The sequence below is a fragment of the Pipistrellus kuhlii genome, unplaced genomic scaffold (assembly GCF_014108245.1).
Source record: "Pipistrellus kuhlii isolate mPipKuh1 unplaced genomic scaffold, mPipKuh1.p scaffold_m20_p_3, whole genome shotgun sequence".
Classification (NCBI taxonomy): Eukaryota; Metazoa; Chordata; class Mammalia; order Chiroptera; family Vespertilionidae; genus Pipistrellus; species Pipistrellus kuhlii.
This window is the reverse complement of record NW_023425529.1, coordinates 131,348,992-131,421,080: the sequence shown is the minus strand read 5'-3', so window position 1 is coordinate 131,421,080 and position 72,089 is coordinate 131,348,992. Positions and strand designations below refer to the sequence as shown.

At 38.0% G+C, this 72,089-nt stretch overlaps 1 long non-coding RNA gene across 1 annotated transcript; it reads left to right on the top strand.

Moving 5' to 3' along the window:
* The first annotated feature begins 21,916 nt into the window (after positions 1-21,916).
* Positions 21,917-44,159, top strand: LOC118730903. The gene is made up of 3 exons (XR_004991658.1): positions 21,917-21,928; positions 22,170-22,187; positions 44,070-44,159. It is a non-coding gene; the product is annotated as an uncharacterized LOC118730903 (long non-coding RNA).
* The last annotated feature ends 27,930 nt before the right edge of the window (positions 44,160-72,089 follow it).

Genomic DNA, 72,089 nt, shown 5'->3' with positions numbered 1-72,089 from the left:
TGTGATTCCCAAAATGTGAAAGGTTAACATACTGAATGGGAGAAAATATTTGGAAACTATATATCTGATAAGAGGTTAATATCCAAACTATACAAGAAATTCACAACTCAATAGACAAAAAAACAAAACAAAAAACAAAACAAAAAAAACCTAATTTTTAAAATGGGCAAAGAGCCTGAAAGACATTTTTCAAGAGAAGATATACAAATGACCAATAGGTATATGAAAAGGTGCTCAATGTCACTAATCACTCAGAAAATGCTCTGCCCTGTAACTTCCAATCATCTTGGGGTTTTTTTCCTCCCAGAAATCTGGAAGAAGGAAAGATCACAATGGGGACATTTTTTCAACCTGGCCTGGAAGTGACACACAGCACTTCGATTTGCATTGCATTGGCTGGGATTTGGGCACATTTAGTCACACCTGATTGTAGGAAGGCTGGGCATGTGGTCTCTCTATGCACCCAGGATGAGTAAGGGAACAGAGTTATTGGTGGGCAGGAATCACCACACACTGTAATCAGGTCCGCCAAGCCTTGCTGTTGATGCCGGAGAAGCTGAGAGAATTATAATAGTCTGTCTTTCTTGTCAGTGGCTGCCTTTGAAGCCTATTTTTCTCACAATGAGTTGTTCCTGGTTTTTTGTTTGTTTATCTATTTTGACACCCAAAGCTGAGTGCTTTCATTGAGGTGGCCTGCCACAGTAGAAAGGGAACTCTATAACAACAACATATACAAGGTATGGAAATGCATCTTAAAAGACTTAATTTCCTGACTTTATTATGTAAATTTTATATGAGGGTTCTTTAAAACTAACATACAATGATACAGACTATTTATAAGATAATTGCACACATCTAAATTTTGTTGGTTTGACAACAAAATGTAGAACAAAATTTTTATTTCAAAAATTAGTTTTACCATGAATAGCAATATATCATTATTAGAACCATCTCCAAATGTTCTTTGATATCCTAGAGGATAGAGAAGGCACCATATTCACCTCTCTCTTCCTAAAGCATTACTTACTTATTGAGCACCTGCTATATTCTATGCACGTTTTTAGATACTAGGTGTCCAACTAGAATGAACAACTCCTTTTGCTCATGGAAGCTACATTCTGTTGTTACATTGTGGTGGGCTTACACTCAAGTAACTAGTCTGGTGTTCAAACTTTATAAATACTTACCAATAAATATGAATTGAATTATTATAAACTGTAAAAAGCAAGGTGATTTTTTGCTTTTTAAATTTCTAGAGAGAAAAAGAGGAACATGTTGAATGTGATCTAATAAACTTTGTTTTAAAAAAGTGAAAATAATTAGCACTTACTAATTATATACTCAGTACTTATTGCTATAATTAATAGCTACCGAATTTTGAAAATACCCTCAAAGAGTTCATTTCTCCCACCTACTTGCTTCCCAGTAACATAGTTATTAATAAAAAGTAGAGTGTACCCTGAAACAAATACAAACATTCTAGGGAAAAATATACTCTCTTTTAATTTAAAAAAATGTAAAATATAACCTTTAATATTACTTTGATAATTTATATAATATCCAGGGAAAGTCTTAATATCTTATGTACTTAATTGGACCTGTGGTTGTAACTGTTTCTGTAATCAAGCAATTGTTTCAAAAACAGGTGTATTCTAGCCAAGTTGATGGTCAACAATAATAAAATCAGCATGTAACTCTCTATAGAGCACTTTTAGTTCTATTCCATACTTTCATATACATATTCTATTTTACTTAACCACTAAGTAATTTTTTAAAGAAAAATAAGGCAACTCTAAATGAACTCACTCAGATAACATTCAGAGGTTTGCATATCGAACTATGGAAAATGAACATTGGGAACCGTTGGTATTATTCCATCACTGAATTACAGTGTCACCTTGAGCAAGTTCTTTAACTGTCTTCTCCTTAATCATTTACCGTCTGTTAGATGGGAAAACTTCCTCCATGGTTTTATAAAGATTAGATAATAACTATAAAGTAATTGCTGGGGGGAAAAAAAAAAAAGCTCTTGGCAGAGGTGCAACAGGGATAGATAATAGTTTATTATTAACCAGAAAAGTGGAATTAAACTACCCACGTCATGGGAAGCAGTGATGACTATGAAGTCTAGAGCATTATATTGTGTATAAGTGTGAATCATAAATTCTGGGATAAACAAAGAAAATGTGACCCATAACACGGGTTCCAAACCTTTTCATGCCACAGAGACGTCTCCGGCTTAGACTTGATGTGAGTCCCATTATAGTCATAGAATAAGAAGAAAAATGAAAATAAGCCTTCAGGCATAAGCATTCAAACTTGTTTGGGAAACATTAATTAAATGCACTTGTCAGAAAATGGAAGGTTTATTAAAGAGTTATTCATCCTACCTCTAGCCATCATTTTTTAGACCAGGAAGGAGCTGTTGAAAACAATGCACATAGCGAGTTTCGTACTTCAGATCTGGAAAATTTGTATCTGTAGTAGGTAAGTCTCCAGTGTGATTTTCCAACAGCAGCCTTTGAAGGAAGAGGTACTACCACCTTGAAGGAGATGAGGTCATTGAATCAGAAAACAAGCTGGGGACATATGACCTGAAAGTGAACTTAGATTAGGGAGTAAGACTGTAGATTCGATCACCTCTCTGAGAGCCAACCAGGAAGTCTCCATAGGAAAAATGAAGATATGATATTGTTATTATAGAGCCAGTATATTAATTAGCCTTTATATTTATTCCAAGAGAATCCTAACAAAAACATAGTATTATCCCAAGAAGTCAGAGTCCTGGGATGCTTAGTGGATACAGGTGTGTGTTGTGGGTGTGTTTTTAAAAAGTTCCATGTGATTATGTTTTGATTTAAAGATATGACTAACTTCCCTATTAAAAGTTCCATTGTGAATTCTTTTGTAAAGAGTAGAATCTTTTGGCAAGGAGAGAATTACCAATCACTTGATTCTTTTAAATGTAATATTTGGTTAAGGTGTGCTGTACCCTAATGAGTAGTAAGAAGCCCTCTATCTAGGCAAATGTCAATAAATATCTATAATATATGAACACCTCTATGTAAGGCATTGTGTTTGATTGGTAAAGTATAAAAGAATGAATCTGACATCGCCTCTCATTGAGCTCAGAATTTAATGTGGAAGATTGTATCTCTAAAATTAATTGTGTAAGATGGAACATAATACTATATGATCTTAATAATAAAAGGCTAATATGCAAATGACTGTTATTCAAAATCAGCAGGAGGCTTCATTCCCCCACAGGTGGGGCTTGGCAGGGAATGTGAGCCTGTGTCCTGCATCTCCCACCCAGTGGAGCATAACGGGGGACCTGAGGCTGATTCCCCCACCTGGTGGGACTTGAGAGGGGTGGGGCCAGCCAGGTCTGAATCTCACCCAATGGGGGAAGGGCCAGCAGGTCTGGGTCTCATTCGATTTTGAGGCACACATGGGTGAGCTGGGACTTGACTCTGGATCCCACAGTGCACCCGAGACTCTGACAGGAGGGAGATTTTAATATACATTTTACTAATTTTCTTTCATCTCTGACACTTTTTTTTTTAATAGAGAAAGGGCAAATAGCAATATTAAAATATTTTTTCTAATTAATTCCCTTTTAATGTTCCCTTTAGTGAATTTCATGTACCATGCCTCTAGTATATAAATAATTTACACACACACACACACACACACACACACACACACACACACACTAGAGGCCTGATACATGAAATTCATGCATGGGTTGGATCCCTAGGCCTGGCCAGTGATCAGAGTCCATCAGGTTCCCTCCTTCCCTCACTCCCTCAGCGCCCTGCCATCTGCTGCTGGTCACCCACCATGTTCCATGCTGCCCCCTGATGATCAACGCATGTCATAGCAAGTGATTGAACTCCCAGTCTCACAGTCAAACACCTGAGGGGACACTTTGCATATTAGCCTTTTATATATAGAGATATTAAATATATATATATATATATATATATATATATATATATATATATATGTATATATATATGTTTTAATCCTAATCCAAGGATATTTTCATTGATTTTTAGAGAGAGGAGGGGAGGAAGGGGAGAGAATGGAAGGGAAGATAGAGAGAGAAACATTAATGTGAGAGAAACATCAATCAGTGCCCTAAATGGGGCTGGGTACTGAACTGAAAACATAGTCATGTGCCCTGACCTGGAATTGAACCCAGGACCTTTCATTGTATAGGATGATACTCCTACCAATTGAGCCACACTGGCCAGGACTATATAAGTTTTTGTTTGTTTGTTTGTTTGTTTGTTTTAGAAAATGTAAAATCATGAAGAGAAGCTAATGGATAGAACTGAAAAATATTTCCTGGACTAGACAAAATTTGAGGTGGACCTTAAAGAATAAGTGGGATTTTTAATAAGTAAAAGCAGAAAGGCCGAAACCAGTTTGGCTCAGTGGATAGAGCGTCAGCCTGTGGACTGAAGGATCACAGGTTCGATTCCAGTCAAGGGCATGTACCTTGGTTGCCGGCACATCTCCAGTAGGGGGTCTGCAGGAGGCAGCTGATCGATGTTTCTAACTCTCTATCCCTCTTCCTCCTTTCTGTAAAAAATCAACAAAATATATATTTTTTTAAAGCAAACTTTGTGCTGAAGCCGGTTTGGCTCAGTGGTAGAGCGTCGGCCTGTGGACTGAAAGGTCCCAGGTTCAATTCCAGTCAAGGGCATGTACATTGGTTGCGGGCACATCCCCGGTAGGGGATGTGCAAGAGGCAACTGGTCGATGTTTCTCTCTCATCGAGGTTTCTAGCTCTCTATCTCTCTCTCTCTTCCTCTCTGTAAAAAAATCAATAAAATATATATATTTTTTAAAAAAGCAAACTTTGTTATCATGAAGAAGAAGAAGAAGAAGAAGAAGAAGAAGAAGAAGGAGGAGGAGGAGGAGGAGGAGGAGGAGGAGAAGAAGGAGAAGGAGAAGATGGAGAAGATGGAGAAGATGGAGAAGAAGAAGAAGATGGAGAAGAAGAAGGAGAAGGAGAAGGAGAAGAAGGAGAAGGAGAAGGAGAAGGAGAAGAAGGAGAAGAAAGAAGTTGTATTCAAGGCAAAAGAAATACAGTACCAGCCAAGCCAAGTGGTCTAAAAGCCCATTGTATCTGTACTCAAGGAGTGGTACAGGGTGACTAGATAATACAGCCTGTGATTGGGGAATGTGAAATCAGTCTATGCTCACCTTAGAAGATCATTAAATGTCCTTGAGCAGAGGAAGAGCATCATTAGATTTACGCATTAAAAAGAATTAAATGGCAGTGTAGTGAATTAATTTCCTAGTAGAGTGTTTGTGAACAGAGTAAATGAAGTTTTTATTAGTTTAATTAGATAATGCACATGAAAACATCAAGTAAATTTATAAAGAACCACTCTGTGTAAGTTTCTCTTGTTATTATCATGAGTACCTAAATCATGGAAGTGTCAAAAGCAATGGGAAACAAAAAATATTGGAGACATTTTAGAGTTAGCAATAATAGTAATACAAGTGAGCATTTGTTGAGCAGATACTATGTCCCAGGCCCTATTCTAGGTGCATTGCATGAATTACTTTATTTAATGCCTACAATTCCTTGAGAAGGGTTAGCCACTGTAAAGACCTGAGAACTGAGCAAGGAAAGATTAAGTAACTTTCCCAGATCTTAACATACTGGTAAATGGTGAAGTCAGGAAGTGGATTCAGATAGAGTGGCTCTAGATGTACTCTTAGGCATAAGATGAGTTTTATGTAGTGCTTGAGGGACAGGAGAAGAAAAAATGGTCTACAGTGGCTGTTCTCCAAGTATCTTTTGTGATGAGCAGTTTTTCATAATATTAAAAGAGATTATACACAAAAGATCAAATAAAACCTTGGTATAAACATGTTTACCACTACAGGAGAGATAAGAGCCTTTAGAAGTTTAATCTTAGGATATGGGTTTTCTCAGACTTGGTTAACTATAAGTCTCTCTCTCTCTCTCTCTCTCTCTCTCTCTCTCTCTCTCTCTCTCTCTCTCCTCATCTCAGGATATGTTTTTATGGATATTTAGAGAGAGGAAGGAAGACAGGAAGAGAGAAAGAGAAACATCAATGTGAGAAAGAAACATCTTTCAGTTTCGTCCTATAGGCACACTGACCAGAATAGAATTGAAGTCATGGGTATGTGCCCTGACCAAATATTGAACCTCAACCTTTTGGTGTACCATCCAACATTCCAACCAGCTGAGCCACTGGCCAAGGCTAAATCTATGCACCAGATGCAAGAGCAACAGTATTGTGGATAAAATGGTTTGGACATCTTGAGTGTTAGGTGCCTGCTGGGGAGATGCATAGTAGAATATAATAGATTTGGATTTTGAAAGATAAGTCAGAATTAGAAATATAGACATGCAAATCCTTTATTTGTGGGTGACAGTGAAAACTTAGTGGCAATGGCTGAGCTCACTAAAAGGAAGAGTGAAAGAAAAGACTAGAAATACATTTTAGGTGCCGCCTACATGCAATGACAGTTGCTGTTTTGCTGTTTAGTTGATTTTTATATTTGGCCACATATTTAAAAATTATTTTAATGGTAAATGGTCTTTTAAATTACATCATGTCCATATGTATAAATTAAGCCAGATGTATTTTTAATAACCATATTTCTTCAGTATAATTGATCAAATAAGAGCATAAATTTCTTAATTTATAAAAACATTGATCTGGTTGATCTCTGTGTCCTTGGGAAAGATAATCTTTAATTTGAACACAGCATAACTCAACTATAAGTGCAATTATGTGGAACTGTGACACTTGTCCCTATGACTGCCTTATATAAATTTAAGGAATTATTATTTTCTAAGTTTGAACACAACCTTGAATTTTAAATGAGGTTTCCTATTCATTTAACCCATAGCAACAGAGATTCTTTCAAACCAAATAGTTCCAGAAGGATTTATTTTAGCAGCAACATCTGTTAACCATTCTAAAGGCTTGCAATAAAAAAATAAAATCATATAATATCTGACCAGGAACAACAAAAGCCAAATTGGATTCTTCCCTGGAAAATGAACTTCAAATTATGTCTTAAACCTACAGACGTTTCAGAGAAAATGTTTTTAAAAAATTATATTTAATTAATTGAAAAACAAGTAGTTTCAGGCAAATACAATATTAAATCCTTGATTTCAACACATTGAGGACATATTTCCAGTGTCAAGGTCAATGTGAACTTAAAAAGAAGTAGAATTGAGGAGAGGGAAGTTTAGATAGGTTTTTCTCTTCCCTTCTCTTTTCTTCCCTTCTCTTTTCTTCCCTTCCCTTCCCTTCCCTTCCCTTCCCTTCCCTTCCCTTCCCTTCCCTTCCCTTCCCTTCCCTTCCCTTCCCTTCCCTTCCCTTCCCTTTCCTTCCCTTCCCTTTCCTTCCCTTCCCTTCCTTTCCCTTCCCTTCTCCTCTCTTTTCTTTTTCCTTTCCTGTTAACCTCTCTTCATTTTATCTCCAACACTTTAGGTAGATAAACATACCTGAAGCCCTACCTCTTGCCAGGAAGTTCACAGCCAACTTGACTGCTTGTTCACCACATATAAACCCTGTGTTCCTCCTTCTGCTCCTTTACATATCTTGTTTTCCCTTCTTAGGTTACTTTCTCACCCCACCAGCTCCATCTAGGAGTAAATCTCTTCTCTCACCTCCTATATGATTTCATATGGACCCTAAAGCACTTAACCACTTTCCCGTTTGTATTACTGCTATATAAAAAGGCCACATGACAGTAAGATTTTATGCAGCCTGGGGATCTGCCAGAAACTGGCTTCAAATATATCGTTTGTCTTATTAGCTAAATGGCCTCTGGCAATTCTCTTAACCTGGCTGATCCTCAATTTCCTTATCTATAAAATGTAGATAAAATGTCATGGGTAAAACTTTTCAGTACTCTGTTTGGCTTAAAGACATTAATATATATTAATTCCATTTTCAATAGATTTCATCCTGTTTTCACTTTGTGAATGAGTACATATCAACTTCATTTAAAAGACTGTGGAGCCCTACCCGGTTTGGCTCAGTGGAGCATTGGCCTGTGGACCAAAGGGTCCAAGGTTCGATTCCAGTCAAGGGCATGTATCTTGGTTGCAGACTCCTTGGGCCCTGGCATCTCACATTGATGTTTCTCTCTGTTTTTCCCTCTCTCTTCCACTCTCCCTAAAAAGCAATGGAAAAATATCCTTGGGTGAGGATTAACAGCAACAACAAAAAAAGACTGTGGAATTGAAGAAAAATTATATACTTCATTAAGTTGTTAAAAAATATAGAGATAATGTATGTAAAACATATTATATATTGTTTCTGGCACAGAATAACAGTAATAGATGGAAGCTCTGTTACAATTATTACAATAATTATAGTTTAGGTGTGTAAACTTTAGTAATAATCACTTGTGTTCAGTCATCTTTGAATTGCTGCCACTGCTTAGGAAATAGTTGGTGCTCAACCATTCATTATTCCTGGAATAATATGCTTCCATAGTGTTGGGCTCAGGTCTGTGAAGTGAAAAATAATAATTTGGGCAAACTTAAAGATAGGTCCAGTTGGCATATTCTATAATTCAGTTGTATAAATTTGGTACAAAAAGCAGAAAAAGGAGAACTCAGGAGAAATTTTTTTTTAATGTATCTTTATTGTTGTAAGTATTGCAGATGCCCCCATTTGAGGAAAAAAAATATTTTTAATTTCTTTTTTAAGCTTTTGTGATTCTAAAAAAGCATGCATAACATACAACTTACATTTTACCATTTTAAAAGTCTGCAGTTCTGTAGTGTTAAGTATAATTACCTTGTTGTGAAAGAGATCTTCATAAATTTTCTCCTTGTAGATCTAAAACTCTATACCTATTAAACAACACCCTTTCCCCCTTCCCCCCTGTTAACCACCATTCTATTTTCTGTTTCTAAGTGGAAAACATTTTTAAAAGGAAAGAAAAGAGAAGAATGCTATCATAAGTACCTCACCCATTGATTATCAGGAAAAGCAAGAAAAAATAATAAAACTTAGAGATGTCCCTAGCACAGAGAGCCTGTCACATGCTATGTTAATGAGACTGAAACTTGGAGCAGGCTGGTTTTTGGCTGGAAAGCCAGGGATGAATATCAAGTCCTGTTTAGGAAGCCAGAGGTGGAGTAATGTAGCAAGGCCAGAATCAGTTTCTGAACAGAGAAAGGTCAAGAGCTAAATCAGGGAAGGTACCAGAACTACAGCCTAGGACAAGCATGAGACATCATCAAGAGACAGAGAGGAAATGGGGAGATGAGATGGAGAAAGAAAAAGAAATAAATTTCTTGCTATGATAGATTTGACTGTCTTGGACATCTTTTAAAGGGCCAAAAGTGGGCTTCTTGGGCAATACTTGAGGACTCTCATGGCACATGTTCCAGGTTGGTGGAGGGAGACAGCAAATGAGGAAAGGGCCCCGTCCTATCTCTCTACAAAGACCAATTGGTTCTTATAAAAAAGAAATGAGGCTCACTTTTTTCACCTGATTTTACCAGTATAAGCATTTTTTTTTTTTTTTTTGAGGAGTGGGAAATAGGTTTTTTTACAAAAGAAACAGAATTTGTCTAAGTCCCACCCACCTTCAGATGGGTCTGCTGGGGAAAGAGGTGCTTCAGAAAAAAACAGGAAGAAAAAAAAAAAAAACACTAAACTTCTAAACTAAAAAATCATGAATTCTAGAATTTTTTTCTAGCTCCACCTAGTCTTTTTATATATGACCTTTGGCTGGTCCACTCTACTAGCCTTTGGCTCCCCTTTGGATAATTTTCCTTGTAATTTTCAAGAACTTTGTATTTCAAGTTGATCACTGAATAAAACCACATATTTTCCTGCCCTTGTTTGGTGACTATTTTAGTGTTTTGATTTTTCACAATTGTTTCATGATCATATTAAAATTTAACACTCAATGGTTCACATATCTGAAATTGAGGTTAACCCCAAAGAACAAAACAAAATGAACTTTATTATTTTTTTTAAATATATTTTATTGATTTTGTACAGAGAGGAAGGGAGAGAGATAGAAAGCTAAAAACATCGATGAGAGAGAGTCATCGACCAGCTGCCTCTTGCACAACCCCTACTGGGGATATGCCCGCAACCAAGGTACATGCCCTTGACCGGAATCGAACCCGGGTCCCTTCAGTCCCCAAGCCAACGCTCTATCCATTGAGCCAAACCGGTCTTGGCAAAAATGAACTTTAATAAATGATTTAGCTGCTGTAAACAAATCAATTCCTTGACCATGAACTACTGAAGGACAAACTTCCTTCTTAGTTCATACCTATCCTCCCTAGAACTCTATGATAGGTTGTGGCCTGAGAGGACAGCAGGAACATGGAGGGGACGGCAGGCTTAGAAGACAGACGGAGATGCCCCCATTAATTTTGCAGTGAACGAGCATTGCAAATACAATGATGAATATACACGTGTAGACCTTTTGCTCTCAGAGTTTTCATTCTAATGTGGAATAAGGGAATTTATATTCTAATGTGGAATACAGTATTAGACAAGTAATCCAAAAATGAAACAAGATGCTAACACCTCAAGATAAGTTATAGAAGGTAAGAAACAGTGACAGGAATGTAAAATAAGGACAGAGATCTTTAGAGAAGAAATGCTCCAGAATGGGGAATCAAGTTCTTGTAAAGTGGGCAAATATGTGTACATGCCTGTTGTATGCCAATGCCCAGTTTCTGTTTTAATCCATGGTCAGCCTCATGGTGCTCATGCTGTGTGTAGTCTCTGGGTGAAGGAAGGGGATTCACTCAACTCACTTTCCCACTGCTCTGCCTTAGCCCTCTAATTCCTCCCTCTTTGGTTACAGTTCTTATTTCCTGTCCCCTGTGCCTAGATTTTCTATTGCTGCTGTAACAAATTAACACAAATTTATTGGCTTAACACAGCACACAATTTGTTATTTTATAGTTCTGCAAGACAGAACTCCAATATCGATTTCACTGAGATAAAATCAAGATGTCACTATAGCTATATCCCTTCTGGAGACCATAGAAGGGAACTAATCTCTTTATCGTTTCCAACTCCTAGAGGCCCCACACATTCCTTGGCTCATGCTCCCCTTTCTCCTCCTTCAAGGCCAACAGTGTAGCATCTCTCTAATGGTGCTTCCATTGTCACTTGTCTTTCTCTGATCATGTCTGAGAAAGATTCTTCATATTTTATTGACACATGTGATTACCTTGGGCAGCCTGCATAATCTTCACATTTCAAAATATTTTGCCATGTAAATTTAAATGCTCACAGTATCAGGACAGTCTTTGGGGGGCCATTATTCTATCCTGGTAGACTTTTCTCTGCTGGAGGGAAGGGGCCAGAATTACTTTGCTTTCCCTTCTTAATCCAGTCTTTTGTTTGGAGCTGAGATCCAGGTAACTTGGGAGAGAGGCCTGGATATAGCCTCTAAACGACTGGAACTAATTCACCTATGAGAGGAGGAGTTTAAAATAAGGAAACTGCATGAAATGAAAATACTTGTTTTAGCTTTGCCTGGTGTTGAATTCATCAACTTGACAGACCCTTTGATTGTTGATATTTCATCCTGTAGAAGCAGGGATAACTGCCTCTCTCTCAGTAAAGGGGCTGAGAGCAACATTCTGCCATATTACACATCTTTTCCTCAATTTTAGTCCCATGTTACTTTTCCCCCCACATCAGAAACAGTCTATAACTTATTTCAGCATCCAATTCAGTGCTTGGTCCATAGTTGTGTGCAATAAATATTGGAGATTTCTTATCTAGGAGACCAAGCTATGATTACCATTTGGCAGTAGTTACCATTTTAAAAAATATATATTCTTTTGATTTCAGAGAGGAAGGGAGAGGAAGAGAGAGATAGAAACATCAATGATGAGAGAGAATCATTGATCGGCTACCTCTTAAACAGTTCTCAGAGTCTGCAACCCGGGCATGTGCCCTGACTGGGAATCGAACTGTGACCTCCTGATTCATAGGTTGATGCTCAACCACTAAGCCACATAGGCTGGGCAGTTGTTACCATTTATTAAACACCTACTCTTTGTACCAGTTCAGCTTTCACACATTTTCTATGTCTTCACATTATTTTTCTTTTGTTAATTTTCCCAAGATTCTGTGAGATTGGTATTATTGTCTCTATAGTCAGGGACTTTAGGAAACTTGCCCAGAATTACACAGCTAGGAAGTAAAATAACCACAACACAAAGTCATGTCTGTCTGAACCCTAAACCCATTGCTTTTCACAACTGTATACTGCTCTCCTCCTCCTGGCCATCCTGCTCCAGGAGAATCACAGCTTAAGCCTTAGTTAACAAGTCTTCAGTTTCAGCTCCATATTGGAGGGATGGGGAGGAGCGATCTAAGTGCCAGAAGCAGTCCTAAGCCTAATTGTGAACAAGATTATCTCACCAACCTCTCACACGATCTGTGCTTAATACTTTTAATAGTGCTATAATGATCAGCTGTAGTGTTCAGAGTGGGTCAGATGAATATTTTTGATTACTCTATGGCTACCTGGCCTGTTCACTTTTGCTCATGTATATGATTATCTGCTCAAAACACAAAAATGTTAGTAAAAACTTTACAGGAAAGTCAATGGTCAAGTTTTATAACTGGATCCTTCCTGGACTAGCCTTTAGAGGCCCTAAACCACATGTGTCAAACACAAGGCCCGCGGGCCAAATCTGTCCCGCCAGGCCTTGCAATGTGGCCCACACCGCGCTGTCATCACTGCACTCCGCTGCGTTTCCATCACAATGACAGTTTATGACTGTTCAGTAAACCATTCGGCCCGCGATTTAGGCTGGATTTTAGATTTTGGCCCCTTCTCTGATTGAGTTCGACACCCCTAGGTGATAGGGCCTAAACTATCACTTACTGTAGCTCCTACACCTCCTCTATTCATAATTCAGAATTTTTAAAAATCCCTAAACCATAAAAAAAGATGATAAACAAACATGATTTTAGGGGTAGCTATTTTGAAATGCTTTTTGAAATATCATTGAAGACATAGTATTTGTGCCTCTGCTTTGCTAGTCTTCCAGAATATGCTAATAGTTTCCACCAAGTAATACAGCACTGAGCTTTGCTGCTAAGTTGCTATATTTTTAGTTATATAGAGAGAAAGCTGGGGGTGGGGGGTGAGGGGGGCAAGTAACTGAACAAATCCAGAGACTTTTTGAGATCACTTGAAGTTGGTTCAATATATTTTTTCATGTTCATGTCATTTCCCCCCATTTTTTACTAAAAAAAAAGCTATGTTTTAATAATATGCCACAACAAATAATTTTCCTTTATGTTTTTATTATTTGTTTTAAAATAGGGATGAAACTATCACTTGTAAGGATCTGTGCCCAGTAACTCCTCAGTATTGTCCATAGATTCTGTGACTTTAAGCAAAATGATATATAATGAAACCATAAGCTATTTACCATAGGTTAATTGATATAAACAAGAGTGAGGTTCCTACAGCATCTCATCAATGTTATAAAAAAAGGTCATAGAACTAGATGACATTATTCAGGGATTTGATATACATTTTTCTTCCTTGGCTTTTTCATCGGTAAATTTGTAAAAACCCCTTTCCCATAGAGTTTTAATGATGAATAGCCAGTTCATAAAAACTATAAAATGGCTTGCCTTTGTAAAAGATTATTTGAATGCCAAGAAATAATTCAGTCATGCTAATCTTTTACGTGCAAATTTTGTTATTTGTTACAGGAATGGAAATATGAGAGTTTTTCAGTTATGTATTTAGGGGTCCCAGAAGGATACATTGGATGGGAACCAATATTTGTTTCACAAGCACTTTCTGAGATTCTCTTTGACATGAAGAACTGTGTTAGGTACTAAGGATACAAAGATGAAAATGATTCTACAAATCAAACAGCCAGGACATAGTTTCCCTCTGAAATACATGCTAATCACTGACTTAATTTCTTGAGGCACATCTAATTACAATTTCATAAGCACATATGAGTAGCCAGTTCTTTGTAAAATAGTCTTGTTGATAACTTAGGCAGAGAGCTCTGGTTAGAGTTTCTGGATTCCTAGTTAAGCCAGTATTTAAATATAAAATAATAAAAAAACATAGCTGCAAAAAAACTGCATCAGGCTAATTCATGATAATTAATCTCTAGAGTATTATCCGAAACATTATCTGCCTACACAAAAAAGAAAATAAAAAAATACATTTGCCAAGAGAGGAGGAGGCTTGGAAGTTCATGGAACACAGACCCTCATCTGGATGATGTTTTTGTTCTGTTAATGTGCATCTGCTGTGTTGGGAGTTTCACTCGTTCTTCTTGTTAGAATGGTGGCCTACATGCTGCCATGAGATAAGTAAAAAAGTTGTAGAAGAGTGAATGCCAGAGGGATAGGGATTAGGATCAAGGAGGAAGAGAACCTTGGGAAGTTGGCAGAAACATGGGACATACTAAGAAAATGAGGGGGAAAGTGGGATAGGGAGGGTAGTTAAGTATAGAAGAAGAAGAGCAAATGAGGGTAAGGAGAGAATTAAGGGAAAAGGAATAGAGAATAATGAAATAGAGTGAAGATTATAAGAAAGATGCTATACAGATGAGAATTAAAGGGAGGAAAAGAGATGTAGCTAGAGAGGGAAAAAAGGAAGGATGGTTAATTGTAGCAGACAGAGGCTTCAGTGAGAGAGACAAAGTGAAATGCTCACAACACTTCCTCCCAGTGTTTTATTCTGGGCTAAATGTCTGCTGTTGTAACAGAGCATTAACAACACTAGTCATGGACCTGTCAGTAAGGAGCTATTTCTGTAAGCTGAGTAGAAAAGCTGGATTCTACCATCTGCCAGGAAGCTCTGCTGCCACCTTATCTTAACCTGTGGCTTTATCTGGGCACCTTAAGGAATGAGGAAACAGGTTCTCTAGACTAATTGAAGCTGATATTGACCATGACTAGAAACTAGAAGCTCCTCTGCTTCTAAAGAGGCAGAAAACCAGTCACATGCAGAGGAGTGGCTAATCTTCAACTTCCATGACTACCCAACATAGCAAAAGCAAACGTGCTTCTCCCTCTTATTTGAGAGCAGGGACACAGCGAGTACTAGGAAAATCATGATAGGACAGTGAGCAGTAGCAAAGGGAACTTTATAATTCTACTAGAGGCCTGGTGCACAAAATTCGTGCACTGAAGGGAATTTCCCTCAGCCCAGCTTGCACCCTCTCCAATCTAGGATCCCTTAAGGAATGTCTGACTGCTGGTTTAGGCCCAATCATGGTAGGATCGAGCCTAAATGGGCAGATGCACATTCCTCTCACAATCCTGGACTGCTGGCTCCCAACCATTTACTTGCCTGCCTGCTTGATTGCCTCTAACCACTTCTGCCTGCCAACCTGATCACCCCCTAACCACTCCCCTGCCAGCCTGATTGACATCTAACTGTTCCCCTGCCAGCCTGTTTGCCCCCAACTGCCCTCCTCTGTTGATCAGATCACCCCCAACTGCCCTCCCATGCTGGCCATCTTGTGGTGGCCATCTTTGACCACATGGGGGCAGCCATCTTTGACCACACAGAGGCAGCTATCTTGTGCGAGGGCATGAGATTCAATTTGCATGTTACCTCTTTATTATATAGGATTGGCCATGAATACTCTTCCTTGACTAATAAAAATCTCCCAATGAAAACATTGTCTAAAGAATCTTGCACATTATCTTGAGGCTGTGCATCATCCTGCCAGTGTTTGTGAAATGGTGGCAGCAGGGTGAGCTGGTGAGGGGAAAAAAGAGCACTTAATTTTTCAGTACCTATTTAAAAACTGACACAGTTCAATCGGGCATTTATTAACACTGTTTTAAATATGAAATGGAGCAAAGTAAGTGTTTGGCACATTGGTTATTTGTAATGTAATGAATCAGATGATGGGCCATGTTTTGCATAATGTTGTGATTGCATTATGAGAGAATTGATATCATTTTTAATATTGATTTTTTTCTACTGCTGTGCACAGCATGTCTTTCCCTGTTCTAAGAGTTTCTTTAATATCTTTCAGTAATTTTATCTTTATTTCTAGCCAGGTCTTGCACAGTATTATTAGATTTATTCCTAGGTATTATATATTTTTGTTATTATTGTTAATATTACATATTCTAAATCAAATTTTCTATTTGGGGAAAATTTAAAGTCAAATTATTGCCTTTTTAATAATAAGCATTTATTCCACAACCTTTATGGACTCTTATTATTTTAATTTTCTGTACATTCTCTTTCATCCTCTTTGTTTATAATCATATTAGGTCTAGTAATAATTAATGTCGTTTTCTAATACTTTTTTAAATCGAATTTATTTAAACAATACAACAAAATTTAATCAACAATATAGTTGCCGTTGATTTCTACTACTTGTGCCCAACGCTCAGGAAGCATTTTAATCCCACTTGTAAAATTCTTGTGATTTTGATGCAAAAAATTCGGTCAATGCATTTTTGAGGCATTCTTCATTATTAAATTTTTTTCCAAGAAGAAAGTTTTGCAAAGAACGAAACAAATGGTAATCGGAAAGGGCAATATCAGGAGAATATGCAGGTTGAGGGAGAACTTCCCATTCCAACTGACGCAGTTTTTCAGCAGTGATTCTTGCAGTATGCGGTCATGCGTTATCGTGGTGAAGAATTACGCCCTTCCGATTAATCAGCGCGGGTTCTTTTTCTCTTAAAGCTTGGGCTAACCTTTCCAATTGGGCACTATACACTGCACTTGTAATGGTTTGGTTAGATGGTAAAAGTTCATAATGAAGAATTCCACCAAACACACAACATCACTTTTTTCGCATGCAAGTCAGGTTTTGGCATGGGCTGCGGAGCCTCATTTTTGTCCAACCATTGAGGCCGCCTTTTCAAATTAACATACAGCACCCATTTTTCATCTCCGGTAACAATTTGCTCTAAAAACAGCAAACGGTTTTGACGAGAGAGGAGCGAACTGCAAATTGTGACTCTTTGATTACAGTTGTTGTGTTGTCGGTCAACTCATGAGGAACCCATTTTCCAAACTTTTGGACTTTGCCAAGTGCACGCAATTGATTGGAAATTGTTTTTTGTGAACAATTTAAAGTTGTCGCAAGCTCTTGTTGGGTAATTTGAGGATTTTGCACCAAAAGAGCTTGAAGAGCTTCTTGATCAAAATTGGACACAGGGCCTCGACCACTCTTGTCATCTAACGAAAAAATTTCCCTCACAAAATTTCTCAAACCAACGCTGGCATTTTCTGGCGCTAACTGCATCTTGACCAAGAGCACTACAGATGTTTTTTGCAGCCTCACTTGCTTTTCTTCCTAATTGGAACTCGTAAAGCATGCAGTGCCGAATATGCTCTTCATTCCGCCATCTTCTTAGCTCTAGTTTTGCAACAAAAACCAAACCAAACACAAACTTTTTCAAGCAAAACTTGTTAATTGCACTTCACACATTCTGTAGATACCACGTGTTTGAAGGTTATGTCAATACAAGTCAACGCCAAGCAAGATTTTAAACGAATGTTAAAAAACGACATTAGTTATTACTAGACCTGATATTATCTATATAACTAGAGGCCCCGGGCATGAAATTCATGCAGGGGGGGTCCCTCAGCCCAGCCTGCACCCTCTCCAATCTGGGACCCCTTGATGGATGTCCTAAACGGGCAGTCGGATATCCCTCAAGGGGTCCCAGATTGGATTGGGCCTAAAAAGGGAATTGGACACCCCCCTCACAATCCAGGACTATTGGCTCCCAACTGCTTGCCTACCTGCCTTCCTGATTGCCCCTAACCACTTCTGCCTGTCAGCTTGATCACCCCCTAACCACTCACCTGCCAGCCTGATTGATGCCTAACTGCTCCCCTGCCAGCCTGATTGCCCCTAACTGCCCTTCCCTGCAGGCTTGATTGCCCCCAACTGCCCTCCCTTGCAGGCCTGGTCCCTCCCAACTGCCCTCGCCTGCTGGCCATCTTGTGGGGGACACCTTGTATCCTCATGAGGGCAGCCATCTTATGTGTTAGAGTGATGGTCAATTTGCATATTACTCTTTTATTAGATAGGATAAAAGCCTAGGTGACCCTTATGGTGGAACAACCAGAACAATTGGTCACTAGGATGTGCACTGACCACCTGGGATAGATGCTCAATGCAGGAGATGCCTCATGGTGGTCAGTGCACTCCCATAGGGGGAGTGCTGCTCAGCTAGCAGCCAGGCTCATGGTTGGCAAGCATAACGCTGGTGGCAGGAGCCACTCCTGTCTCCCCAGCAGGGTTAAGGAGCAGCAAGCTGAGCAGTAAGGAGCAGTGAGCAGGTGGGCAGTAAGGAGTGAGGATTCCAGACTGTGAGAGGACTCAGGCTGGGCTGAGGGACTATCCCCACTCCCCACCATCAGTGCATGAATTTTGTGCACTGGGCCTCTAAAAAATACCAGATTTGCTATTTTTAAAAAATCTCTCTCTCTCTCTCTCTCTCATCTTATTGTGCTGGATGAGATTCCCAGTTTCAAGGGTGATAGTGGGCATCATTTTCTTGGTCCACATTTCCATATTTAAAGGAACACATTACATTTTTCTTGACTTGTATGATTCTTATAAGATTTTTGAAAAACACTGCTCACATTTGAAAAACACAAATCACTTTTATTCCTAATTGCAGAGTATTTATTAACTCAGAAGTTGCTAAAGTTAGTGTTCCTTGGAACAGTTAGATATGATAGGGATGATCTGACTTATGAATGTTTGGTAGAACTTGTAAAATTGTCTGGGTAATGTTTGGTATATATACAAGAGTTGTCAAAAGCAAGCATACAGTCTTGAGTATGAGAAAAACACAGTTAAAGCTATTATAATAATCATAACCTGTATGTCTTTTTTCATATGAACAGCTATAAACCTACTTTGCCCACCGTGTATGTGTGTGTGTGTGTGTGTGTGTGTGTGTCTACATTAAAGTGTGTACTATTCAGGTGTATTCTTTTTCTGGAGTCAGTTTTGATGTTATGATTTTTTCCCAGGAAATTGCCATTCATTCAGATATGTAGTTTTATTAACACACAATTATTGATAGTATTTTCTTATTATTTTTTATCTGGGCTGCATCTACAGATAAGCCCCACTTTTTTTTTTTTTTTTTACTTTCAATATTGTTTGTTATTTTTTTTCCTCTCTCTTTACTTTTTATGTGGAGTAGTCTCTCTAAAGGTTGTATATTTTCTAAGCCTTTCAAAGAATAAGCCATTGATTTGGTTATTTTTCTCTACAGCATTGAATATATTTTAATTAATTTCTGTTTTCTTGTTTTTTTGTCTTCCTTTTTTCTTCGAGTTTACTCAGTTGTTTCTTTTTAAACTTCTTGGGTTGGCCATCTAATGCTTTACTTTTTATTTTAATATACATTTAAAATTAATTTTTTTATTACTGCTTTATTTTCTTCTTAAATATTTTGATATGTGATTTAAAAATATTTTTGTTCTAAGTGTTTTCTAATTTTCAGTATGATGTCCTATGTGTATGTTATATGCATTGATTTTCAAATGTATGGACTTTTTCAGATATATTTTATTAGCAATTTTAATTTAATTGTGCTGTAATTGTGTTTCTGGATGACAGAAAACATAGTCACCCAGAGCATGGCTAGATTTCCAATTTTGATAAAGCCAAAATGTTCATTGTGCTTCCGGTTTGGTTTTAGTCCAAGCATTTTTTTGTCTGTCATATAGTCTGAAAGGAAAGAGAAGGACCCTGTGTTCCTCTGGGGGAGAGTGTGAAAGAATTGAGGAAAGTAACACAGAAATTCCCTCTCTAGAGAGAGTTCACTTCTGAACTCCTGCCATGCATTCTCTTCCTCCTTTCATGTTGCTCCTCACCCTTCACCCCTCAGGGCCAGCCACTAAGGAGTGCATACCATTTTGTAAACATTCAATTTTCATGCTAATTTCAGAGTAGGAAAGGCTCTAGGATATTTCTTACCCAGAGGAAAAGCTGATTTTCCTTGTAAAGCAAGCAGAAGAAAACTCTTAGGGCTGTACATTATACCAGCAGCAGTTGTGAAAGGGTGTTATCCACAGGGTAAGTTGGTGAGGGGGAAAAGTGTCTTCAGTTTTTCAGTAACTACTTTAAACAATGGACATAACTTGATCTGTAAGCAGTGAAAGACTGAGGGACCTAAGGAAGAACTACTTTGGAAAACTTCAAAAGCCAATTTATATATCCCCTCCCCGTGAAAGATAGTCATTAGTCACTATGTTGGGCAGGGATTTGGAAAAAAAAAAAAAAAAATTGTCAATGTTTTGATTGTCTTGTTTTGTTTTAGCGCTGGAAGCCATTTCAGAGACCAGCTGAGGAAACTGAGTCCTAGAAAGGGTTAGGAATTTGTCCACGATCACAGCCCTTGTTCCTGGAAAAGCTGCAAATGGAATCCAGTTTTGCCTTCCTAACCACACATGCTCTTTGTGAAGCTTCTAACTAAAGATGTGAAGATGTCTTTTTTTCCACAGTTCAGCATTTAGCTTGTAAATATCCCGATGAGCTATAAAACTTGGCAGAGTTGTGAATCCTGCAAAAGGGTAGGAGGTGGGAAATTTCCATACTTCTCAGATTATCAAAGACTGAAATTAATGACATATGCTATTGCCAAAGAGCCTCAGATCCTAGCTATGTGATAATAAGTTTTCCCATTTTTTTTTTTTTTTTTTTTTTTTTTTTTTAGAACATGAAGAATGTCTTCTTTACTCAGAGGGAATAAATATCAGAAATGGTATGAGAGCACTACATGGGCCCTAAACAACCAGTATACATAAGATTGAAGGCAGTAAAAACAATATCCAATAATGATGAAATTCAACATAATGTATAAGTCAGATTGCAAGCTCTTAGAGGCAAAGGAAATATCAAGCCTAATCATTCTTAGACATTTAAAAATATATTTTTAGATACAATTAAAGCCTATAAGTCAATCAATTCATGACTTTTTTTACTGAGCTGTCCCGGGACCATAGCCTGTGTCAGTAGGAAGAGGCGAAGCCAGGGATCAGGACAGGGCAGGCTGTATCAGGCCTTACACATCACATAAGAGCATTTGAGAGCTGTTAAAGCAATGAGAAGCCAATAATGGGTCTTAAGTTAGAGAAGTAATTTGGTTAGGTTTGAATTTTAAAACTATCACTTTGGCTGAAGTGTGGATAATCAATTAGTGATATAAAAAAACTGAGACAGGAAAATCAGTTGGAAAAATATTTAAATTTCTTCCAAATTAAAAGGTGATAAGGCCCTGAACTGAGGCACAGCAGTTAGGGTGGGAAGGAGTAGACAGATTTGGGAAATTTAAGTAGCTAAAGATTTGAACATAGGAAATGAGAAGAAGGATGAATCTAAGAAACCCAAGTTTGGCCCTGGATTATTTGATGGATGGATGTATTATTCATCAACCTAAGAAAAATAGTAGGAGTATGCTTGGGAAGAAAAATGAGGTTTCTTTTCATCCATAGTGAGTTGTACTTACTTTGGTCTGCAGTGATGGACAAGAAGCCATCCAGGAGGTGTGCTGGATACGAAGTGGGTTACATGGGGAAGGATGAATTTCCCAGTGAGAGTGCTGAGCCCAGGACCGAGCTCTAGCCAACAGTGACACTGAAAGGAAAGAAACAGAAGAGTCAGAGAGGGAAGAAAAGAAACAGAGAGTGGTATACTGGAAAATATTATAAATTAGAGTGTCAGAGCAGTTGTATTAAATACCACAGAGTAGTCAAGAAAATGGGCACTGAAGTCTGAGGCCTTATATACTAGACCAAGCATGTCAAACTCTCAGCCCATGGGCCACATGTCTAGTTTATTTGACCCGTGTTAGCCTTTGAGTTTGACATGCTTGTACTAGACTAAGGAATTAGAGTGAATGCTCCCAAATGGGGAGGAGGGGTAGTTCAAAAGCAGATGTAGTGAGAGTAATAAACATAATGAAAGTGGTGAAAGCAATAAACTTTTGTGATGACTTAGAAAGGGCAGGAAAATGATTTTCAAAGAACACTGAACTGATGTTGAAACACACAAATTCATAATGGCAAGAAGAAATTGAGTACAATTGATATACAAAGTGGTGTGTGTGTGTGTGTGTGTGTGTGTGTGTGTGTGTGTGTGTGTGTTTGAAAGAGAGAGAGAGAGAGAGAGAGAGAGAGAGGTTTCTTGTCCCAGATAACAAATTCACCCTTGCAGGATTGGGATAATTGTTTTTGTCGAGTGCCTCTTTCCAATGGACTAGGTTGAATTAACACTGACAGATTTCACTAACAAATTTTAACTGTCCAATTACTATTTTATTAGTTAACAAAGTCTCTATTATCTCATGCTGAAGGTCACAATATACTGGAGAGTTCTATTGATTGAACTGAAAAGCATGCTGATCCCCTCATTAACTCACTTACAAACTATTTCCCACTCTGGGTTACTCTGCAGTTAATGAAGTTACCCAATACATATTGCTATTCATCCAAAGTCAGTTTCATAAAGTGATCTCTCCCTAACACGGATGTCAAATCTTGGGTTGCATCCTCTCTAGAGCTTTTGGCCATTCTGTACCGAGAGGAACCTCTCTTGGGGGTGAGGGATGGGCTGAAGCAGAGAGGGCAGCTCATGCTACAAGCACTACTGTATCACATGTGGGGAGTTAGAGCAGGGTTCCGGGTCCTTCCAGGGGTATCTACTTTTCTTTCACTCTCCCTCTAACTGCTATCTGATTCTCTCCCTCTCCCATGTGGTGTTCCTCTCATTAGTTTCCACTCATGCTTCTGTTTATATCCTAGAGAGGATACAACCCAAGATTTGACATCACTGCCTACCTGTTACATTTTGTGTTGCAAAGAGATACTCTGGACTTGCAGGATAAATGATCTCGTGGAATCACTGTGATTCTTTCCCTTTGATGATGGCTTTTCTTCCTGAGATCGTGTTCAGATCGACCTCACAGTGAGAAATAAACATTTTTCTGTTTCATGTCTAGCTTGGGAATGTACAGCCTCCTTTTTCATGGCTCTGCTCAGACAGGACTGCCATACATAACCCTCTCATGATTACTCATTCTGTCATCCAATGAATTTCCACCACTTTAAACACATAAAGATAACAGTGTGTGTGCACAGAATTGCTACATGGGGATCTATTTTGAGTTGCAAAGGGTATCTCTTGATGCTCATTACATCAAAAAGTAGAAGCTTTCTTATGAAGAGGAAACTATCAAGTCATCAAAAAATATTGACCATAAGTTAGTTAGAAGCTTGGCTCATATATCATTCTGGCACATACTAGCAATAGACACACAATTTGATATTTATGAGATGACTGAATAAATTATGATTTTGGGTAATCATTGTTAGAAATATTAAATACATATTGAAGTTATTTTATAGACTATTTCAGGTTCAAAAGTACTTATTTTATCTTTTCATACACTTAAAGCTAGATGCTCTGTGGGGTTATTTATTGCCCTTAGCCCATAACAATTCTTTTTAGAAATGTTGAAGACATTAATTTAGTGCCTAAAAGCTTGTGTACAGTTCATGGATTCTTCTGCAGTCTTTTTCCCAAATAGGGGAGTAGCCTGGAATTTCAGGGTATCACACCGAGTCCTTAGCTGTGGCTCCCCTCTTACCTCGAACACGCAACCTCAAAGTCACATAAACTCATCATTTATCCCCAGGACACAACTTAGCGTGTGTTTGTTTATGAACTGATCTGTAATAAGCCCACAGGAGCTCGGCAGTATAAAATGTGAAGTAAATAACACCCATGGCCAAGAGTTGTCCACAAAATGAACTTTGCCCCACTATTTTCACAAACCTCCAGCCCCCACCTGCTGACTGCAAATCTCTTTCAGCTTAGGGAGAGCCAGATGTTCTTTACCCCATGTGTTCAGACCACCACTCTGAACCCGGGGAAGTGAAAAGGGAACATCCTTCGGAGTCCACTACCGAGGCCACTCCACAAGAATCCAGAAGCCTGGGAATTCAACCCTGGGGAAAAGATAGCAGGAGTCTCCCAGCCAGACTCACCTCCCACCATGGGAGGTTGTTTTTAATTGTTCTTTGAAGAGGCTTTCCAAGTTGTTGAAAGCTTTGCCCGCCCACTCAGGGCAGGTTTTGCTGGACTCCCACAGCAGCCATGGCTCCTTCCCTGCTCTCCATCATGAGCAGAGAAACCTCTGAAAAGAACTTGGATTTTCCACTCTCCCTTCCAGTGACAATACCCAACCGACTACTGAGGCAGAGATATTTTCCACTCCAAGCTCCTCACTGTGATTCACTTATTGTTTCAAAATATCCCTAGGGAATTTGTGTAAATGACATCCTTTCTTTCAGATTTTTTTTTTTTTTTAGTAGTAGTGAGCATGCTTTAAACAGCTTTTGAGTAAGCAATGTCCACTTAAGTTGGTGAAATACCAGCCAATGGAACCATTCGAACACAAAGTGGTGACTGGCCCAGGAAGCTATCTTTTTTCACCCTTTTATTTAAATTTAATTAGAGCCCCGAAACTGGTTTGGCTCAGTGGCTAGAGCATTGGCCTGCGGACTGAAAGGTACCGGGTTCAATTCTGGTCAAGGGCATGTACCTTGGTTGCAGGCACATCCCCAGTAGGGGGTGTGCAAGAGGCAGCTGATCGATGATTCTCTCTCATCGATGTTTCTAACTCTCTATCCCTCTCTCTTCCTCTCTGTAAAAAATCAATAAAATATATTAAAAAAACAAATAAATAAATAAATAAATTTAATTAGAGCTAAAAAGTTGGAACATATTCCTAGCACTGTGGTAAGGACTTACCATGCATTGAATCACTCAACCCCACAACAATTCTATAATATCATTACTTACCCCCATTTCTCAGATAAAGAAACTGAGGTAGACATATGTCAAAAATGACAGGGTTAGGATTTGTCTATTCAAACCCAAGGCCTATAGTCTTTGCCTCCATGCTTTATATCTCCAAGAATTCTACCTTAGGACATAGACTAATCCTACAGAAACATTATCCATGGGTTTGAATAATGCAAAAATGGTCTATTTATTACCAGTTGAATTTTGAAGTTTGTAAAAATTGTAATTGAAGATAAAAATTAATTTGACTTGGCTAAAAGAGCAAACCTATTTATTGATTTATTTGTCTATTTGTTTACTTATTTAAACTCTGATTTTTAAATCATTTCAGAGTTACAAAAAGGTGGCAAAAATAGTACACAAAGTGTCTGTATTCTTTGTGTCAAACTCAAAGGCTAACACAAGCCAAATAAACAAGGTTTAAGTTTATGTGGGCTGGAAAAAAAAAAGCTTAAATTTTCATAGAAATGTAGGTTTATTTCGATAGAGACATGCTGAATACAAGGGGCTGAAATAAATGAGTAATAATTAACATAAAATAATACATTTCAATAAAAAATAATCTTTTTTTCCTTGAACATTAATTACCAGACACTGAATAACTGCACAAATTAATAAGCATAAGGCAAATAAACCTATTTTTCTTGTTCTCCAAAAGTGAAATATTTCCTGTTGCACATACCAAAAAAGTCAGTCCAAGACTAATGAAGTTGCAATCAGTGCTAAAATACTTGCTGCTAGTATTAGTGGAGAGAAATGATGCACCTGTACATAAGGTGCATAAGATAAATGAATGCAACATGATTATAGTAATCAGTAATTAGCGAATGTTATAGTTCATTATTGATAACTAGAGGCCCAATGCACAGCACCTTTAGTATATCTGCCAATAATCATCCAAAGGTGATGTCATGCCCTTTTCAGTGCATATTAGGAGGTACATAATATTGATGTCTCATTATTGGTGACATTAATTTTGACAACTTAGTTAAGTGGTATCACTATGTGTCTTCACAGTAAAATTGCTATTTTTCTATGTAATTAATTAAATTTAAACTCTGTAATACTCATTTATAGTTGTATTGTCTAATCTCTTAGGACCCAAGTGTACTCATATATTAATAGAGTTATAATCACTGTTCTACATGTCCATCAGTGTTGAAGTGAGACACAAATAATGTATATGAAAGTGCCTTGTTAATTATGAAGAGATATATGAATGCAACAAACTAAGATATTGGATCAAGTATATAATGAGAAGCCACAGATTGATAAATTACCCACCATTCATATTATATTCTTTCAGACTTCCATTAAAACCAATTAAGAGGGATATTAAGGAATTAGTTGATAGCCATGGAAAGAAATTTAGGTGCTATGACTTGCTCTTACCGACCTTCTAGAAGAGACAAAGTCTAAGATTTCTAGGATTTCTGTTAATCTAAGATTCCACAGACCTCTCACTTAAATTAACAAACTTGAGGGGAAAGGCAGAATATACATTATGATTTGGGATTACCCTACATAATGCAACAGTGTGATTTCTCTATACTTTTACAAATGTAACAAGCTTGTCCTGAGTCATTAACAGGGGGATACAAAGCAGTGAAATCTTTTTGTTTTTTCCAATGAGCATCCACATGACTTATTAGTGGAAAGTCCAGCATCTCACTCTTGAGACCTCCCCTGGAAAGTCTTCCCCTCCCACACACATACAGACTCTTTTTAAGTTTAGAAGCTCAAGATTTACTCAGTCTTGAGGGAGAAAGAGTTTAATCCTGCATTACTGTTCTGTTTTTTGCTACAATTAAATGCCATTGTTCAAAACTAGACCTGCACTGTGCATGAAAGCATGTCCATCCTGTGATGACACCTCAAAACTCAACCAAAAGGTATCCCAGATTTCAATGCTCACCCCTAAACCCCAGCAATGTGCCAGCAGAGCTGAGTCCTAAGGCAAACCCATAGTGTTTTTCCTAAAATAGCCCTCTTCTTGTATATGCCTTACTGCTCCCATGCCGCATTCTTTTTTGGTGTGTTTCACTTTGAAGAATCTTGATGTGCTTCCTTAAGTCTTTGATCTACCTATCTCCATCCACCCCAATAGGTGAACAGGACTGGGTTCCTTTTCTCTCTAAAGGTCCTAAGTTTCTTTTGCAATTTATCAGATTCCTCTCTAGCAAATGAGGAGGAATTAGCTTCAGCCAGGCCACAAAGTGTTCCCATTATACTCTTTCCCCAGGTAAAGACTGCTCAGTACTCACCCTATACTTATTTAACTAAGGAAGCTATTCAAGAGTTTCTGGAAATGGTCTGCTGCATGATGACTTATTATTCTCTCCAGGGACCAGTCTCCGGTACTTACTACACAAATTTTTACAATTAAGTGTTCAAGGCTAAGATACACATGAGTATAAAATAAGGTTATATTTACTTACAAAGTCCCCAAAGTGTTACTTGAGTCCCACCTACTTGTTTTCCATAAATTAATCAGATTCAAAAGGTCTTTGGGCTCTCTGAGAGGAGATAATGGTGCTCACATACATTTACTCAGGTTCAGGTCCCTCTTAGTCTTCTTGTCTTCTTTGTGCATTTACTTATCACACTAGCACAGACATTCAGTCCATAACAACCGATGACCACCAATATTACCAGCCTGTGGCCTCTGAGAAGTTTCTTTCCTTCTAGAAAAAAAAAAAGTGAAAGAGAGAGAGAGAGAGAGAGAGAGAGGGACCTCATGATAACTTGTATACTTCTAATTAGGCTTTTTTGAAAGTTTGTGGGAAAGAGAAGGGATTAGTAAAGCTATCTTACCTTACTTATAGACTTGTGGGGGGAAAAATGAATGCTTACTTTTCTAAAAAGAAAGAAATAAAAATAGAAGGGACTATCCACATACAGAGTAAATTGCAAGTTACATATGGGTGTGCTCAAACCCTTCAGCCCCAAGGCCAGGACTTCTGATACAGCTTACCTTTCTTCACTATCATCTGAAAGGGTTGGATAATGATGTCTATAATGTCTTCAAACTCTGAAGGTTTATAACAATGTTTTTAGTGATACTTTACAGGATTTTTGCAATCTTGATAAAGCTTTGGAAAGCTATGCATTTTGACTTTTGGGGGGCACTGCTCCTAAGCAAAAAATAGAGAGATAATTTCTGGCCATAGTAAGGTAAACATGACTTTACCAAACCTAAGACATGCTAACACATAAGCTTAATGAATCCTTGTGGACTCTATGGAGCTAACTAGACTTTAACTATATCACAATTATCTTTCTGCAACTTTAGATCACTGAGAAGCTTAAGGTTCTTCTAAAGCAGTGGTTCTCAACCTTTCTAATGCCGTGACCCTTTAATACAGTTCCTCATGTAGTGGTGAACCCCCAATCATGAAAATCATTTTTGTTGCTACTTCATAACTATAATTTTGCTACTGTTAATGAATCATAATGTAAATATCTATGTTTTTCAATGGTCTTAAGCGACCCTGCTAGCTGTTCTCAACCTGATCTCACCACTACATGAGGAACTGTATTAAAGGGTTGTAGCATTAGAAAGATTGAGAACCACTGTACAATCTAAAGGTAATTTATCCTATCTAATAAAAGATAAGCCACTCCCAGCAACCACACCCACCAGTCAATCAGAGTGAGTATACAAATTAACCCCAACCAAGAAGGCTGCAGCCACAGAGAGCAGTTGAGAGACTTGGTTTTCCCTGGCAATGGAGGAAGCCAAGCTTTCCACCCACCCTGGAGGGCCCAGGCCTCTACTCAAGGGTTTCAATTATAGAAGGTAAATAAATTCCAACAGAAATGTCAGCAGCCACTGAGCTAGAAGAGCAGGAGACTAGGGTTTCCCCAGGCAATGGAGGAAGCTAAGCTTCTGCAGCCCTGGCCTGCTCAGGCCTTCATTCCAGGCTACAAAGTCTCAATTATAGAAGATACATAAATTCCAACAGAAATGGCTGCAGCCATGGAGCTAGTGGGAGGCTTGACTCTGCTCCAGATTACAAAGTTTCAATTATAGAAGATAAATAAATTCCAGATACCAGGGCTTCTGCTTGGGTTGCCGGGGGGCATGGCTGGCCTGCAAAACACCAGTCAGGCCACCTTGCTTAGGCCACCCAACACCCCAAGGGAACCCCTACCCTGATCCAGGACACCCTTCAGGGCAAACCACTTGGTCCTCACCCATGTACCAGGCCTCTATCCTATCTAATAAAAGAGTAATATGCAGATTGACCATCACTCCAACACACAAGATGGCTGTCTGTATGTGGTCAAAGATCTCATGTGGACACAAGATGGCCACCACAAGATGGCCAGCAGGGGAGGACAGTTGAGAGGGACCAGGCCAGCAAGGGAGGGTAGTTGGGGGCAATCAAGCCTGCTAGGGAGAGCAGTTAGGGGTGATCAGGCTGGCAGGCAGAAGTGGTTAGGGGCAATCAGGAAGGTAGGCAGGCAAGCAGTTGGGAGCCAGTCCTAGATTGTGAGAGGGATGTCCAACTGCCCATTTAGGGATGTCCACTGGGATTGGGCCTAAATGAGAAGTTGAACATCCCTCGAGGGGTCCTATATTGGAGAGGGTGCAGGCTGGGCTGAGGGACACCATCCTCCCCACCCCATGCACAAATTTCATGCAACAGGCCTTAGTTTTGACACAATTAGTAAGAAATATGTGTGTGTGTTTTTATCATGGCATTTATAATTTGATTAATTGAGTTACCAAATATTGGATTCTGTTAAGATTAAATTTCCCAAATCTCACTAGATATTAAAAAGAAAGTTTAGCATATTTTTCATACTAATTTCCTGGCCTTAAAGGAAAAAAAAAACTGTACTTGTAATTCAGGAAATCTGAGAAAAAGATATTTCCATTTTCAGGTGACCATTTTATATTTGGAATAACATATTATTGCATTGGAAGGAAATTACATGAATTAGCCTTTGGGGTTAAACAGACAATATGTCTAGAGAAAAAGTATGACATCTTTCATATTCATAAATATGGAATAAATGTGAAATAGTTCTCCTTCCTATTCTCCATTTTATGATCCTTTTGGGGACATTTGCTAAAGGCTATTGTCACCACTCTACCTGTGGAGATCATCCTCCAGTAAATAGCTCCAGTGTTACCTTATTCATTGAACCTTCCCCATTCAGTTCTCTCATATCTTTTCATTACTCTGTGAACTTGTTTCATTGTATGCTATTCAATACTGGATCATTTAGCAATACATTGCCTTTTCAATTTCCATTAATTTGGTCTTATCAACAGAATTGTAAACCTGAAACTCAGGATTGAATCTTGTGCCTCTTTTATAACCATAGTGCTTAGCAATAGAAGGAGCTCAATAAAAATATTTGATGGACTCAGAAAGAACATATTTACACAGATCAACTAACACATACCATATATCTTTTGCCACATAATAAGACTAAACTAATACCACACCAAAATATTGGAAAGGAGGAACACATGGAAACTTAACATTCCCTATCAGCAATCAGAAAGCTAATTAGCTGGCAAAACAATGTATTTGTTTTGCTTTGTTTCCAGAGAGTTCTTGTACTGCTGCTTAAGCTAGCCAAGACCTGCTCAGAATATTTTGGTCCATTTTGAAGGATAAAGGTTTATTTGAAGGTCTCCAGATTATTGTTGAAATTACTGATCTTGGATGTGTTTTTAGGATAGGTCACATATATTAAGTCCTTTTCTTTCTCCAAATATTTGTGAGGACAGGGTGCAGGGGAAATAAACAGAATTCAGGATTTCTGGAAATGTATTAGGTAAGAGGACCTGCTGTTGTTACTGCCGGCTTTCTGACTTGACTCAGTCCCCAGCTTTAACGGAATAATTGTGGAATCCAGAGACCAGGCTGAAGCCAGTAAGGGGAATGCAACAGAGTCTGAAAGAATAAAGGAGTTTGATAGACTTCCAGAATCCAACTGAGGATAGAGGAATAGAGTGCTCTCATAAGCTATAATAGGTTCTTTCCTAAGCTTTAAGATGTTGCCGAAGTCTAAGGAATTATGTATACTGATAGAGCCTATGAGATACTAATAGTCATACACATAATGTAGGCTGTGTATCTCTAAAATGAGTGTTCTAGTATTCTTCCATATTTGAAAAATATCACACTAGGAGATGTTAAGAAAAAATATTGTCATAATTGTGTTGCAAACCCATTTCTAAAATTATCTCTGTGTGCCTGTTTCAATTTACTACCATATTATCTGTACTCTAAAGAAATGAAACTTGGAAATTGTTTCAGCCATCCACTTCATACAGCACTGCTTTCAATAAGATCATCTTTGTGTTTAAATGTAAATGATTCAAACCAAAGAGATATTTTTTTTCCAGAAGATTTCCATATAGTACAGGCAGTTTGTTCCTGCTTCATGTTTTATACATGAAGTTATTGCTTAAAATATTCTGTCAACTGAACAATTTCAATAGGAAATTAAAGACTTATTTTTCTTTAGAGGGAAAAATGGATGACAGTTGTTATAAATAAAGACACAAATGCACTTCCCATTGCCAAGGTTTTCCAAAGAAAGCTTCAGTTTGCTCAAACAATAGGTTAGCTCCTGGATCTCCAGCTACAGGAACTTGCGGCCTTTGGTAAATATTAGCAGAACGGGCCTATTCACACAGGCTGCACACCTGACCACCTGATCTCAGACACAATGTGCCCTCGCCACTTCTGGGAAAGACTGGCCTGAATTTTTCCATAGGTTAGACATAAGGAGAATGAGCAGAGGCCTCACTTGTACTTGTCCATATTTCCATCAGCATCTAGTTTAGTAAATTCTATTCATTTGCAATGTATGACGACAGCTAATAAGAAATTTAAAAAATGTTGTGTGCATTCATAAAACTTAGCAGAAAATTATTACTGCAACCATTCCTTTCACCTATTTTGCCATACTAATCCGAAAGACTAATTCTATATATACATGTGTATATCAATCAGTGCTGATTTTTTCTTTTTAATGAAAAGCATATCATATTTCTTGTTATAAGAAGATACTTCACATTTGTAATCTGTTTATCACATATTTATGTGACAGTTTATTTGTTACTATATTTGTCTAATGGATATTTATTCATAAAAAATAGATAGAATGTGTACTGAATGTCTTCTTAAGGACAAATTATAGTGATTGCAAAGATTTGACCAAGCTTCCTGTTCTATGTTTTGAAACATAACTGAGAGCTATTAGAAATCTTATTTTGCCAGCAATAGTGAAGATGAGGACTAGCATTTATTTTTTCTCATACATTTTATTAGTTTCAGAGAGGAAGGGAGAGGGAGAAGAGATAGAAACATCAATGATTTAGAGAATCATTGATTAGCTGCCTCCTGCACGCCCCACACTGGGGTTTGAGCCTGCAGCCCAGGCATGTGTCCTGACTGGGATAGAACCATGACCTCCTGGTTCATAGGTCACTGAGCCATGCTGGGCCGGGCTAGCATTTCTTAAGCATCTACCTGGAAGAATGAGGGCAGACTGCTTTACAGAACATACATAAATCTGTGTCCGTGCCATCCATGTGGTTTCACGTGAATACTTACATTATTTCTCTTAGCCAAATGTGCTCTGCACCCTCCACATTTATCACTTATGAGTTTTTTCACTCTCCTTGTAAAATGAAAAAATCATCCATAAATGGCTCCTTGACAAAGAAATAGGCCCAATGAATGTTTGACTGGCAGGTTTGTTCTGTTGTATTCTTTGTAGGTGATGGTTTCAAATGACACATTCTGCCTATGTGCAGCATTTGAGAGCAATATAACATCCAGACTTGCTCATGGTTTTTCTCTGGGCTCTCCAAATAAGAAAAGAAAAAAAAAAAGTCTGTATCTGAGGCGGAAGCAGTGTAAGGAAGTGAGGTAATTGAGGAAATGTCATGACAACCCAAATTAAAATGAGCAGCCTCACATTTGCATGTGTCAATTCTGCTCCTCGTGAAATCTTTCTGGCTGCTTTTGGTTCCTATTAGACAGGATAATGTGGCTGCAAATTATATCAACTGAAAGGGAATTGACTCACCCTCAACAGGTATTATAGGAGCAGAGAAACCCTACAAGGATGACATTCAGAGGAATAACCAAAAACCAAGCAAAACACATAATCGCCCATGTCGTGCGCGCGTGCGTGTGCACACACACACACACACACACACACACACACATACACACACAATTTTGCTGTGATAAGGCTTAGAGCTTATTTCAAAATTTTAATATGAAAAGTTGCTTTTAACCTCATGCCTTTGAAAGTTGCCTCATGACTTATTTATGCAAAGCACTGTGTAAAATGTCTGAAGGCCTTGGCTTTTTCCTACTGTGACTCACTTGTTCCCCAGGACAGTACTGACATTGGAGGGTCCCTCCCTTCCATCAGGGCATGAGCTTCACAATCTTGTACAGTAGGTGTATAATATTGTGAGCCCTTCCTTGTGTCACTCACCCAGGGATCCCTTAGAATCGTCTGTAAATATAATACATAGAAATGGATAGCATGTCCTTCATTTGTATGTCCATGTTCCTGTGCCTCACAGATTTGAAGGTCAACTGCAGTGAGGGCTCTGTTCCCCATGTCCCAGTGAACTTGGCAATGGGCAATATCCTATAGATGTTTATATATGTGGCTTTCTGAGTGAATCTCTGGGACAATGACTTTGGAATGGCTTTCTTCCATCAATTATTGACACTTCCCATAGCCATTCATCAGCTCAAAACAAACTAAGTCGTCACATAGTTGACAGTTTCCTCCTTGCCTGCTGCAGTTGCTGAACCAAGCAGAGTGGATTGGCATATGTGCTGTCTTGATGGCACAAAGTCTCACAGAAGCGAAACAACTTGCCACCAGAGCAAAAATGTTCCAAAATATACTCACTCTGTTCAATACACTTGCAAATTCATTCTAGATTATGAAAGAATATAAAATAAATGCTCTATCTAAAGATCATTGCCCAATATTTTTTTTAAATGTAAGACAGCGATTTGAATTCAGAAATGGCAAACTCTCCTGAAAGTACTAGGGAAAATTGCTTCTAATACTTCTTTCTTGTTAAGTCACCATAGTAATAAAATCCCACTTGGTAAGGTAACTTTCTCAACAGGTCAGAGCTTGAAATTCTATGTTGTAAACTTCTACATACAAAGAAAGGCGTAAGTTTATTTATTGGAGTTCAAATGTAGAAATCTGACAGCTTTGAAGACTGTAAAAGATACTGAGTCAACTGCTATAAAAGGAAAACATTCTTGACAATTTAATTTGTATAGTACTACAACTGAAGAGACTGTGTGGTGATTTATGAAGGGCATGTTTGTGAACTGGGTTTTGGAATTTTTGCATGAAAGGTGAATTTGTGCTCAGAATGCCTGAATCTTCAAAGACCCATGAGTTTGGCTGTGGGTACATGTAGCATTTGGCTTGGAAACATATGAAAGAAGCAATGCTATCCTTTAAGAATATGATTTAACTGTCAATTTACTTTGATACATTGATTTAATGTTTTAAGCTATTTTATATGTACTATTTATATATGTCTGCATTGGGGCATCTACCTCCATGCTTTAGAAGCTCCTGGAGAATTGAGATTATCTCCACATAACTGTCAGCAATTAGTAGACACCAAAGCCAACTACACTTTTAACTTTTTCTAATATGAAGTTGCTTCATTCAATGACATCTCCTCAAGTTGTATTAGGTCTCATGTGTACTGTGAACTTAATTAATAAAAGAATTGAATAAATAAAGTCAAATGTCGCATAAAGCAGGCTTCAACATTGGCTATGTAATTCATCCTCTTCAAAGTCTAGAAGAAAGAGAGAGAGAGAGAGAGAGAGAGAGAGAGAGAGAGAGAGAGAGAGAGAGAGAGAGAGAATATGAACCCTAAAATAAAAAAGTTCAGTCTGGTTGATGAAGATAAATATACACAGTTGATTTATTTAGAGACTAATTACAAGGCAGTATGTGAGCATGCATAAGATTGTTTAAATACACTGAGTGTGCAGTTATTAAACAGATGATGAGCAGATAGCCAAGAGCCTTGGGCAACTGATTATCTTTCTCCTCTATTCTAGGCTTCTCCCTTCCATTTCAATTGTCCTCTTACCGGGGAACTTGCTCTCCAGAGCCCCATCACTTGTTAAGCCAATACAAGGGAGACTTATGGGACCTGAGACTTTTCCATGTATTTCCTTTGGAACCTGGAACCAAAATGTGTTTTATTCCCTCTGGGACCAACGTGTCAACTATGCATAGTAATCTAAAACAAAGAGATGAATTTGACAGGTCAGGAGACTTTTCATTGCCTCAAATCTCTGCTTATAATCAACTTTATTTCCTGCTTGCTGGTTCCATCTGTAATTGGCAGAGACATCTGAGAACACAGGGAAGAGTAAGAGGCACCTTTATAAAGCAATTGCATTTGTATGTGAGGCATGGGAGAAACACTAACATTCCACCTTCCAGGGCTTTGGTGAGGGAAGTGAGGCACAAAATTATGCCTCAAGTACAAAATTTAAGTGAGCAGCAAAAAAATTCAGTAACCAAAATAGATAATATTTTGATGCAGTATTTTTAAAATAAAAACTATGCAAAAATATCCATAATGAATAAAATATCAAAATTTTAAGCAAAGACAGGATCAATATTACTGACATTTTTTTCCCTTTTATCTCAAGCCAATATGGCTTGGAATGACAAGGCATTAAATGTCTTTCAAAAATGTTTATTTTGGTCATCATAGATTTTCTTGCATTAATTTTAACTTTCAGAAAATATTTCGTTAAAATACTATTTATCATGATTCTGAGATTTTTGGAGTCCCCTTAAATTTTGTACTTGAGGTCAGTGAATCGTTCAAGTTAATCTAATGAGTACCAGGTCCAGTTCTGCTCCAGGGTCATTGGTAATAAAGGGGGGAAAGCGGGAAGAAAAATCTGTGTGGTAGGCAAAGATGAAGAATATAGCTTGGAATAATGTCAAAACATCAAAATTGAGCTTTCCTGAAATGAAACAATACAAGGCCAGAGGGCAATAATAGTCAGGGACATAGTGATTCATTTGGGAATTCTCATAGCCACAAGAGGGCATCAAGCAAATTTTGAGGAATACTGGTATGCATTCCAAGAGAGTCTGGAAAAAGGACCAAAAACTAAGTATTAATCTGAGGATTACCATTAGCTCTAAATGACAGATTTTCCTCTAGCAGATGGTTAGTCACAAGTATAGCAGATCCTCTAATAATGTCCTTTAGTTGAGCATCATTTCACTTTAATACTAATGAGAGGCCATAGGAACTGAACTCTTGTTTATATCAATTAGCCTATGGTAAAATTGGTTTCATTATTCATACTTTTGCTTAAAGTCCCAGAATCTATCAACAACACTAAATGAGGATCTACTGAATAACATTTTCTAGAACAGTGATTTTTGAACTTGCATATCCATCTAAAGCATCTGGAGGGGTTCAGTGTGGATTAGTGGGCCCCGCTCCCAGGACTCTGTTTCAGTAGATTTGGGGTAGAGCCTGAGAATTTGTTTACCTAACAAGTTCCCAGGAGATGATACTACTATGCCAAATCCTATACCTTGAGAACCACTGGGCCATAACAAATAGAATCTTTACAACAGAATGGTTAATTTAAAATGTATTAATTTTAAAATATGGTATGGAGAAATCAAATGCTATTACTTCTTACTATTATAAACTCTAGAAAGAAACAAAAGAATTATTCCACCACCTCTCCAAGAACAGACAAGTATAGCAACAAAAAGGGCTAGTTGGAGCAAAATAATAGAGTGGTGAGGGTTGTAAATGGTGAAAACAATTTTTCTTTCCAACCTTCTGAACCCAATAAGAATATTAAACAGTGTTTCCTAAGGAAAAAAAAAAGGGGGGGGGGGTGGTTGTCAGAGGCTCAGTGATTTAAAATTCGATAATGGGAGCAACCAAGTTCCTGAGAAATTGATTTGATTCTTGCTACTGAAGAGGATAAAAGCACCAATTTGCCTAAGTGATGTAGATCAGAGCTGATTAAAATGCAGCCCCTTGCAGATGTAAGAACTATGAACTAGGTCCTATGCTCTTGTGAGTTTTAGTGAAGGTCCTTCAGTCATTCATGGATGGAACAATTGGGACTGCCTGACACCTGGCCATATTTTAACAAACCGTTAAACATGGCATATGGCAGCTACAAGCACACGGAGCTTAGCTTGAGGAATGATGCTGTTCTCTATGTTCCTCACAGATTTGTATCCAACAAATTTTAGGATGCTGCTACGGCCCAAGGTAAAGAGAGAAGCACTGAAAAATCAATGAGTTTGGACCTCTCAGAAATCTTAGGAAATAAAAAGTTCAAGCTGTATTTAACATGATTTAGCAAAATGGGGACATTTTTTGAATTCCAAGTGTCATGGATCAACCCCATACTTTTTTTCAGTCAGAAAAGACAATTTGGTATCAGACCAGCTTAACCTGGAGCACTAGCTTGACAACTGTTGGTTTACAGAGTAATATTTGGAGCCCCATGGGTCTCTCCCTACCCCAAGGGTTTGTTGAGAAGCTATCAGTTCTTTTCATGCTTCCTCTAGTGCAAGGCAATACAACCTGTTTCCCACATCAAAATGAGTGAGTCAGCTGAGAATTATATAACATTTTGGAGCATGACATGTAAGTTATTAACAAGAAACATGTCTCATGGTCAGACACGGGTCCCTGATTGGATCTCAGTGTAAATAAACTTCCATTCTGACTGCCTGTGTTCCATTTCTAGCCTTACAAATTTCAGAATAGAGAGAAATTCACAGGATGATAAAATGACGAATAAACTGAATTAATTCAGTAGAAGCAGAAACTCAGAATTAGACATACACAGATAAGCAGTAAGCCATCTTCACCTTTTAGAACAGGTGTCTGCAAACTGAGCCCTTAGGCCAAATGCGGACGCCACCTGTTTCTATAAATAAAGTTTTATTAGAACACAACTACACTCATTTGTTTACATATTGTGTATGGATGCTTAAATGCCAGAGTTAAGTATCTGTGACAGAGACTGTACAACCTATGAAGTTGAAAATATTTGCCATCTGGTCCTTTACAGAACAATGTGCTGACACGGCTTCTAGAAAGCGAGAGAACACAGAGGCTCCCAATTCACTAAATTCACCTGGAATGTGCTCCAATGAATTTTATTTACACCTTAAATGACACAGTGCCTCAGACATATTTGACAAAATATTAGTATCCCTCACCTGGTAAAATCTGACATATAATCCTTACATGTTTTTTGGGTTCTAAGTTTAAGAACTCTTCCTAAACTTCAGATTTTCCTTTTCCTTTAGCTGCAATTCAAGCTGGCTGGATTAGTGCCAACGTCTGCCCATAGTTGCCCCATAGAGTAACAAATTACTTATTGGCCCTGTCTGGCATTACTCCGTGTAAGTAAAATGAAGAAATTGGCAAGTTTGTCCTTCCCAGTTGTCTGTCTTTTCTTTCATTGGAAAGATCTCATCAATTGCAGTGACCATGTATCCTTATATTCCCTTTCTATTAAAACTTGCCCTAGCCCTAGCCTTAGCCAGTTTTGCTCAGGGGATAGAAGGGTCCCAGGTTCGATTCCAGTGAAGGGCACATGCCCAGGTTGTAGGCTTGATCCCCAGTAGAGGGCGTGCAGGAGGCAGCCAATCAATGATCCTCTCTCATCATTGATATCTCTCTCTCTTTCTCTCTCTCTCTCTCTCTCTCTCTCTCTCTCTCTCTCTCTCTCTCTCTCTCTCCCCCCGCTTCCCCTCTTCCTCTCCTTTTCTCTCTGAAATCAATCAAAAAAATTTTTTTTATAAACTTGCCCTATAAAAAAATTTTATAAAATTTCAAGAAAACACATGAAATTCACTCACAATAAAATCCAAATGATACATAACAATGCAAAATCACCTCCCAGAGGGATCAAAGTCTTAGAAGTATTGCCGAAACCGGTTTGGCTCAGTGTTAGAGCGTCGGTCTGTGGACTGAAGGGTCCTGGGTTCGATTCTGGTCAAGGGCATGTACCTTGGTTGCGGGCATATCCCCAGTAGGGGGTGTGCAAGAGACAGCTGGTCGATGTTTCTCTCTCATCGACGTTTCTAGCTCTCTATCTCTCTCTCTTCCTCTCTGTAAAAAATCAATAAAATATATTTAAAAAAAAAAGAAATATTAACAAGTAGGTGGTATAACCATATTTTTTTTTTTCCATTTTCTCTTTTTAAAGTCAGGACATAAAAACACAAGGGGAGAAAAAAACACAAAGTAGGATAGTAGCTTCCTCCCCTAAGAATCCATTTCTCTGTGCTTTATCTACAACCCAAGAAGCTTTCTATAAAAGTCACCCAGAATACTTAATAAAAATGCAGTCCTGAAACTGAGTCCTGGACCAACTGCATTAGAATATCTGGAGATAAGTCCCAGGAACTCTTCCTCTCAACAGCATGATTCCCTCTTTATGGTTCTTATGTTGAATAAAGTTTTAAAACCACTGCACTGTGTATTGTGTGCAATCATCCATTACCCTGCCCACTGGACCTGTATCCTGATGAGCAGTAATGGTAGGCTGGAGACACTCCAGGACCAGACTTTGTTCAGTCTGATTGGCCATTTAATGGTCCTCGGACTTGCAGGTGAGCTGATGAATTTCTCACACTTATAAGAGCTCTCTCGCTCTCTCTCTCTCTCTCTCTGATGGGGACTGATTTAATGTTTCAGAGTATAGAGACACATTTATTATTTATTTTCACATTAACAGCACAGGACAATGATATGAAGTCATCATTAGTATTTTTCAGGAAAGTTGCCTACTTTCCTTAATTGTAAAATGGGAATTTTTGATAAAGCCTATTTCAAAAGGTTGTAAGGATTGAGATAATGTGCTTAAAGTGAATAGCATGCAGGAAGTGGTTAAGAAAGGCCAACAATTACTTTTGCTAATTTTATTCCACATGAGAAAGGTAAAGCCCTTATTCAATAGGTCAGGTACACACCTTGTAAAATTGTAAGAGGAAGTTATGGAACTCAGTACTTTTTGGAGTCAGTCTTTCTTACACCCAGAGCTTAATTTATCATTCACCATGATACTCTAAAAATAAGCTGCAGAGTCCCTCATGTGCATGGACTCTTTTTAAGACTCTTGAGGGACCCAACAATATGTTCACACAGCTAACATTTTTATATTTGCAAAAGTTCGATAATTTACTAGTAATCACAAATTGGCAGAGCATTCTGTTTCTTTCCATTCCTACTTTATCATGCCTTCTCTCTTTTTTTATTGGCATTGGAGTGGCCACTGGCATTTTAGGGTTCCAACTAAGAGGAAAGTGAGTAGGGAACACTTTCATTTTGGACTTAATGGGATATTTTTTATGTGGCTTGCAGTCACTTCTGTGTATAGTTACATCATTACTAGCAGTCTCAAAGTAGAATTAACTTCAAATAATCCTACTGACCATTTTTCTAGCCTGCATAGTATCATAACACAAAATATTCAGACTAGAGCTCATGTTATATGAAGGTGTGCCAAAGTACCTAGTGCCCAGCACTGGAGGTGCATGCACAGTGGAAGTGAAACTAATTATTTATGATATGGAACCAGAAGTTAGTCTGTGACTAATTCTTACAGACATCAAAGTAAAATTGTAAGTAGAAGTTTCTGTTTTCACTGATGTCTAGGCAAAATAGAGTTGTCTCTTAATAGCAATATACTCAGTCATAGAGTGTTTACAGTTAAAAATGTTCCACAGGTTTCCTTTGCTTTTTTGTTTTTGTTTTTTGTTTTGTTATTCCTTGCCCAAGGATATCATTGCCATTGATTTTTAGGGTGAATGGGAGGGAGGGAAAGTGAGGGAGGGAGGAAGAGAGAAAGAAACATTGATGTGAGAGAGAAACATCAATTGGTTGCCTTCTGCATGCGCCCAGACCAGGCCAGGGAACCAAGTGCAACTGAGGTAGGTGCCCTTGACCAGGAATCCAACCTGAGACGCTTCTGTTTTGGGGCCGGCACTCTAACCACTGGGTCACATTGGCCAGGGCTTTTCCCCTCTTTTTTAATGGGAATTCCAAAAAATAGAATTTATCAAAGTTCCTTAACTTGTAAATCACAGAAATGTAGCAGTTTTGAAACCAGTGAGAACAGATAGTGTGTAAGTCACACGTTTCATACAAATTCTTCTCCCAATAAAAATGGAATAACTGACTAGAATAAAACTAGTTTAAAAAATTGAATTAGTTCTTCAAAGAAAAGTCCAAGTCCAGATGGCTTCACTGATGAATCTTCTCAAGTATTAAAGTAAGAAATAATACTGGTCTTATTCAAATTCATTTAAAAAATAGAGTGAACACATTAACTTGTTCTATAAGGTCAGAATTATTCTGATGTCAAAGCCAGATATAAACATCACATGAAATGAAAACTATAGGACAATGTTTCTTATGAATATTGAGGCAAAAGTTTTTAAAATATCAGCAAACCCAATCCATCAACTCATACAAAGGAATTGTACCAAAGAAGACAAAGTTGGTTTAACATCTGAAAGTGTATTAATATAATACATATTAATAGAATAAAAGATTAACATGTTGCCGAAACCGGTTTGACTCAGTGAATAGAGCGTCGGTTTGCGGACTAAAAGGCCCCAGGTTCGATTCAGGTCAAGGGCATGTACCTTGGTTGTGAGCACATCCCCAGAAGGGGGTGTGCAAGAGGCAGCTGATCGATGATTCTCTCTCATCAATGTTTCTAACTCTCTATCCCTCTCCCTTCCTCTCTGTGGAAAATCAATAAAATATATTTTAAAAAAAAAAAGATTAACATGCATGAACATCTCAATAGATGCAGCCAAAACATTTGAAAAGATCCAAACCTATTCATGATAAAGGCTCTCAGCAAATTAAAAATAGAGGGGGAATTTCCACAAACTGTGAATGGCAATTGAAACAGAGTGAGAAAACTTACCACTAACATCATACTTAGTGATAAAAGATTGAGTGCTTTTCCTCAAAGAAAAAGAACAAGTAAAGCCAAAACTGGTTTGGCTCAGTGGATAGAGCATCTGCCTGCAGACTGAAAGGTCCCAAGTTCGATTCAGGTCAAGGGCATGTACCTTGGTTGTGAGCACATCCCCAGAAGGGGGTGTGCAAGAGGCAGCTGATCGATGATTCTTTCTCATCGACGTTTTTAACTCTCTATCCCTCTTCCTTCTTTTCTGTAAAAAATCAACTATATATATATATATATATATATATATATATATATATATATAGAGAGAGAGAGAGAGAGAGAGAGAGAGAGAGAGCAAAGTTATATATATATAACAAGTAAAGATGTCCACTCTCAATTTCTGTTGGGATGTCCACTTTTTGAGTTGGAGCTTCTAGCCAGTGCAGAATTGCAGGAATAAAAAATTAAAGGAGAAAGTAAAACGTTATTGGCAGACATCATGATCCTACATGTACAGAATCATAAGAAATACATATTATTAAAAGTATGCCATAACATAAGCAATTTCAGCAAGGTTTTAGGATACAAAATCAATTTAAAAATAAATTGTATGAAATACTAGCAACAATCAGAATATAAAATTAAGAAAATAATTTCATTCATAATAGCATCAAAAAGAATAAAACAGCCGAAACCGCTTTGGCTCAGTGGATAAAGCATTGGCCTGTAGACTGAAAGGTCCCAGGTTTGATTCAGGTCAAGGGTATGTACCTTGGTTGCAGGCACATCCCCAGTAGGAGGTGTGCAAGAGGCAGTTGATCGATGACTCTCTCTCATGGATGTTTCTAACTCCCTATCGCTTTCTCTTCCTGTCTGTAAAAAATCAATAAAAAATATATTAAAAATAAATAAATAAATAAATAAAATTTTTAATTAAAAAAAAGAATAAAACACTGAAGAATTTAATAAAACTAGTGTAAATGGACATGAGAGGACTTTCTCTCTGGGTTAATGAAAATGGTTTAAAACATGTTGTACAACTATTTAAATTTACCCCCCAAAAATCACCAAATTATGCACTCACACTGATAAATTTTATGGTATGTTAATTTACCTCAATAGCACTGATTTAAAATATAGACAAAAGTGAATTATCTTTCTAGTCTCACAAGAAATAAAAATATCTTTATTTTCTCAGAGAAGAGAATATTATACAATTGTCACAAATGAGACAAATATTATTCAGCAAAAGTGTGGAGATAAAGTGTTTTAGAAGTTTGTTAGTCAATTACATAAAATATTTAATTTTTTCTGAACTTTGTAATACTTTTTAGCACTAAAAATGTTTTATTTTTAAAATATTTGCCTTATTTTGTATGTATAATTTATATTGTTTTTTATAAAGAAAACTTGTGTAAGTTTGAGTCACAAAGCCCACTTCTGCCTCTACTCCTGTTCCTTAGTTCCTTTGTCCAGAGTAGGGGTGTCGAACTCAATCAGAGAAGGGGCCAAAATCTAAAATCCAGCCTAAATCGCGGGCCGAATGGTTTACTGAACACTCATAAACTGTCATTGTGATGGAAACGCAGTGGAGTGCAGTGATGACAGCGCGGTGCGGGCCACATTGCAAGGCCTGGCGAGACGGATTTGGCCCGAGGGCCTTGTGTTTGACACATGTGGTCTAGAGAGAACCAGTTTTACTAGTTTATGACAGTCTTCCAGAGATAATCTAATTAAATAATACCATAACATAATAGGTAATCTAGTATTACTAAGGGCCAGCCTTTGCTCTAAGGACTTTCCATTTATTAAATAACTTAATCCTTACAACAATTGTATGAAATACAAACCATTTTTACCCACAATACAGATGAGGATACTGAGGCACCAAGATGTACAGTAACTTTTCTATGTTAAGTTTCAAACCCAGGCAATCTCGCTGTAGAGTCCTTAACCTTAACTATTACTCAAAATTGTCTCTCAATGCATCAAAAAGTATGTTGTGGGGATTGTGGAGAGGGGGAGTTTAAAGCCTAGGTACATGACTTGTTTTTTTTTCTAATCATTTGCTATACACATTTTTCTGCACTGCTTTATCATTTCTCAACAACATTTCTCTTTGTTATTGTTAGTCCTTACCTTACCGGATGCATTTTTCCCCATTAATTTTTAGAGAGAATGAAAGGGAAAGAGAGAGGGAGAAACATCTATATGAGAGAGACATATCAATTGGTTGCCTCCCACATGAGCTCCCATGAGGGCCAGGGGTTGAGCCTCCAGCCAAGGTAGATGCCGTTAATTCTTGGGAATCAAACCTAAAACCCTTTACTGTTCGGGTTGATGATCTAACCACTGAGACACCGGCCAGGCATAAGAACATGTCTTAAAGCTACATAATTTTCTAGAGAAAGCACAAAATGAAAATGCAAGGCCTTATCTTCAAAAATTATTGAAGATTTCAAGAAGGCAACAACAGAGTCTTAAAGCAAGAATAGAAATTTTAAGCAATTCCCTATGGTCACATGCCCCTGCAGTCAGCCTGCATGGAGACCATCGAACCCAGGACTTTTGCCTCTAGCTCTTGTCCCAACCATACCTACTTCCTGCCTACTGAGCAGGAAGTTGATCCCAGAACAAGGTGCCATCTTTGTATCATAATCCAGGGACATGCCAACTTTCCTATATTGGTTGTCAACTTAGAGAACAGCACAAGCTCACTCACACAGCTCATGCTATTGACTAAGACAAAGAGAAAACGAGAGTCTGGGTGCTTAAGTATGTGGATAGAGATCTGGGGATTAGAAATCTGTAGTCTGTAGTTACTTTACCTCTTACCTTTCACTTCACTTTTAGTAAGGCAATGTACGTCACCAATATAGATGAGATCGATAAAACTAGCACTAACCTCTTTCCTTCTGCCTGTCCCTCCCCACACCAAAACCAAAGGTATTCCCATCCTGCACTTGGAAGTAAAATTGATCAAGCTACTTTACCCAAATGTACTGAAAATGTGGGTTGCTAGACTCTCAGCAGCATTTCCTTATCATTTGATTTTTTCAAATTTCCTTTGTAGAGGAAAGTGGAAACCACCTGAGGATCTTAGGCTCAGCAAACTGCCACTGATAAGACACCTTTTGACCTGTTGGTGGAAGGTTTGCTTTGTTCCCATCTCATCTGCATTTCCCAGCTGATGACCTACAGTGACTTAGAGAATTCATTTGACACCTTGTTCACAAGTTGATTGGACAAATAGCTAACAACAGGGTTAATTCCGAAACTGGAAGTACTACGGAACATGAGGCTCTGGCCAAGCAAAGAACATCCAATTCAGAGTCATCCAAAAAAGATTCAGGCAAGAAAAAAGAGCCAAGAGAAAGATTTCCAGAACATTTCCATTTAGAAGCACGATGAAACTTGTTGACTAAGGTATCAACATTATCTAGGGCATGCATTTGACAATCTGGCACAGGTGACGAAACTGACAAACACACACAAGAAACTAGCACAACATTATCTGCAAATTGGTTGTGATTGAATACTTCATGTCATCAAGGGAATAGAAGCAATGAAAGAAAAGCCTTATTTTCCTGCAAAGAAAAGAATTTCTGTCAGAAAGAGACTAGGAAATAAAAGAGAAAAATGTCTTCAGAGAGATCAGTATGCATTCTGTAAAGTACATATTGTAAAAGGAAAAGGGAAAAGCAGCTTGATTCTGAAACTCTATTCAGTGTAATTTTGTGTAAGCTGTTCTCTAAGGAGAAAGACTGAACCCTAATCAACCAGTGTCTTCTTCCAGATGGCTCTAAATGTGCTTTAATATGTTTTTGTAAGAGAGGGTGGGGATGATTCCTTACTATGAGGAAAAGCATATATTAAGACTTGATCAAAGGATTAGCCAATACATATTTATAGCTTAAAGAGTACTCTCCGAATAGTGTGTAAGGGTTTTTACTTTATCCATTCTCTGCCTGGCATTTTTTGGTTCATGATTGCTAAAACGATGGCATGCTTCAGTGGAATTCTGGTTCCTGAGTTGCTGCCAAATCCACAGTTTTATTTTTTTTCAAGAGACCCTTAATCAATGCTTGTTGAATGAATAAAAATGAAGAGGTCACTTCCACATATTCAATGGCATACCTGTAGGCAGTGTGGGAGCTAGAGGAGGAAGGCTAAGTTGGCATCTTTCAGCTGAAGGCAAGGAGCCTAAGTTCTATCCTTGTTTACATAAAAGATAATGGTGTGAACACAGCTGCAGGATTTGATTCTAAGGTACTTTCAGCTTCAAGATCATTTATTTTCAGCAGGTTGGTGGGAGGGGTTTTCCTGTGTGCATGTATTTGGTTTTTTAGCAAACATAGCAACAGAGCTTAACTTAAAACAAGGCCATAGTGCCAACAATTATATCTAATAAAAGAGTGATATGCAAATTAACCATCACTCTGTCTCACTTGCAAGCCACGCCCATCATCCAATCAGGAGCAAGTATGCAAATTAACCCCACCAATATGGCTACAGCCATGGAGAGAGCAGGAGGCTTGAGTTGCCCTGGGAAATGGAGAAAGCCAAGCTCCCACAACCCTGGTCTGCCTTGGCCTTTGCTCAAGGCTACAAAGTTTCAATTCTAGAAGATAAATAAATTGAAGATATCAGGGCCTCTTCTTGGATTGCCAGGGAGCATGGCCCATAGGCTCCTCACTCAGGCCTCCCCACATCCCAAGGGAACCCCCACCCTGATCTGGGATACCTTTCAGGAAAAACCAGCTGGCCCCTACCCATGCACCAGGCCTCTATCCTACCTAATCCTATCTAATAAAATAATAATATGCAAATTGACCATCACTCCAACACACAAGATGGCCACCACAAGATGGCCAGCAGGGAAGGGCAGTTGGGAGGGACAAGGTATGCAGGGGAGGGCAGTTAGGGGCAAACAGGCTGGCAAGGGAGCAGCTCAGCATCAATCAAGCTGGCAGGGGAGTGCTTAGGGGGTGATCAGGCTGGCAGGCAGAAGTGGTTAGGGGCAATCAGGAAGGCAGACAGGTGAGCAGTTGGGAGCCAACAGTCCTGGATTATGAGAGGGATGTCCGACTGCCCGTTTAGGCTGGATCCTATCTGGATCAGGCTAAACGGGCAGTCGGACATCCCTCGAAGGGTCCCAAATTGGAGAGGGTGCAGGCTGGGCTGAGGGACAACCCTCTAGTGTGTGTGTGTGTGTGTGTGTGTGTGTGTGTGTGTGTGTATTCCCAAAGAAGAGGCAAAAAAAAAAAAAAAAAAAAAAAAAAAAAAAAGGATAGACCTGAAAAATGAATATTATGTAGCCAGGCAAAAAGTGGAGAAGGATAATTCAGAAAAATGGAATATTATTTGCAAAAGGCCAAAGGCTAGTCCAGAAAGAAGCAGGTGGGAACCAAAAGTTTATTATGACTGAGGGTAGAGTTAGGGATAGGATTAGGGTGGGAATATGGGATTGAAAGGGTAGAGAGGACAACAAGAGGCACCTATCTTCTTTTATACTTGGATAGGAATTTATATTTAATTTAATTTAATTCTTTGAACACAGATTATGCTAAATACAAGGCTCAGTAGGAAACTGCCTCTGCCTTCAAGGAGCTTGAGTCAGTAGTAGATTCTCAGGGTTCAGCATCTATGTTGAATCACAGTACAAATAATCTGTGAGATGCAAGATGTCCAACAATGATACTGAGCGCTGATTCAGAAGTGCTGGCTTGTGAAGGAAAAAATAATTTCATTCTTTCACTGTGTATTTTGACATGTTTTGAGGGCATGTATGTGTATATGTTTAAAACACACCAAGAGAGATTCTCAAATTCTTTACATTTTACCAACATTAAGAAATGAAGGTGAGCTAAAGAATTATGAGTGAACATTACCTTTTGAATTATAAAAATATTAAGAAGACATTCTATCACAGAATAAATTTATAGCATGTGCTTTGTGATATAGTAGCAGTAGATAAAACAAACATTTAGAGAAAGAATTTACCTCAGCATACTCTTTTTTTTGGTAAAAGTTTGAAAAATCATAATTTCATTTGACTTTATAAAGTACAGAGTATCATTTTCCCCTCAAAGTCTACATGTTTGACTAACATATAATCTAAAGAATCTCCTAGCACTTTGAGAAGGTTCTCAGAAGACATCTGCAATTTGAAGATATAAAGTGAAAGGCAGTGCCTATTGTAAAGTCATGAATATTTTTGAAAAGAATATCCTGGAGCTAACATTAAATGCCAAGCTACTTAACAACATGTAGGAAAATTTTTGATATTTCATATTTTCTTTTTTGAATAATTTTTGTGCGATGATAACAGGCTTTTGATAAGTTCCTTTCTGGATCCATTCAGGTAGACTATGATTCCAGTCTTCATCTGATCTGTTGATTTGTTGATCTCGAGAGTATGAGTTTTATGAAGCCAATTACAACTAAACAAACAAACTAATTACAATAATAACTTGGAAAACCACTAACTTTGACAGTGGTTTCTAATCTCTGATCAGAAGATTCCTGGAGCTACAGCAAAAACATTTCAAATCCATGTCTTCACCAAGTGATGTCTGTACTATGCACGTAATCTTATGCAAATATCGGTGCCTTTTCTTAAAAATATATTCATAAATATTGCTTTAATAAATTGAAAATATTTAGGAATTACTAGATTTGCAGTAGTTTTTGTCATTGTTTTTAAGCAATATATTCTAAAAATAGAATTATCAAATAGCTAAAATTGTTTTTAACTTTAAAAAGAATCCTCATTCTGCAGGACAGAAGGTCTGTCTAGTTTTTTCTGCATGTGAGAGAGTTATTTTTTCTTGTTCTAATTAATAGGCCACTTATAAGCATATTATATATAACATTGCAAATAAATAGTTAAAGGATATAATTAAGCAGAATTTTAGCTAGTCTGAGTAATGGTCCTTCACCTACACAAAGTCTCACAAAAATTCCAGAGTTATTCAAAAACAGAGAATGTATCACCTTGTCTACTAAGAAGAAACTATATCTTAATCTCAATTGCAGTAACTTTCCTTGGTCTAATTTGTCAGGTAATGTTGTCACCTTTTTCCAGTGCTTGATGCTTTTATGCTGTTTTTAAATATGTAATTATTCATGTGACTCACTGCAAGCTATCTCAAATTCTTTTTGGAAGTAGTTGTGGCATGAATAATAAACTAATTGACTAGCAATGCCATGAAGCCTGGAGGTGGAGGAGGAAGTGGGGGGGGGGGCATATGTAATATTTTCAACAATAAAGATAAATTTAAAAATAAAACAAAGGCTATAAAAACAAACAAACAAATTTATTTCATTACAAAACAAGAGTTATTTAAAACATACAGATTTTTTTTTTCCTGAATAATGTGTCCCATTGAGCTGAAATCTTTATCAGAATGAGGAACAAAGTTTTCAATGCCAAACCAATAAAACTAATTGAGCACTGATTGATCATTTTACATGTACTGCTTGGTGCTAATTTATCCAAAGAATAAAGATAAATAGAATCACCTGTACTCTATTTACTAGGTCAGAAAACAGTTGGGTGGGGGCAGGAGGTGTTTTCAGTGGCCGTGTTCACAATTTTGCTTTTGTTTGAAGTTCTATAGAAGCAGAGCAAGGGAAGCAGTTTTTATGCACTTGGGGAAGTAGAGAGGGAATCAAGAAAGTTTTCCTTCATCAAAGAGACATTTGAGATGCCTCAAAGGATTAGCTGTATTTGACCATGCACAGAAGAGAGGGAGGTCACTCCAGGGAAAGGGATCTGAACAGAGGCACCCTCCCAATTTCCCTTCTCTCTCTGTTTTATTACCTCTTCCTCCTTGACACATCCCTAAATAATTGGGGTTACTCAGGTCCCTAGCCTGTATTCGCTACCATCTCACACTACAAACAAGTCTTAAGCAATCTCATCCACACCCCTGGATGGCTTGATTCCCATCTTTATGTTGATGACAACTAAATATGTATCTCCAGCCTAGATCTTTTTGCTTAACTCCAGATAAATATAACCAACCCTCTTCCTTGGTATCTCACAGACCAAACTCATCAAATGCAACATGTTCTGAACTGAAATTCATCTCCTCATACTCTTCTGTAATTTTTCCATTTCGGTTACAGTTACTATGATGCCTCAGGTTCTCACCCAAAAAACCTGAGTGCTTCCCTGGCTGGTGCTTTCAGTGGTTAGAGCATTGGCCCCCTGAAGGTCAGGGACTTGATTTCTGGTCGAGGGCATGGACCTTGGTTGCAGGTTCGATCCCTGGCCCTGGTCTGGGAGTTGCAGGAGGCAACCGATTAATGTATCTCTCTCACATAGATATTTCTTTCTCACTCTCTTTCTTTCTCTTCTTTCTCTCCCTCCTTCCCTTCCACTCTCTCTAAAAGCAAAGGAAAAAGTATCCTCAGGTGAGAGAAAAAAAGAAAATGTGAGCACTCTCCATTACTCCTCCCCTTTTCTCACCCAAAGCTTCCATCCAATAAAATTGTCAAGTTTACCAAGATAGTATCTGAAGTAGTTCATGAACTTATCTACTCACTCTGTCCCTATTGCTTCCACCACACTCTTAGGTCCCAAATTACCCTGAATTTCTATATCCCAAATTAGTGAGTAGTACCTAGGCAGCAGGGCGTGAGGAATGGGAAGCACAAGGGAAATGATGCAAGCTACTCAGAGGTAAAAAGATGGTACTGTGTATGACTTGGTGTTGGCAATTATAACTAGTCTACCTGTCTGAAAGCTACAAACTAAGTAACTATAGAACATGACACTCCTTTGTGGTAGGGAGGGCTCAGGAGTACTCCCAGCAAATCCATTCATCTCAGACTAAAGCAATGCTCTCTGTAGTCATTAACTAGAAATATTGATGGAGGTTCTTAATGTATAGAAGGTGAGGTTCTCTCCTCTGATTTGTCTCATTTAGGCACCCTATGACAAACTTGTGAGTTTCACATCTCAAGGACTCAAACAAAACTGTATTAAACTATTGAATGAATGAACCATATTTCCTCATTTGAGGACCATTGATTTATATAGCCTTTGTTAATTTATCTTTGTGTATTCAATGAATTTATAAAAATTCACCTTATAATATAAAGGATAACCCTATAACTGTAAAAAATATTTTTCCTTGATTTGTGTATTTGTGTTGGCAAACTTCTTTACATGTTCTTTTTCTCTCACTTCCAGACATAGGAATCTTTCCTGCTTTGGAATATGCCTGGAAATCTCTAAAGGGATCATGGCAAGGGAGACCAGCCCAGAAGGGCACTCCAGATTATAGGGAGACATGTCTCAAAACTAAATACTGCAATTAGGGCGGGGTTTTTAATGTTATTGTAAAATGATTCCACATTTTAAAACATGTTTTTCAAACACAACATGCACTCAGTTAACTGAACATTTGGAATAAGACTTTAATATAACTCATTTCACTTGAGTATGTCTATTTTCAGAATGGCCATTGCGCCAAGGACAAGTTGATCAAGTGACTTCCCCTAAGTGTTTTGGCAATCCACACTGATGACACACTGCCAGTTATCAAAAGCACAATCAAGTTCGGCAGAACTAAAGCCTAAGTCCACAGGATTGACACTGCTGGACTTCGAAAACAGGTCCCTAGTGTGCTCAACGAACCTGTTTAATATCCATCTTTACTCTCTAATTCATTTAAAACAGTTATTTTTTATTAGTAATAAAGTGAATCATGGTAAGGAATGTAAATGGTAGGGAAGAGGGAATAAAAATGAAGTAGAAAGAAAATATAAAGAATTTTAATTTTGTGGGCCCAACTCTATAAAAATAAAGTTAAAAGTGGAAATAAATAGATGATTTTCCAAGAAACTGGTAAATCATTTATAAGGGCACTGGGACCGGGGATTCAGAAATAATTTTAAATACAGGTACACTAAGCCCAGGCAGGTCCAGGTGATCTACTTAACAGAATCACCTTGCCTCCCAACAATATATTACACATCCAACAAATTCGTTGTGTTCTGTACATATTTGTGGAATGAAGGAATCCACTACAAAGAGTGAACCAACAATAAGCCTTGAGAGCTCCTTTTCTGAAGTGCTCTCCTTCATCTGCAAATCAGATGGTAAAATTTTCTCCTTGCCTGGCCGATGTGGCTTGGCAGTTGAGCATAGACCCAGGACTCAAGAGGACATCAGTTCTATTTCAATCAGGGTCCTGTCACTTGCCCAGGTTATGGGCTCGGTCCCCAGTAGGGGATGTGCAGGAGAAAGCCTGATGATGATATTCCTCTCTTGCTGATGTTTCAATCTCTCTATCCCTCTTCCTTCTTCTCTCTCTAAAAAATTTAATAAAATTTTTTTTTAATTCTTCTTTTCTTTGCCCTACTGTCATTAGGATGAGAGACGGGTTCTGAGTTAGTAGGTGCTTATTTTCACAACTATCCTTATGCTTGCGTGCCCAAATTGACTAAAGGTAATTGAATCCATCCTGGTTACATCAGAGTGTGTGGGTTATAAATTTTCTCCTTAACCATTGGTATTAATATATTTTGGGCTAAGAGGAGAATAGCATAAGGACAGTAAGGTCCTTTGATTTTGACTTTGGTTCAGGTAACTACATGAATCTACTTATGCAGATATCTAAGTCAGAAATACTTATTTTTGCATTAAATTTTAATTTATATGTAGTTCTTAAGGTAGCTTCTAATTATTTGAGAATGACAGACTAGGTATTGTTTCTGTTTCCTAAGATGCTGAAGATTACTATTTACTCAGTATGAGACTTTGTTCACTAGGAAGGAGAGGAGGAATCTTGGTTCATTGAGGGTGTTAATAGACAAGAATGAAAGTGGAAATTAGATTTTATCAAGAAACAGTAAGAAAGGATTTCATCAGATGAGGCAGAAAAGAAATGTGGTCATTGCGGCTGGCCAGAGATCCTTGTCAGTAAAAGGAAGGGGAAAAAGCTGGTCTGTCTCACTATTTCAAGGAGAGGAGGGGCCCTCCTGAGTTTTATCATGCACTTTAATTGATAGAGAGGACTGGAAATCGAGATATCTTGGTTCTGTTCCCATAATTTCATTGCTTTCACGTTGCTCTTTCCGACTTGATCAAAATATCCTCCGTGTGCAGTGGTTTAAGAGCATAGCACTGTAACCACCATTACAGAACAAGCAATTCAAGTAAGTCATTACATTTTAAGTACTTCTTAATTCAGAAATAAAAGAACTAAATGCAAGCAGGAGATTTAAAAGTCCATAATGATATCAGCTTAAATGATGCTTCTGGAGTTATGTTGTAAAAACCTTCAACGTTCTGTTATTCAAGAGCTACTCAGAAAATTAGACAAGAAAGGGCTGCGTATCAGAGCCCAGCACTTGCTCCAAGAAGAGCTAATTTTACCCACTACCTTTTCTCTTGTCCTGGCCTGAGAGAGAGAGGGTTCTCCAGTGTCTGACCATCAGACATCTCCAAACTTGACCTCTAAGCCTCCAGGTCACTCAGATTTGCACTATCTAGTGCAGTGGTTTTCAGTGAGGGCTGCATGTGAGGATCATTTGAGGCAACAAATTACTGTTGTTCAGGCCTTAACCTACCCCATGTAAATCAGAATCTCTGGGATGAGAGCCTTGTTATATCTCATATATATATATGAGAGCCTATATATATATATTTTAATTCCATAGAAAATCCTAATGTGCAGCAGGGATAGAGTTTAGCTCCTGACAGGAGAGAGCAAGAGGCATCTGCACTATCTGATCATGTCCCAAGCATTGCTTCTGAGACAGCAGGTCTCCAGGATAATGGAATCAACTCTGCAGGGATTTCTGGCTTCTCAGGGAAGCCTTCCTTGCTATTACTAATACTAGAGGCCTGCCTTGCCAGATCAGGCTGAAACCAGTTCTCTGACATCCCCTGAGGGGTCCTGGATTGCACAATTGGGGCAGGGGAGGGATATGAGAGGTTGGCCAGCTGGAGAGAAACCATGGGAGGGCTCCAGGGCTTGTCTGGCCCATCTCGCTCAGTCCTGATAGGCCAGACCCCAGCAGCAAGCTAACCTATCATTAGGAACGTCTTTCTCCCTGGTGGTCAGTGCATGTCATAGTGAGCAGTTGAGAGGTCTTAGCATATCATTAGCATATTACACTTTGAGTGGCTGACTGAACAACCAGACACTTAGCATATTAGGCTTTTATTATATAGGATAGAGTTAAGCTAAAGGTACAGGCAAGTTCTACTTTATCTTTTTCCCCATCCACAAGACTAAGGAGGAAAAAAAGTTACCTTCAGACTCCCCTAATCAAAACCCAAAATCACATGGCAGGATAGAGGCCTGAGAAATGCCTTATAAAAACCATGTGCTTAATAAGACCAGTTCTGACAGATGGGGTACTATGTGCTCAGCAACCTTCACACCTCAGTTCACTGGCACATCAGTCTCTTTGAGCTGGCGCCTTTTTTGTTTTGTTTTGTCTTCAATTTATTTAAATTAAATACAAACAAACAAACAGTTCACACATGTCTGTGTCTCCTCTCTCTCAACCTCTGGCAACCAGCAATCTGTGCAATCTGTTCTCTGTATCTTTGTTATTTTATTTTTTAGACTTCACATATGAGAGATTATTTGGTATTTGTCTTTGTCTGGCTTATTTCACTTAGTGTAATGCCTACAAGTTTCATCCATATTGTCACAAATGGCAATATTTTGTTATTTTTTATGGCTGAATAATATTTCATTGTAAATACACATTATAATTTCTTTATCCGTCCATCCATTGATGAACACTTAGGTTGTTTCCATATCTTGGCTAGGGTGAATAGTACATTTTACAGATGAAAGAAACAGACAATTCAGAGAACTTCAGTAATCAACACAAAATCACCTTTCTGCGCAAGGGCCAAATCAGGATTAAACTTTAGTCTTTCAGATGCCAAGTCCTATGCTATTTGCCTCAGTACATCACTATGCTGCGGGTGATAGCCAAGCATCAGCCGTAAGCAGGAGGCAAACCAATTTGTCTCAATAATATTATGATCACTGTCTTTTTTTTTTTTTTTGTCTTTTTTTTTTTTAACGATGGAGCTGAGCTTTCAGACATTTTGATGTTTTCAGCCCAAAAGTAAACCTCTCAAGACAGTTGGATCAAGGATAAAAGAAGCACTTTTCACATCATTCTGACTTAAGTTTTGAGAATTCAGCTACCGGTGCCAATATACACTCTCTTTAATGGGAGATTCTTCTCTTCCTGAAACAGGGAAGAGAGGGAGGGACTCCAGGGAGGAAGGGGAGATTCTTTGGCGCAAAAAAACTGCTTCCCTATATGCTACTCCTTGAAAAAATAAGATAAATAGGAGGAGGGTGTCCTACAGATTTGTGAAGAAATTAAGAACAACTGCTGCTGCACTGTGGGTTCCAGTAATTAAAGATTGATTTATGGCCACAGACTCTTTTAAGTGGAATGTGTTCAACTTTATTCTCATCTTAACCTGAGTTACTTTAATAATCGGACAATGGTAGTCTTAACTGGGGCTAATAAAGGGGTGCTTTCTGAATGGGTAAGACACGCAAGAGATCCAGAACATACAGTGGAAGATGGAAAAGATTCCAGTTTTCTTCCTTAGACACATTTTTAAAGATAAATAAGCATCAGTCCAGATATGTAACTGCCAGATTTATGTTTCATGCCTGAACAGCTCTGATCAGTGCAAGTAGGACGTTAAAAGTCCAGTAGCTGCAGCTTTTAGAGCACATGTGTCAAACACAAGGCCCGCGGGCCAAATCCGTCCCGCCAGGCCTTGCAATGTGGCCCGCACCGCGCTGTCATCACTGCACTCCTCTGCGTTTCCATCACAATGACAGTTTATGACTGTTCAGTAAACCACTCGGCCCGCGATTTAGGCTGGATTTTAGATTTTGGCCCCTTCTCTGATTGAGTTCGACACCCCTATTTTAGAGTTTTAGTAAATACTGATAGTACTGAGTAACATTGATGGAGATGGAGCAAGGACCAAGCCTGCCTGCTTTGCAACTGCCTAACCAGGGCTGCTCAACGAAAGTTTGATTCCAGCTGATGTGCTACCAGTCAGGGGAGCTCTCAGACAGCAAGGAGTTAAGAGATGCCCCCGGTCCTTGAGTCACTTGTCCCAGAGAGGATCCTCAACTACCTTCCAAATATTCTTCAGTTTACCAGTTTGTGAATCAAATATTTTTATTTTTTATGAGTAGCATCATGTAAAAAATGTTAGGGAGAGTCCTCTAGACAGGAAGCAACAACAAATGTAAAATCAAACGTTCCTACAACACATGGTCCAACCCCGAGTATCTAGATTTGTTAGGGCAGCTTATATCCCAGCTTACCACTTGTTCAGCCCATGCTCCCCACACAAAAGTAGAGAAATCCTGCCTCTCCATTCAAGCAGACATTTCCCAAGAGGAGAAACATGCATGCATAAATGCAGACCTTTTTCCAATATTTCTCTCGGCAGGCAAAGAAGGACTGCAGTATGAAATCCATAGAATTTCTATATTAAATATGCATGGAATTTCTAGATTTAGTTAGTGAGTAAGAGTTTACATACTATTGTATCTTACATTAAGAGTTGATCCAAAAGAAAATGAAGAGAAAAATCTGAATTTTTTGAAAGTAGAATGTGTTATAAGGGAAAATATATATGGTAATCGAATATTTATATACATGTACACAAATACATAATTTATTTGACAATAAATATATTTTTGCCAACTATATATATGCCAATTGAATATATATATATATATATATATATTTTTTAAGATAAGTGCAAATATTTGAGATTTTTAAACATCAGCTTTTTGAAGAAGTAAAATGCCCTACAATGTTCACCCTATTACATATCCTGACAAATAAATATAAAGGCAACTATTTAAGAATGAGCATCAAGGGCCTATGCTGAGTAGAAAGCATGGCATTCTAGGATTACTATGATAATTCTACTTTTATAGAATTGAACCGGACAGCATTGTTAGTCCTAACTGCCTTTCCCTTAGAGGTTACATAAAAGAATGACGGTATATTGAATGGCTTTTAATTATTCAGTTTCCTTCTAAGGATAGTGATCTGTATACCAGATCCAACTGTGGGTCAGAGACTGAATAAGAGAAACTCAAAGAGAATAGAGGCAGAGGGACAAATACACAGAAAAGCACAAGCACTTGATCTGTTTCCTTCAGACAATATCTTTCGTCTTCAGGGCATGTATAATATTTATCGTTCCTCTTTTTTGAAATAAACAAGTTTACTGACACCAGGTGGAAACGGAAAGTGTGAATGTTACATTTTGAAGGCCTCTGTGGGTACGAAGCAACTAGAGAGCAGAGTATCACCTTCCAAACACATACCACACCTCCAGCACTACAAAACTTGGGCCTTGGCAACAGGAGGTTAGCAGCATGCAGCTGGGAGCTGCTTTCTACCCAGGGTAGACGCAGATATGGGAGGAGCTCATCACTTCAGAAACACAGCAGCCTGGCATGGTGAACGCTGTCCTGGGGCCTGGTCCTGACAGATGGGCCAGAGGGCTCCTGTTCTCTCCAGATCCCAGAGGGTATGAGCTATTGGCTCGACCGAGTAAAAAGAACATCTTGACTTAACAAGCAACTGACAGTCTGTCTTGCCCAGGGTTCAGCATCATAGCTAATCAGCTAGCACAAACCCCCTTACTACCACCAGAGGTTTGTGGGGAGACTGGCGACAGGCACGTGCCCAACTTCACACGCTGGCACTTACACTAGCGGGGATTCTAACCAGCCCCCCACAGCGTGAAAAGCATTCTTTAATGTGGGAGGTGCTGCAGGAGATGATGTTTCTAACACCATTGACAGATGGTAAAGAAAGACAAGTTTGGAATTCAGAGCCAGGCTGTACTAAGAACAATGTTTTCAAGTTCAACCTGAGGTCAAGAGAGTTTGCTAGATATGAGAAACATGGAAATAAATGTTCTTTCTCTTTTCCAAGTGATTTGAGGAAAATATTCACTCTGAGAAAGCACTTCCTTATGCTTCTCAAGATGAAAAGGTTTCTATTTATGTACTATCCAAATGTCCTGATGAGAAGCAAAACTTATTTGTCAAACACACTGAGCCTACCCACCCAGGTTGACTCATCCACCGTTTCATATGCACTCTGCAATCCAGAATCTTTAAAAAGGAAAATCACATATTTTGTTGCTGTTTCTTCCCAGATACTACTTATTCTGACTTTTGCAGCTTTACAGGTTTTTGGTTTTTTTTTCTACTTCACCATGTTATTTTTAAAAGCTTTTTGGTTTATTGCTAATTTCCCCCTTTTCAGGTTCAGTTGTACAATATGGTATGTGTGTTGGCTTGTAATTATGGAGCTAAATTTATGGGCCTGCTATAGTTCAAATGATATTCTATTTTTGCTTGTTTTATTTTTGCCTGGGCTTGATATGTTTTATGAGTTTCTTTCCTATAGTACTGGCATTCATATCTGGTACAACCAAAATTCTATCTCTCATTTAATATCCCTTCAACGTTACAAACCCAAGTATTTCCTTTTCTTTTGCATGATGTTGGAGCTTGTTGATTTTCTTTTTAATATCTGGAAACATTTCCTTCCACATCAAAAACTCCAGTTTGCCAGAAACCCCTTGAAGGAGTCCACACTTGTGTGTTTGGAGGGCAGAGAAGAGAGTGGCCCTCCTGTCCACTGAGTTCAGAGTCCCTCTGTGCCGCTGTGGGGGAGGAGATGAGGTTGGTGAGGGGAGACAGAGGGTCTGATTCTCTTCCCCCTGCTCCAAAGCACTTACCTGCCTGATTTGGCTTTTCTGCTCTAGTGAGGCGCTGCCTCATTGCTCTCACCAGTAAACAGACTGCTCTGTTCCAGGCTTCTCATTTGCAGTACAAATGAGCCAGCAGGAGTATCGGGTACAGGCTGACTTGACCCACCAAGGAAAATTCGAAAACAGAGGACAAAGTTGTAAAGAGGTTTGGAGAAACACAGGGCAGCTCAGAAAGCTAAGGGCCTGCCGCAGCCCGTGGAATAAACATCTTCACAAACCACTCCACCCAAAGGAAGCTATAAAAACCTGAATGCTTCCTCAGGAGACCTGGCCCTGCGCTGGCTGTATGGCTTTGCACAAGGAACTTCTCCAGGACCGATTTCAGATAAGCCAAGGATGAGAAGTACAAGGGAATCTCCAGGCCCAACTCCTACTCTTTCTAGTATGGAAACAGAAGGTTGGGGCAGTTGAGTGGCCTGCCAAGGACCCAGTTAGTTAGATTCAGGGCTCCTGACTATCAATAAAAAAAAACACATTTTTTCACCATATCATACAACCTAATTATGTGCACGGAGGGAGTAGGGGTAAGGGGGGAACAATTGCTAAAGTTTCTGGAAGTTTTCATGCTCCACAAGTCCCTGACTTGGAAGCTGGGTTCAGAGCAACCATTCTCCTTTCTCTCTTCCTTTTTTATTTGTCTCCTCTCTCTTTCCATCCGTCATCACTAATGTCTTTCTTATCTTCTATTTCCCTCCCGTACATGATTCTGAGTTCAGAACTACCTTATCAGGAATTAGAATTTATTTTGCATAGTTTACTTACTTTGGAGGAAGGGCACTGGAAATAAACAACTGGTAAATAAAAATTGTGTCCCTTCAAAAAGAGAGTGTCTCCAAAGAGTTTTTTTTTTTTTTAGAGAGAGAGAAAATTGAAAGGGGAAAAAATTTTGTTTTATATTTTGGGTTTCCGAGTCTAAACCATGTCTATGAAAGGGAGCCGAGAAGGAAACGTTCGGAGGCCGGTTTCTGGCTTCTGGAAAATGCAGGGTTCTAATTCAAGTGTTGTCTGAGCAGGAGATAAAGCAGAGAGTACTCACTGTACTAATGCAAAAAAGATGAATGACACCTAAGTGGGTTTTCTTTGCATCACAAACCATGGTTAAGTGTTCTACATGCATTTGTCACTGCTATTAATGTAATCACATAAAACTTTCTCTTGTTCTCAAGTGCTTTTTAAGTGAGCTATTTGAGCTTTTGATTCTGCAGGTTTTCCTTCTCTTTCAAAATTAGCAAAGGTAATATGTGAGCCCTGAAACTTTTTTTTAATGTAAGAGCAGAGGTAAAGACAAGAATATGGTAGTTGGTTGGGTAAATGGAGAACTGCGGGCATTACCTTTCAAGGGATGTTACCCGTAATTGTAATAAAAATATCCTGAGAGGGTTATAAAGGATGTTGTGAGTGTTTTCTGTTTTATCTAATATTAATGCCAGATCATCCACACAGGCCTTCTGCACAAGTGTTCTCCCCCGACTGTGTTTCCCTCCGACTCAGGAGCGAGGGCCACGTCAAGGAGGGATCCCAGATCTCAGCTGGACCCACCCAGCAGGGCCACCTTAGGATGGGGACAGAGCAGCCACAGGCCTTGAATTTGTTTTTTTTCCATTTCCTTTCCTGAGGAAATTATGTAACCTCGCTAAGCTCAAGCCTCATATTACACCTGCCTTATAGGGCTCCACTGAGGTAATGCATGGGAAGCACCTTTCAAAGAGGCTGCACTGGAGATGTATGCACTGCTTCATGTTTGGTCTAGCCATTGTTCTCCTAAAGGGCCACGAAGTTAACCAAGGTACCCATGAAAGCCCTATGACTTTCTTACCCTGTCATATCCAGAAGTAGACCCATTTTTGTTTTGCTTTGTTTTGTTTTAAACTACTGTAATTTATTTTTTAGAGCAGTTTTTGGTTTACAGAAAGATTGAAAGTTCAGAGAGCTCTCATTTATTCCCCATGCCCACCCCCTAGTTTCTCCTACTATTACTATCTTGCCTTCTGTGGTATATTTGTTAGAATTGATGAGCCAATATCGATATATTCTTGTTTAGTAAAGTGCATAGTTCACATGAAAGTCGCTATTCTTTCTGCAAATTCTATTCTTTTGGCAAATGTATAATGACATGTGTCCATCATTAGAGTATTTAGAGCAATAGTTTTACTGATTTAAAAATCTCCTGTGCTCTACCTTTTTATCATTCCTTCCTTTTTCCCAAAGTCCTGGCAACCTTTTACTGTCATGAGAGTCTTGACTTTTCTAATGTCAAATAGTTGGAATCAGACAGTATTTAACCTTTTCAGATTGACTTATTCTGAAAAGCCATTCAGCAATATGCTTTCAAATTTTTCTCCATGTCTTTTTGTGACTTACTAGCTCATTTCTTTTTATTGTTGAATAATTTTCCAGTGAACGAGGACAGATTGTTTGTGCAATCCCCTATTGAAGGACATCTTAGTTGCTTCCAAGTTTTGACAATAATGAATAGACCTGCTATCAACATTTGTGTGCAGGTTTTTGTGTGGACATAAGTTTTCAATCTATTTGGGTAAATACCAAGAAGCACAATTAGATGGTATGATAAGAGCATGTTTAGTTTTGTAAGAAATCATCACACTGTCTTCCAATGTGGCTATAATATTTTGCATTCTCACTAGCATTTTTGAAATGCTGAAAAATTCTTTGGATAAAAGGGCAAGTTCTATTATGGATTACAAACATTTGCAAGTCTCTCTATTTTGTTTGCATCCAAAAGTTGGGCTTATTTGAATTTCTAAAAGACTCAAACTTACATTCCAAAGGCTCCCTACATCTGAAAGTTATTTCTTCCTTGTATAAAAAGTGTAATGACCCACATGGGAAAATGCATGGTAAGTCAAAAATTTGTTACATGCTTGGTAAGTCAAAAATTTATTAATGGCAAATTAGATAATTGTACTTTAAAAAAATTGAAAGCCAATATACAGCAAAAAAGTAGATCATTTACAAAATATGGGAATCATAAAACCAATGAAGAAAAAAATTGAAATTGAAATGATGCTGTGATATGGGTCAACCTAAGAAGATAACATTAAAAAAAGGAAAATAGTTTGTGAAGCCAAAGTTACATTTTGCTTATTTAAGTTATTTTTAAGGTCTGATGTTTACATGTTCATTATTATATGGATATTTTTTTAATATATTTTATTGATTTCAGAGAGGGAGGAAGAAGGAGAGAGAGAGAGATAGAAACACCAATGATGAAAGAGAATCATTGATTGGCTGTCTCCTACACACCCCACACTGTAGACCTATCCCACAACCCAGGCATCTATTCTGACCAGGAATCAAACCATGATCTCCTGGTTCATAGACTAATGCTCAACCACTGAGTCACGCTGGCCAGGCATTATACATACTTACTGTGACCTTAAGCCAAACAAACATCATAAGCAATGTCCAATTTTTTTCTGATATAATGGGACAGGTTAAAATAAGGATAGTCAGAGAGGAAAGGAAAGGAGAATTGGGTAGTGTCTTGGGGGGAGAGGTTTATTCTTGAAATGAGGTTAAGTGTCTTTGAGAGATGTTTCCACACACTGACTGAGTCGGTAGACTGTAGTGGAATAGCTTTCCCTAAAAACTTCTTGGCTGCTTATATAAAATTTGGCTGCGGAAATCCCAATGTATGATTGGTCAAGTAAGAACCAGGCAAACTTTTTGATAAATGTCCAGTTAGCCAATAAATATGTAATTCAGGAAGATAAAGGAATTTCTGTTTTTAAAAAATGGTCAAATACCCTGATCAGACCAAGTATATGTCTACTTTGCTGATCATGAAATAAAATGTATTGAGGTGAGACTGGAAGAAGGGTAATTGACATGGCAGTGGATAAAGTGGCCGGTATTGAGCAGACTCCAAGGAAGAGAAGAAAGGTCTGATGGTCTCAAGGCAGCAACAGAGGAGTAGGTGTGGCCTACCAGGTTGCCAGAGAAGAACCCCAGCCAGCACAGCTTCTCACCTGATCTTTCTCAGGTGATACTCTTGCCTTGCTTCCTACCAGCTTTCCTGACCCAACAAGTGTTTTGAAAGTCCTTATACCTGAAACATTGACCAGAGGTGCCACCTGTCAGGGTCATAGCTGGGGGAAAACTGGTGGTCTGCAAGTTTAAGCAGAAGCAGATTTGACATTGCAAAATATGATGGGGCAAAAGCAAGGGATATAAATCCAAGGAGTAATGGATTTGAGAAGGCAGAGCCGGAGAAATAGAAAAAGCAAACAAACAAACTGGCTGAGTTACATCTGTTCACACCTAACAGATGATTCAAAACAGAATAACTTGCTATTCTTCTCATATATGCAGTCTCAAAAGTATCACAAATAATGATTGGTGAAAGTGGAACTGTAAATGTTCAGTACCTATCTACTTGAGATAATGTTTCCAGGTAGTTAGAGGAAGAGAATAAAAATCATGCTGGGCTGGGTCTGTTCCCAGCATTTGAACTTGGCAGCTTTCTCAGTTTCACTCAAGTTCTCAGGTCAAAGGAATCAAGTAGAAGAGGTATTCATGTAAACACGCTGTGTTTTTCTGTGAATTACAGACCTACTCCAGTTATTTATTTTAGATTTGCAAAAATGTTCTCATCCTAGTAGCTTCAGGGCATGTGACAATATAAAAATTGAGACTCATTAGAGAAAATTTCTGTGTATTTCAACCTTATACAATAGCTTCCTCCTGATCCTCAGGAAACATTAAGATAAGAATTCCTGTAGATCATTAGCATTATTTTCTAATTGCTAATGAATTAAAAAAATGTTTTAGGACACATCTACAATTAAAGAACAGTCTCATCAGTAGGGGATGGTAATTTTTTTTATGACACACTGTAGATTATAAAGTAGAATCTACCAATTTTCTCCCTATGCTTTCTTTTTTTTTTAATCCTCACCCAAGGTTATTTTCATTAACTTGAGAGAGAGAGAAACATCAATGTGCCAGAGAAGCATTCATCGGTTGCCTCTAGTATGGGCCCCAACTGGGGATCGAACCCACAACCTAGGTATGTGCCCTGTCTGGCAATCTAACCTGCAACCCTCTTGGTGCAGAGGACAATGCTCAACCAACTGAGCCACCCAGTCAGGCTTCCTACGCTTTTTACAAACACCTTTTCAGAGGTTATGATGTCTCATTCTCTCCATAGTTTTGTAAGTATGTGCTCTTTCTACAAAGTTTACCTACCGTTCATTGCATCTGATGAGTTAGACCTGGAAAATCTAATCCAAAGCACAGACTCTGAGGAGAGCTGCACTTTTTCTTTTTCTTTTTTTTTTTCTTTTTTTTTTTTTTCTACATGTGGGAGGTGGGACCTCTATGGTTAGTCATCCAAACATATTATATATAAAATAATTTGCGTTAGAACTCTGACACTGCATCTCTTTAAGAAATGGAAATCTATGAGTGAAGTAAACTTTAGATGATTAACATTTTAACTTTTACAAATGTTATCACTGTCTTATTTCTTTAAGTCAATAGTTTTCAAATATTTGATTCCAGTATTATAAAATTTGGATTTTGAATACTCATTTAGGATGTGTTAGATGGTTCACACATACTTACAGGTATCAGTGGTGTGCAATTCATAGTACTGGAACTATTTAAAATAAAATAGGGAGTGAAATGTTTTATCTCTTTTGCAAAGCAATTTATTAGCTCTTTGGAAAAAAATATTAGCAGACAAAACAATTTAAGTATAATTTTAAGACAACACTTAAACTCATGCAAAATAATCCAGTGTGGTTTTAGGGCTGTGGAGCAATGAATTAAGAAGAAACCAGTATGGGTTGGGTTATGCTGTGAGGACTTCCTGGAATACCCAAGTTTTGACCCAGATTTTGATTGCGAGGTATTAATGGGGAGGCATCACAAACAGAGGAAGGGCATGTTAAAGCAAGAAGTACTTAGTAAGCCTAGGACATAAAATTCCCAATTTAATTAGACAACGAATGTGCATGATACAAATAGGGAAAATGAACATACATAATGAATTTCTACTTCAAATGAATTTTAAATTTATTTCAGGATTAACTTTTTTTTATTTTTTATTTAGGACTTTTGAGTTCAAATCATATAAATCAACAATTAAAGTGAAAAAAGGGGGGTGGACTTAATATGTAAATACTAGGAAATATCTAGAATACTGAGAGGTCTAGGGGGATTTAAAAAACATATTATGGGTATTCACAATATGCCAGAAATGAGATAGTTATGGGAACCTCTTCAAAGACCCCAATTCCCCAACAAAGTTTTCTTCCCATCTTTCTGTTTCTTTTGCTCTCCTGTCTTTCCAAACTGTTTTCTCTGCTTCCTGATCTATGTGGTAAAAACATGCCCCAAAAGTTTACATCTTCTTTCACCAGCTCATTGAGGGTAGAATCTCTTGGACTTTAGTCAAAATTGTCAAGAAATTGACTCTGCTAGGCTCAGCTGATTTCAGGTGACTACCCCTGGACCAATAAAACTGGAGTCTGTTGGACATTTTCACAATATGTGAAGATGGTTGCCAAAAGCCTGTCCCTGTGATTGAGTGGGTTAAGGTAAAAGAAAAATCCCAGATGAAGAAGGTCAGATAACCCAATGTGTGTATGCTATACTTACATATCTAAATTCTTAAATCCACTGGGTTCTCACTCATGTAGTTTTGAAATATTTTATGAATTACGCTGCTTTAATGGATTATTAGGAAGCCTGAAATATATAGTCTTCATTTGCAGGATGGCATGTCCTATGGCCCAGTCAGACCAATAAGATAGGCTGAGGTAGCCTGAGTTCTGGAATCTATATATATAAAAATCTAAGTGACCGTTATGACTGAACAACCGTTACAACCCAAACAACCAGTCAACCAGTCACTATGACTTGGACTGACCACCAGAGGGCAGACGCTCAGTGCAGCAGCTTCCCCCTGATGTTCAATGAGCTTCCACATGAAACCTTTCATGGCCCCTCCCCCTCCAGTGACTGACCGACTCCCAATAGGCCTCGATTGCCAGCCAGGCCAAGGGACCCCACCTGTGCATGAATTCATGCACCTGGCCTCTAGTAAAATAATAAAATGCATGATGGGATTATGATTTTTGCTTTATTTCAACAAAGATGATAGCAGAAAAGAGGAGGCATTATGATAATACTAGTAAACTGAGGGGAAAGTATGTGGGACATTGTAGTATGTACGCTACAAAAACACTTAGCATATCTTAAAAGAGAATCTGTTCATCATGATCATCACTTGTTTGTTCAAAGTAAAGTAGGTTAATATCCAGCTTGTTTTCCCCAAGACCTAACAAAGTCTGGGGCTTGGGAGGCTGTGACCAACTTGGAACCGTTCTTCATGCAGGCTGAGATATAGAAGGAATACCTCATAAAGCCTAGGTCTTACTCTGGAAGTTCTCCAAGATTATACAATACTACGAAGAAAGATGAGAGGAGAGAAGACAGGAAAGCTGAGAGTCCCAACTGTAACAGGCTGAATTGTGTATTAGTCTGAAGGAACAAAAATGAGCAGAAAGCCTGTGACCTCCAGGAGGCAGAGGGAGCAGAGAAAGGGGTATGCCCAGAAAAGTGAGTTTTGTCAGGGAAGAATCCCATCATCTAGTTTTCCCAGTGTCTAGAATGATGCCTGGCACACTGTTGGTGCTCTTTAATATTTGTTTAATAATGAATGGTTGAGTGAATAAATGAATTCATGAGAGGAGGATTTGTACAATTCAGCACACAAAATAAAAGTCCCTTTGGTGTCAACTTGCGTGTGTACTGCGTAAAATGGCTTTAAAAGTAACTGGCTACACCAGAGTGGAAATATGCTCCTAAAAAAGGGTAAAAACAAGAAAGAAAAGCTATTTGTGGGAAAGGTCTTTCCTTTCATGCATCACCATAATAATTATCTCCATTATTATCATAGTAATTAAACTCCCAGAAAGTGTAGAATCTGTCTCTTTTTTTCCCCTCAGCTGCCTGAGTATATTGTTTTATCTTTTTTATTGAGAAAAAATTTCAGAAGTAATACCAAGTAAAATTGAATGTGTGGTATTATTGTAAGAATAATTACACCTTCTCTATTAAAGATTTTTTTAAGTATGTAACATTTTCCATTTTCTATCTTCTAGACTTGGGCAATATCCTATTGGCAGGATCAAACTCCTCCTAATGTTTATCACTCTCTTTAACCTTATCTGATCCACCTATGAATCCAATCTCATGCCTTTCCATGTATATACCACACCAATTAAACTTACCTTTCCTCTTCATTCATGTCATTTTATTTCCTAGGTTTTGGTTATGTTTATCCCCATATCTGAATACGATCTTCCTCTTCTATAAGTTGCTACCCTCACTTTTTAAGTTCTGGTTTGAGTTGTAGTGCTCCCTAAAACTTTTATATGTCCAGTCATTTTTCACCAAGTTTTGATTGTATTTGTCATTTTTCAAATGAAGTCAGTGTTTTGGGTATTCTGCATAGATTTTTCATGGTAGGCATTTAATAAATATTTGTTATTTTTTCCAGCTGTGGTTTTGAAAGTCAATTTTTCTTTTCATAAGCTGTATTTAAAGGCAACCATGGCCCTAGTCAGTGGATAGAGCATCAGTCTGTGGACTGTAGGGTCCTAAGTTTGAATCGGGTCAAGGGCACATGCCTGAGTTGTGGGCCCAACTCAGTAGGTGGCATGCAGGAAGCAGCCGACCAATGATTCTCTCTCATCACTGATGTTTCTATCTCTCTCTCTCTCCCTTTCCCTTGTCTCTGAAATCAATAAAAACAGATTTTAATAATAAATTAATTAACTAATTAATTAAGTAAAGGCAATTATGGCTTAGAACACCAGCTACAATGCCATGAGTAGGTAATGTGTTACACATTTCACATGAGCATATTATATGACACAATTTCCTACATCCTTTGAAGTAGGAGCATATGAACATGATCTGCATGCAGCCAATGAGTTTTGTTCATTCCAATGTAGAATATTATTATTTCCAGATTTCATCAGTCTTATATATTTTTCTTTGATTTTATTTTCTGCTGTACAATAAGTATATTAGTCACACCAGGTCAGAACTAAAAGTGTCTGCCTGAGTTTATGAACTTTACAATGACTTTTTCAGAAGCAACATCTGGCTATAAGAAGGACTTCACAGACAGCTGCAGTGGATGTTGTGCAAATGACAGCAGGTTATCATGAGTTCACACTGCTGTAGGGCTCGGCTCCTACCGTGATTTTCTCTTCCATAGTCTCCTGCTCTTCAGCTGTCCTTCTGATGATCTCTAAGTCATTCCTCTAATGATGATGGCTTATAATTAGAATGCACTTTCTATAGTCAGATATGGTCCTAAGCCAAAGACCTGGAGCATTAATAGTAAACATGCCATTGATAAAAATATGATTAATACTCATAATATAATTTATTGAAAATGTATGCTTCTTGCTTTTGGTAATAGGAGAGTAGTATATAGCAGGATAATCCTCCTGACTTTGGCAATTATAAACTTTGAACAAAATATAAAAAAAACACAATACTTAATTTTTTAAAGGGCAATCAAAAGCAGGCAGAAAATGGAGGCAAATTGACCCTTGAAATAAGGGAAACAGACTGAATGATATATAAATTTTTCTGGTTTTTCTTTTTAGGGCAAACCCAGTCCGTGAAGCATATGGGGTCTAGAATGCAGTCAAAAAGCAGAAGTCCTTCTGTACTGAGAAGTCAGAAGTGGGAGTTCAGGGCTGCCAGGAAATTGAAGGAAGGAATTCTGCCCAGGAAGCAGTCCCCAGTGGGAGCAGATCCTCAAATCTGCCTACCAACTAGCACCAGATTTGTCTGAGCTGCACAAATGAGAAGCGAGAATGTAATGTCCCAGTGTAAATCATGTGCAGGAATGCTGAGAGGGCCGAACAGAGATTTCAACATCTGCCTAGTCCTGAGGGGACAGAATTTGACATTTAAGTCCTACTAAGTTAACAGGGCTTAGTGAACATCTTGAACTTCCTATTAAAACCCCAGAAGGGCCACACCTTAGGAGGAGAATCACATCCAGAACTAAGATAAAACTGAAATAGATCCACCCTAACATAGCTCAAAACTAAAACCAAATATTGACAGGATCAAGGTGATCCACAACTAATTTAACTGCCTGCTAAAATCCCCCTCAACACTCTTCATAGAAAAAAACTGCAGAATACAGAATCCCTATAATGTATTAATTCACAATGCCTAATTATAAGTATTTTAAAACTATTAAATGTGCATCAAAAGTTAAATAATTATTAATTGTTTACAAAATGTTACACAGGAAAATGTAATGCATGGTCAAGAAAAAGATTAGTTGAAACAGATTCACAGATCTCTCTGATGGTGAAATTGATAGCCAGGGCTTTAAGATAACTGTGGTAAATGTATTAAAGGATCTTCAGGAAAATGAATGAAGAAATGGGTAATTTCACTAGAGTTGTGAAAACTGTAAAAAAGAAAAAATACACCTACAATTTAAAAATACAGTATCTGAATTTATAAAAAGCATTGTTGGGATGAACAGCAAATTGAACAATGCAGAATAAAGGATCAGTAAACTTGAAAAGAGGTCAACAGAATGTTGTTGAAGCTGCTTTTGTGACCTAAATATAATCTATCCCTGAGAATGTTCCATGTACACTGGAGAGGAATGTATAAAATGATGTTCTGGGATGAAAGGTTCTGTAAATGTCAATTATGTCCATTTGGTCTATAGTATCATTTAAGACTGATATTTTTTCATTGATTTTCTGTTTGAATGATCTGTCTAGAACTATCAATGGAATATTTAGGTCCCCTAAATATTGTATGTGTGTTTTTGTCAGTTTCTCCCTTTAGTTCTCTTAGTAGTTGCTTTATATATTTTGGTGCTTCCTAATTGGGTGCATATATTTTGAGAAGTTTTATATTTTCATAATGTAGTGTCCCCTTTATCATTATAAAATATTCATCTTTATCTCTCATTACCTTTGTTATGTTGAAATCTATTTTTTTTTCAGATATAAGTATGGCTAAAAATGTTAATTCCCATATGCTCACAATAATACAACAAAATGCAGAATTGTATAGGAACTTGACCAAGAACACAGTAGGCATTTAAAAGTGTAATCGTTAAAATTTGGGTTCTGGAATGAAGTAAACCTGGGTTCAAATGCTGTCTTTCCACTAACTAGCTGAGTATACTTGGAAATTTCACTTAATGCTTTAAACATCAGTTTCCTTGTCTAAAAAGTAAGCATAATAGTATCACTTAAGTTGTGAAAACAGAATAAAATAATTAATGTAAAGAAGGGTATCCCAAAGCTAGGAGACACTTACCTAGTAAGCTCTCCACAAATATTAGCTATTGTTATTATTTGATCTGAGGTTAAAACTCATTACTGCCTGCCTATGAAGCCTTTGTCCTTAACCATTGCACCATATTACCTCTGTATCTTAGAGAACAAAATCATAAAAATGAAAAACACAAAACAAAACGCTTCCCTATCAGAGAATCAAGAGTATAGAAAATACAAAAATTCCTGCCAAGTTAAAGAAGAAAAAATCTGCTAATTTCTTTGATAGAAGACATCTGTTTTGAAAGTTGGTAAACTTGAGGGTAGAAATATTTATTTTAAATACCTTTAGATACTCAAGATTCCATCTTACACAGCATTTTATGGTCTTATTACAGCAGCACATTTTCTGTACCAACCCAAACAAACAAATCATTATCAAATATGTGTATCTCAGAATAGGAATACTCATGTCAAGCTTTTGGAATTGTTAGGGGTAACAGCATTTTTTTTGTTTTGGCTAGTTATACTTTTTAACAAAAATTTTTTTTTTTTTTACCACCAAATCAATCTGGTGAGCCAATAAAATTACTGTCATGATTTATAAGATCTTATTTTCCTTTCTTTTCTGCCCTTTGAAAGTGTTATAAGCAGCAAGGAAGCTTCCTGCCTATAAAATACCTATCTTTAAATAGCAGTACTAAAATTTTCTATTTTGCTATTCTGGTATCTTAAAATAGCTCAATTCCAGGTCCTTAAATAATTAAGATATTAATTATTTCATTTATTCATTTATTGAAAAATTTTAGTGAGCATCTGCTATATGCCAGGTATTGTGTAATGCATTATGGGATAAACACAATAAAATCGACATCCAAAAATGACTGTCTGGGAGAGGACTCAGAAAAGTATGAAAGTGTGACAACTGCTGTGACAGAAGGGTTGGAACAGAGACAATAGGAAGACAGAGAGGGCCCAGGCTAGTGTGCTCAGTGGTTAGAATGTCAGCCTACATACCAATGAGTCATGGGTTCAGTTCCCGGTCAACAGCATGTACTAGGGAAATGCAAATCAAAATCACAATGGGATATTATCTCACATCTGTTAGGATGACTACTATAAAAAAAAAAAAAAAAAAAAAAAAAAAAAAACCACACACACAAAAAGAAGAAAAGAGAATCCTGATGGCTGGTTGGTATATGTGTACATTGATGCAATCACTATGAAAAACAGTATGGAGGTTCCTCAAAAAAGTAAAAATAGAATCCCCATTTGATCTAGCAATCTCATTTCTGGGTATGTAAAAGAAATTGAAGTCAGGATCTTGAAGAGATATCTGCACTCCCAGCTTTATTACTGGGTTATTCACAATAGCCAAGATATAAAAGAAACTTAAATGTCCATCAGTGGATGAATGGATAAAGAAAATGTGATATATACATGCAATGGGATAGTATTCAGCCTTCAAAAAGAAAGAAATCCTGCCACATACAACAACATGGAGGAACCTATGCTAAGTAAAATAAGCCTGGCACCGAAGAATAAGTACTGCATTATTCCACTTCTATGAGTAATCTAAAATAGTCTAACTAATGAAACCAGAGGAGAGTTGTGATAACCAGGAACAGGAGGAAGGGAAGATGGGTTGGTGCAGGTCTAAGAGAACAAAGTTTGAGTTAGGCAGGATAAGTCCTAGAGATCTGTTGTACAACATAGGAATCCTAATTCTAATTCTAATTCTAATTCTAATTCTAATTCAATACTTAAAATATGCTAAGAGGCTAGGTCTTATGTTAAGTGCTCCTACCACAAAGCAAAAATATATATATTTGAATAAATAAAGGGGAAGGGGTAAAACTTTTGGAGATGATGAATTAGTTTATGGCCTTGATCATGGTGATGGTTTCACAGTGTATGCTTATCACCAAGCTCAAATTGTACATATTAACATGTAGTTCTTTTGTATGTCAACTCAAACCTCAATAGGAAGCTTTAAAAAAATAAAAACAAACTGCAAAATATAAAAAGTAAATCAATATTATATTAGGCATTAAAAATGCCAATCTTAAAATTTAGCCTTTGGG